This window comes from Garra rufa, chromosome 16, assembly GCF_049309525.1.
Source record: "Garra rufa chromosome 16, GarRuf1.0, whole genome shotgun sequence".
Lineage (NCBI taxonomy): Eukaryota > Metazoa > Chordata > Actinopteri > Cypriniformes > Cyprinidae > Garra > Garra rufa.
The window spans coordinates 17,278,622-17,348,621 of record NC_133376.1 but is presented as its reverse complement, the minus strand read 5'-3'; the positions used below and the strand labels follow the sequence as shown (position 1 = coordinate 17,348,621).

The window sequence follows — 70,000 nt, the reverse complement described above, 5'->3', positions numbered from 1 at the left end:
AATGCATGTCCACTGTTGAGCTGTGGGTTATGACTAATTTCCTGGGCAATGAATTACAATTTGAAATCAGTCAGAGCTACAGAAAAATAGTATATATATATCTTTTTTTTTTTTTTTTTTTTTTTTTACAAATGAAGCTTCATATTATGAGAAGGTAACTTTATACAACCTTTACATCCTGCATTTATTGCAAAATTAGCTTCCTCCAATCTAAAAAACAAGAATCGAAAAAGAATCAAAACAACAGTGAGGAATCGATTCTGGAATCGAATCCAATCGATTCCAGAACCAGGAATCGGAATCGGAATCGATTCCAAAATTTTCGGAATCGAACAGCCCTAATAGCAACAGATTCGTGACAGTTTCGTTTTTGTTCTGGATTCAGTGCTCTGCTGCCACACTGGAGTGCACTCGCCACCAACTGGACAGGAGTGGGAATTACAGCTACAAATTACAACTGATCATCCTCAATGTAATCTGTCAAATTGACGGACATATATATATAATATTTTAAAGCATATAAAGCATTTAAATCCATAAATTACATAATAAATTGATAAATTGAAGCACTTAAACTACTAACCTAAATAGTAATCCTTAAAAAATAAAAATAAAATGATTAAAGGACATACCCAAATCATTGAATGAAAAACGAAAATGTAACGATAAACGTTAAAATATTAATAAAAACTCTAATAGTACATACTGTACATAATACTAAACTAAAACTGATGACTGGCCTGATAGTTTTGCATGGATTGCTTTTATGATGGCTTTATCAATGATATTGAAATTATTCACCACTATATTCTTTTAAAAAATCGCGATACGTGTTCCATAAAAGAAAGTATAAGTCAGACATGAGGTTGAGTAGTTAATGACAGTGTTTTCATTTGTGGATCTCTTTAAAGAAAAACAGAGAGAGAGAGAGAGAGAGAGAGAGAGAGAGAGAGAGTCTGACTGATGTAGTCGATTGCCTTATTAAATGATAAAACTATCAATTCTGCCTTCTGGCCAGAGAAGGAGACGCCACACAATTATAGAGCGAAACAGAGAGAAGCAGAGGAGGGGTGCTGGATTTCTCGAGCCATCAGGCAGAGACAAATCCTCGCAAACAGAAAGCCACAAAACATTCCCCAGTGTAAAAGTTGATGTCTCTTTGGAGAATTATGATCCGAACTGCTCATCGGAGGGCAGTGTTCACGTATGCTCGTGCTAACAGAGATGTATTCTGGAAGAGGCAAGTCAGAGATCGCAGACTGTGTGATTAAACTCAGTGGGACACAGAGAAATCTGATTAATAAATAAACGCTTTCTCACCGGCTTCCATATGCCGGAGAGACTTCAGCAGCACCTCGGCAGCCTTTATCAGAGGTGATGATGCTCTGATTAACCCAGATGCAATTAGAACAATGACACGCCCCAGGGGAGGTCACCGACTGCACACACTCACTTCAGAGCGCTTATGAATCACTGGTAATATATGCAAAACATCAAACATTAAACACACACCCAGATGACAGTTAAAAGGGAAAGTTCAGTCAAAACTTTTTGTCTATACAGTGAAAGTCAAAGGGGTCCGATGTTGTTGTTGGACAATAATTCAAAGAGACATGTTTCAAAGCATCTCCTTTTGTGCTCCACTTAAAAGGATAGTTCACCCAAAAACTGTAAATTCTGTCATTAATCACCGTCCTGTCTTTCCAAACCCGTAAGATCTTTGTTCATCTTTGGAACACAAATTAAGATGTTTTTGATGAAATCCAAGAGCTTTTTGAGCCTGCATAGACAGCAACGCGACTGACACGTTCAAGGCCCAGAAAGGTAGTAAGGACATTGTTAAAATAGTCCATGTGAGCATGTGAGATGTCAACCTGGTCTCATTGTTTATACGTAGTAATTAGTATTTCAGCATTGTGAAAATGATATTTGTGAACCTTTTTATATCATTAAGATACTTGTAGCAGTGCATTTTTAACATTTTATCGATAAGCAATTTAAATGTTTAGACCCTTAACCTACCCACAAACTTAAACCATTTTATAGCGAACATAAACAGATTAAACATGTTATAAACGTAATTGACGGAAATATGCAGGGAAATTACCATTTTAGTAACAATATAACATTAAAAAGATATTTTTATAGTTGCTAATCCCACTCCTACCTCTAAACCTAACAATAACTATTTCTTTACAGTATAAAGAAAAACATGACAGACAGATAAGTGCAATGACAATCATTTATTTATTGCAAAAATGTCAAAAGCAACACCAAAAGTAAGCCAAATGATTTGGCGTTGCAGCCACAGTCTTCTCTGGGTGTATACAATAGTTTTGTATGAGGGGCAGAGCAGAATTTAAGTTGTTAATCGCTGAAAATATTATCCAGATTGTTATCCCGATTCTTAAACACATCTCACCAGAAACACAGTAGCCAATGAGTGTTCGATTTTCCTGCAGTGAAAAGGAGCCATAAAGTTTCTTGAAGCAGCAATTTTTGAATTTGTAATGAACGCATGAGCGCGGATGTTGATTCTTATGGTCCCTGCTCAGAATGGAGATGAAAATCGCTAAATAAAGGCTTGAGTTTAGTTCTGTTCCTTGCAGTCGAATGGATTCTGAATATTTTGATTACAGCGCACAAAATAAAATGTATTCCTCTTGTAATTATGTTGCGTTTTTGGTGTATTTTAGGGTTTTATTGTCAGCCACAGCATGTCGGAGAAAAGTAGACATTACATGGTAAGTAATGACTAAATGATTGCTATTCATTTTAAGGGTTTAAAGTGTAGTCTTGATTAACATGTATTCTTTGAAACGAGTTGGCAGCAGAACAAAATGTCGTCATTTCATATTAAAGGGATAGTTCACCCAAAAATGAAAATTAGATGTTTATCTGCTTACCCCCAGGGCATCCAAAATGTAAGTGACTTTGTTTCTTCAGTAGAACACAAACAAAGATTTTTAACTCAAACCTTTGCAGTAAAGTTTGAAACGACATGAGCTTTCTGACCTTCCATAGACAGCAAGGGTCCTTCCACGTTCAAGGTCCAGAAAGGTACCAAGAACATCGACAAAATAATCCATATTACATTAGTGGTTGAATCGTAATTTTATGGATCTACGAGAACTTTTTGTGGAAAAAAATACTTTATTCAACAATTGTTCTTCTCTGCGTCAGCCTAGCACCATTTTGGAGAATGTCATGATGCTTGAACCACTGATGTCACATGGACTTTTTTAACAATGTTCTTAATACCTTTCAGGGCCTTGAACGTGGAAGGACCTTTGCTGTCCATGGAGGGTCAGAAAGCTCTAATTTGTGCTCTAATTTGTGCTCCAAAGACAAACAAAGGTCTTACAGGCTTGGAACAACATAAGGGTAAGTAATTATTACAAATTTTTTATTTTTGGGTGAACTAACACTTTTAGGTTAAACCACTGATATCGCAAGGACTATTTTAACAATGTTCTTAGTACCTGTCTGGGCCTTGCTTTGTATCGGAGGTCAGAAAGCTCTTGGATTTCATTAAAAATATCCTAATTTGTGTTCCGAAGATCAACGGTCTTACGAGTTTGAAACAACATGAGGGTGAGTAATTAATGACAATTTTTGAGTAAACTATCCCTATAAGAAAAAGTCATATAATACAAAAGAGTTATTTTAAATTATAATTTTATTTTACAATATTACTGTTTTTACTGTATTTTTAAGCGTGAGAGACTTTTACAAAGTATTAAAAAAGTAAAAGACTTTTAAAAACGTTAAATATTCTTATTAACAAACTTGAATGTTACAGCATAAGTATACAGCTATAATTTAAACATAAATAATTTGGTCTTGAAAGAGTTTAATGAGAAATGCTTGAGCTCATATTGAATCTGTTTTGATTGCAGACTTCATGCAGAGACACATGTGAGACTACTGGGGTTTGTTCTCCTGAGAAGCAGCAGACTTATGCAAAAGTCTCAGTTTGAGATCCATTTAATCTCATTTCTGCGCGTTCATGCTGACACATGCTGCGTCTTTCGGCTACCCCAGGCAGAGAACATGACATCTAGACAAGCACGGTTGATTTGTTTTCTTTCTTTTATTTGAGATGGTACATTATCATGGATCACAGAAACAGTGAATTCTCATTTTTACACCTGATAGGAAACAGAGCACATAAACAGAAGATGAGCAGAAGAAAGAACCGGCACAGTAAAACAGGTCCGAAAAGTGACCCAGAGGGCAGTGGTCGAGGAAGGGTTCAGGTGTGTTTGTGTGGAGGAGGTTTATTAAAGGCAAGTCCAACATGGCACAAAGAGACATGCTCGAACCACAGCACACATTCCACATGTCCACTCAACCAGTCACCGAATGGCAAGTATTTCAAGTATAATGACTATTTAAAACTTAATCTTGTGTGCTATTTGAGTATTTTCCCACTTCAGTTCCTTAATGTTTATGAAATGTCACATGAAGCGTTGAGCATGACTAAGCTTTGATGCTCTGATTGGCCGGCTGCATGACTCTAGGCTATGATGGACACAATCATCATTCAGCACAAACACTGAGGCGAAATAATCAGGCCAAGACAAAATCAGCACACGTTTCTGCATTGGATCGGAGGTAAAAGTGTATACGTTTGTTATCAAGCTACACCAATTTTATTCAATCCTGATTCTTTGTTGACAAGTTGATTCAGCTGTTGATGCATACAAAGCTCATATTTGCTAAATGTCAAAAATGTATTGTATTGTTTTGTTTGTTTTTGTATTCCTCATTTCTCAAGTCACTTTGAATAAAACCGTTTGCTACACCACAAAAAAAAGCTTTCTTAATCAGTATTTTTTCTTGTTTTACAGTACAAATATCTAAACATTATTAAATCAAGATACATTTACTTGAGAAGCAAAGTTAGTCAAGGTATGAAGTCTTGTTTTCTGATACATTTATCAATATTAAGCAAGTTTAAAACAGGAACAAAAATAAATGGGGTAAGAAGCATAAAGTCACTTAAAGGGGACATCAGATGCCCATTTTCCCAGTTGATGCCCAGTTGGTATGATTCTTTAGGGTCTTCATTAAATGTCTGCAACATACTTTAGTTAAAAGTATAGTTCACCCGGTCGGCGCCGATAGCCTTGTGGGCAGCGCGTCGACATACAGCACCGTTGCGCTCCGGGCGTCCAGTGTTCGAATCCCGACTCAAGGACCTCTTCTGATCCCGCCCCCATCTCTCTCCCACTTTGCTTCCTGTCATGTCTGGTCTGTCCTATCATAATAAAGGCAAAAATGCCAAAAAATAAATCTTAAAAAAAAAAGTATAGTTCACTCAAACATGAAAATTAGCTCATTATTTACTCACTCTCCAGGCATCTTAAGTGTATATGACATTTTTCTTTCAGACAAATCCAATTGGAGTTATATTAAAAATTTTCCTGGCACTTTCAAGCTCTATTATGGCAATTTGGGTGTTTCTTGTCAACAGTACAAAACTAGTCCAATAAAGTGCATCCATCCTTAATGAAAAGTGCCTTACACAGCTCCAGGAGGTGAATAACGGTCTCCTGTAGCAAATAAGTTTTTGTAAGAATAATATCCATATTTAAAACATAATAATCACTTTAAACTAGTTTCCACTAACATTCGTAGACGGAAGCCGTCCCGAACGGATGACGTAAGACATAGGCATTGTGACGAACGCGAATGCGCGGTGGAAAGAACAAAACAACCATCACAAATTAGAAGTACAAAACGAGGATTTGTAAAGAAAAATGTCTGAGGATTTCGATATTAGCCAAGAGGAGACTGGTTTTCCTTTGATAAAGAAAATTTAGCTTCCTTTGCTCCTGTAAACAAACGTTGGTTTTCACAAGACTAATTTTTAATATAACTCCGATTGGATTCGTCTGAAAGAAGGAAGTCATATATACCTAGCGGCCTTGAGGGTGAGTAAATAATGGGCTGATTTTCATTTTTGAGTCAACTAACCTTTTATAATTCCTCAATGGTTGTGTGAATAACACCCTTTTTACCCTGTCAAAAACAGCTCTGTTCACAGCGATCTGTTTCGGTGCATGGCTCTTTAAATGATAATGAGGTACTACTGATGGTGCATTACCATCAAAAACAAAACTAATTGACTGCGTCCTCAGTGGCTCGATGTCGGGAGAAAATAAAGACTTACATCCAAATACAAAACACCTGTATTGCTTACAAGACATTGTTGTCGCTACAGCTGTTCGACCACAGAGAAAATGGCAAACGTACAAATGGCTGAAGGTAAATATGCTAATTAGTCATTAGCCCGTCAGCGGTTGTGGGCGGAGCCTGATCAATATGACATCATACTTCACAGAAAATCAAAATGGTTTGATAATAGAAATTTTTTGGGATTGAAAAAATGTGAGTGAATGGATTTTTATCATTGTGGCTAAGATAGATTTATATGCAAACACCATGGAAAAGAGAATTTTGCATCCAATGTCCCCGTTAATTTTGATCATTTGTGACCCTGGACCACAAAACCAGTCATAAGGGTCAGTTTTTTGAAATTGAGATTTATACATCACCTGAAAGCTGAATAAATAAACTTTTCATTGATGTATAGGTACACCATGGTTAGGATAAATACAACTATTTGAAAATCTGAGGGTGTAAACAAAATCTAAATATTGAGAAAATCGCCTTTAAAGTTGTCTAAATTAAATTCTTAGCAATGCATATTATTAATCCAAAATTAAGTTTTGATATATTTACAGTAGGAAATCTACAAAGCATCTTCATGGAACATGATCTTAATATAATGATTAATATAATGATTTTTGATGATAATTTTGACCCATACAATGTATTGTTGGCTATTGCTATAAACCCGTGCTACCTACAACTGGTTTTGTGGTCCAGGGTTACATTTATTCAGAAAACTACTCTTTATATCTTAGGGAATTTTGCATAATCTTGATATAAGAATGTTCAGATATTTACTGAAAACAAGACAAAAATACTTGCTTCCAAATTGCAGTGTAAATGAATCCACATAAAAGTAAATGTAAATTTAACATTATTGATTAAGTTGTAATGACACTCATCTATTAATTAGTTTAATTTAATTATATTTCAGTGTTGAAATACTTTCCTATTTCAGCTGAATATGCAGAGAGAACTATATGTAAGCAATTTGTAGACTGGCACAACAAAAATGTATTCAAATCTTGCTCTTTCTGTAAGTTCTGGGTGGGACTATTAGTTTTACAGACGAACAGCAGTCTTCAGACAACCTGTTTGAAAGCAATTTACGCTAGCGGTGTGCAAACACGATTGTGTTTTAATACACAAGCACGTTCCAATTCTCCAGAAATCATCAGCCGCAGATTCCATGCAGGCCTGAAATGCTTAAGTAGACTAGAGTGCTCAGTGTTGATAGTTTCATTAAAATTAACTGCAAAACAAGACAAAGGAAATCCGTCAAGCCATTATTAAAAGTGAAAATACAGTGCTCTGACAAAAAAAAAAAAGAAAAGACATAAGTGCACTCCATAAACGAAGATTAAATACAGACTATTTTGGGCATTTTCATTAGAAAAACATTAGCAGTGGTGATTAATTTCGTGCAATTGATGGTGCATTGTGGGGTGACAAACAGTGGCACACAGTCCAGTGGGCTCACAATGCAGAGCCAGAGGAGAGAAAGAGAGAGAGAGAGCGCGCGAATCAACATCAGTACAACTGAAATGAGTTTCAGTACGGGTGCCTGCAGCCGCCAAATAAATCAGTGTCCGCATACTATAATAATAAAGCTATGAGCCTACAGGGTAAACTCCTCTCTCTCTCTTTCTCCTTCCTCTCTCTCTCTCAAGCAATCTTCCCGCTCCTCTCTTTCTCTCTCCATCACGCTCGCAGCTCTCTCGCCGGGGTGCTTTTTTCTCTAACCCGTACTCTCGCTCTCTCTCCTCCACTTTCTCCATCCCTTTATCCCTTATTGTGTGTTTATCTCTTTTCCTGTCCCTTGCTCCCTGCAATCTAGCGCTCGGCGCAGAGGCTTCGCCGTGGCAGGTTTCTCTTGTGTACACAGACGCAGATGGGCGCAGAGGAAATGTTAGACTCATATTAAGCAAATCTGTGTATGGGCCAAGTCGTGGTTGTAATGCGGCACACGCAAGCAAACAGTGAAATTGTTATGGTTAATTTAGTGAGGCATCCGCCTCTCTAGCTCTGTTCCAGAACTGGGCTTGTTTTGAACGTTGGTTCACGACATGGGTGTTCCCAGGTGGCTAAGCTCGCTTAAACAGGCAAGATCCCCTTAACCATGAGTTTATTGTGGTAAAAGTCTAGTAACCATGTTTTTGTGGCATATTGTTTACCATTTGTATAACCAGTTTTACTACAAATGCTATGGTTAAACTATTGTTAGTGTAGCAAAACCATGGTTAATTTGTGGTTACCATATTTTAACTATAATAATCTTTTTTATTTTTTTATTTGTGGTAAAACCATGGTTAATTATCGTAAGGGTCATGCTGATTAACCAAGTTTATTAGTTAAGTGGTGCCTTTGAATCACCATGACCAGCACCAAATACTCTTTTTGTCTTGTTTTACCATTAAAATATATAAAAATCCTCGAAACAAGATACAATTAATTGAGGAGCAACTTTTTTTGTTTAAATGCACTGGCATTTTGTTGATTTTTTTATGCATAAATGAGTTATTGAACTGGCAATTTCTCTTATTTTTAAGACAAAATACACTCATATAACATTGAATCCTTGAAACAAGGAAATTTGAAAAACAACATTTTTAGAGAATACAAGTTCATGTAAATGTATTTTGTTAGATATTTTTACTGACAAACAAGTCAAAAAAGACTAATTAAAAAGTACTTAGAAGTTATTTTTCCAACATATTCGCTATAATTCGGTTGTTGCATTGGCAGAATTTTTTGTTGTATTTTTAAAGCATAAATGAGGTATTAAAAAGGCAATTTCACTTATTTTTAAGATGAAATAAACTCATATTACATTCAAGATTTAATCACTTTTGCAGCGTTGCTCTAGTAAATTATTTTAAGGATTTTACATATTTTACTGAAAAAACAAGACACAAAAATACTGTTTTACAGCATGTTCACAATAATTGTGTGGAAAAATACTTGTTTTCTAGTTCAAATATCTAGAGTCCTTGAAACAAGACAACTTGAAAAACAGCACAATAAAAAAAGTATTTTTTAGAGAATACATGTGTAACTTTAAGTAAATTGATTTTATTTTAAGGGTTTTTAAATATTTGTACTGACAAACAAGTCAAAAAAATATATATATAAATATATAAAAATCTTTAAAACAAGATAAAAATACTTGAAAAGCGACACATTTTTTGAGAATTGTAGTGTAGAATTATTTTGTTGTTTTTTAATCATAAATAAGTTATTGAACTGGCAATTTCACTTATTTTTTTAAGACAAAATACAGTCATATTACATTCAAGTTTTGATAACTTGTGCAGTGTTGCTCAAGTAAATTTATTTCAAGATTTTTACATATATGTCTTGTTTTCCAGTTAAAATATATCCTAGAATCCTTGAAACAAGATAACTTGAAAAACAGCATGACGGAAAATATGAAGTCTTTTAGAGAATACAAGTGTGTGACTTCAGGTAAATGAATTTTATTTCAAGGATTTTTAAATATTTGTACTGACAAACAAGTCAAAAAAGACTAATTAAAAAATCACTAAGAATGATTTTTCCAGCAATTTGGTAGTCATTTATTTTTTTCTCTTGTTTTACAGTTAAAATATATAAAAAATCTTTAAAACAAGATAATAATACTTGAGAAGCGACACCTTTTTTTGAAAACTGGAGTATATTTTATCATTGGCAGAATTTCTTGTTTTTTAATCATAAATATGTTATTGAACTGGCAATTTCACTTATTTTTAAAGACAAAATACACTCATTCAAATTTTGATAACTTGTGCAGTGTTGCACAAGTAAATTTATTTTAAGATTTATGCATATATTTTACTGAAAAGCAAGTAAAATTGTACAGTATATGCACAATAATCGTATTGTTTTTCGGTTATAATATATTAGAATCCTTGAAACTCTGCAGTTAATATTTTCTGTCATGTTTTTTTAAGATATCTTGTTTCAAGGATCATAGATATTTTAAGACTTTTTTTAGAGAATACCAGTGTGTGAAATTAATTTAGTTTCAAGGATTTTTAAATATTTTACTGACAAACAACAAATCAAAAAAGACTAATTAAAATCACTAAGAATAATTTTCCAGCACATGCACAATAATTTTCTCTTGTTTTATAGTTAAAATATTTAAAAATCTTTAAAACAAGATCAAATTACTTGAGAAATGACGCACCTTTTTATTTTTTTGAGAATTGGAGTGTAAACTCCTAAATGAGTTATCAAACTGCCAATTTAACTTATTTTTAAGAAAAATACACTGATATTGCATTCAAGGTTTAATAACTTATTCAGTGAATCAATGTATTGATTCCAGTTTAAGTATTTTAGTATACTTAGAAACATGATAACTTAAAAACAGCATGACAAAAAATATTAAGACTTTTTTAGAGAATACCTATTTTGACTTCAAGTACATTTATCTTGTTTTAATTTTTATATTGTTTTTACTGACTAACAAGTCAAAAGAGACTAATTAAAATCATATTTTTTGCACCATATGCAATCATTTGGTAGATTTATTATTTTTATCTTGTGCTTCAGTTAAAATATCTTAAAATCCTTCAAATAAGATTAAATTACTTGAGAAACAACACAGCATAATATATTAGTATTTATTTTCAGATAATAATAATTTTTAGATGTGTATTTATTATTATTTTTTGCACATAAATTATTTAAAACTCTTTAATACTCATTGGCTTAGGTTTTAATGTCTTACATAGTGTTGCTCAAGTAAATTGATCTTATTTTAAGGATTTTTAAATATTTTTATGGATTTTTAAGTTAAAAAAGACTAATTAAAACCTCACTAAGTAATTTTTGCAGCGTTTGCACAGTAATTTGGTAAATTCATTTTTTTTGTCTTGTGCTCAAGTTAAAATATCTTAAAATAAATAAATAAAATTTCTTGAGAAACAACACTGCATAAGATTAGGATATGTTTTTAGATAATATTAATTTTCAAATTTCAATTTATTTTCTTGCACATAAATGATTCAAAACTCTTTAATACTCATTGGCCCTAGGTTTTAATGTGTTTCTTAAGTAAATTTATCTTGTGTAAAGGATTTTTAAATATTCTTATGAATAAGCAAGTTAAGAAAGACACATTAAAAACTCACTAAGAAATTATTTTTGCATTGTATGCACAATAATTTGGTAAATGTATTATTTATGTCTTGTGCTCCATTTAAAATCTATCAAAAATCCTTGAAACAAGATGAAATTACTCGAGAAACAACACTGCATACGATATTAGGATATGTTTTCAGATAATACAAGTGTATTTTGCCTTGGCGCACTAGTAGTTGTTTTTTTTTTTTTACACACAAATGATTTAAAACTTTTTAATTCTCTTAAGTTTTAATGTGTTATGTAGTCTTGCTCAAGTAAATTGATCTAGTTTTAAGGATTTTTAAATATTTTTATGGATAAGCAAGTAAAAAAAACTAATTAAAAACTTATTTAAACTTGTTAAAATCATTTTTGCAGTATATGATTGAACTATTTTATAAGTTCTTAACAGTATTTAATTAAACATATTTATAATCAACATTGTTCAGCCACATCCTGGAAAATTGTACTTTAAGAAATCGGCCAAAACAAGATACTGTATCTTCATTTCAATAGCCTTAAAATGCTGTCTAAGTAGGTTTTGGAGCAGAGCTAACACTTTTGTCTCTGCCACTCGAAACTTTTCTGCAATGTGCATTTATTTAACGCATGGCTTATTTGTTTATTTTTTTTCTGAAATATTGTAATGTGAATCACTGACACCCGTGCCTTTGCTCTCCTCCTCCGATGTCACTCATTCTCTGCCTCCCTCTGTTATGGCTGGGCGGACGACACTGGCCCCCGATAACAATTAAAAAATAACAACAGCCATCATAAAGGCCGCCCGCTATTTCGACAGGCGCATCAATCCAGAGGCGCTCTCGTTTCTTCTCTTAATTAACCCTACTGATTGAGCGGGCGCGCTGCGTGGCTCGCTGACCTTGCCACGGAGGAGAAAACGTTGAGGAGCACGACGTCTGTTCAATCAGAGCGCACCCCTCTATGTTCCTCCGCATAATAGATCAGTTCACAATCTGATTGTTAAGTCATGTCGGTGTAATCGAAGGTGCTTCTTGAGAATGCCAGATGAGATATGAGCACTTTAGCTAAGCTTTCATTTCTTCCAGAGGAGAGAAGGAGGAGGAGGAGGGAGGCCGAATGTGTGCAGTAGCCCTCATGCTCTAAAAACCCATCTGGAGCGAAGTAGACGGAGGCTGCGTCTGAATAAAGTATATGCATGCTTCCCTGCAGTTAGCAATAAGACTCAAACGTTCAAACGTTTGTGGTCAGTAAGCTTTACAATAAGGTGTCATTTGTGACCCTGGACCACAAAACCAATCATAAGGATCTTTTTTTTTTACATTGATGTTTGGTTTGTTATAGGATAGGACAATATTTGGCCGAAATACAACTACACTCTTAAAAATATTGATGGTTCCATGAAGAACCTTATGGTTCCATCCATGGAATCTTTTAAATTCAGAATTCTTTAGATTTTTAAAAATGTTCTTCAAAATGGTTCTTTAAAGAACTGTTTACTGAAAGGTTCTTTGGGGAACCAAAAATGGTTCTTCTATGGCATCACTGCAAAAACACCCTTTTGGAATCTTTTTTTTTAAGAATGTATTTTAAAATCTGCAATCTGAGGGTGCAAAAAATCGAAATACTGAGAAAATCACCTTTAAAGTTGTCTAAATTAAGTTCTTAATGCATATTACTAATTAAAAATGTAATTTTACTATATATTTACGGTAGGAAATTTACTAAATATCTTTATCTTAATATCGTAATGATTTTGGCATAAAAAGAAAAATCGACCCATATTTGACCCATATAATGTATTTTTGGCTATTATACGGATGTATTTATGCTCCTTTTTTAAAATGTTCTTCAAAATGGTTCTTTAAAGAACTGTTCACTGAAAGGTTCTTTGGGGAACCAAAAATGGTTCATCACTGCAAAAACACCCTTTTGAAACATTTATTTTTGAGAGTTTATTTTAAGAACTGCAATCTGAGGGTGCAAAAAAAATCTATATACTGATCAAATCAAGTTCTTAATGCATATTACTAATCAAAAAAAGTTTTGATATATTTACGGTAAAAAATTTACAAAATATCTTCATCTTTTCTTAATATCCTACTGATTTTAGCCATAAAAGAAAAATCAACCCATATTTGACCCATAAAGTGTATTTTTGGCTATTGCTACGAATATATTTATGCTACTTAAGACTGGTTTTGTGGTCCAGGGTCACATTTGTTAACATTAGTCAATGTATTAACTAACATGAAAGAACACTGAACAATACATTTACACTATTCATTAATCTTTGTTAATGTTAGTTGAGAAAAAAATACATTCGTTCATTATTAGTTCATGTTAGTTCATGAGCTAATGTTAACAAACGTGATTTTAAAAATGCTGAAATTAACATTCTTAGTTTGTTAATTAATGTTAATGAACCTTTCTGTAAAGTGTTACCATTGTTTTTATAATATTTTATTATATTTAATCATTTTAATGTTTTATAATCAATCATGTTTTTTACTTATCAGTAAAAGTATTTGAAAATTCTTAAAACAAGATTCATTTACTTGAGGCAGTACATAAGATATTAAAAGCAATGTATTTTTAATATGAGTATTAAAGAGTTTTAACTTAATTTATGCTTAAAACTAAAAAAAAAATCTACTAGTGCAGTAAGACAAAACATATTTGTATTTTTTAAAAACAAGTCCTAATGTCTTATCCGGTGTTAAGTGGAAAAGAAAGGAGTTTTTTTTAGTTATGTCTTAATGTGTTTTTAATTAGCTTTTTAAACTTGTTTGTCAGTAAAATGCTGTTTTTTGAACTTTTTATTCATCAAAGACTTTAAATTGCAATTTTCATAAAAATATGAGCCAACACGACTGTTTGTTGATCATTAAATCATCATATTAGCATGATTTATGAAGGATCATGCGACACTAAATATTGAGTAATAATGTTGAAAATTCAGCTTTGCATCACAGGAATAAATTACATTTTAACCCTTTCAGTGGTGAGTTTAAAATATTCTAGTGGACCCCCGAGAGTGAGTTTTTTTTAAGCGACCGTTATTTTAGAACGTTCGTCCTTATTGTTTCCATGGCGACGCGTCATGCTTGTCACGTGACACAACACAGCCACAATAACACTGTATGACAGATAGATCGCTTTAATTTCGTTTTTCCTTTTTTATCCAGAATACTCACACACTTGCTTACCATGCCATGAACTATCTAATATTCCGATTCACAAATATGTGTGAATTAGTATGATTTGTCGTTTAAAACCCTATGTAAATGATGTGGATCGTGATTTGAAACGTGAGATGGGCGCGGCCATGTTTGTTCGCGCTGCAGTTCAGAGAGTCCTGTCAGCCGCGTTTACATCACGTACATTCATCCGTTTCTCCCGAAATACATGCAAGTAAGTGGCTGGTGAACTAGAAGAGGAATAGAGTGAACCTTTTAGTTACTTTGCCTATGTGTATGTGATAGAAATAAAAGACATCGGCAAATTATATTTGAATAGATGGTTATTTGCTGCTTCCATAGACCTATGTGTGTATTTTACAAACTCTTAATGTCTGGTTTTACTAGTACTTATGTGTATTTAAATGTCTGAAACCTAAAATAAGCGTTATGTGGTTAAAAACACTGCATAGTTGTGACTGTATGACAAGTGCAGAGCTCCGCACTCAATGCCAGCCAGCGCGCCAAAGCGCAGTTTGAATTTGTCAGCTGCGTGACGTCACCGAACGTTCTAAATCCCATATGTGGGACCGTACTCCCAGGGGCACAGAAATTAGAATCCCATATGTGGGACCGTACCGCTCAAAGGGTTAAAATATATTCAAATATAAAGCAGCTATTTAAAATTGTAATAATATTTCACAGGAATACTGTTTTTATTGTATTTTTGAGCAAATAATTGCAAGGGAGCATAAGAGACTACTTTCAAAAACTTTTACATATCTTACGACCCCAAACTTTTGAACTTGCAATGTATATTTAATAAAAATTGGAATAATCTAAAGAAGTATTATTTTAATAATTGATTATGACAATATTGTGTTTTTGAACAGGCATTACAATGGGCAACCACTTGCAGTCCAAAGGGGAATAGGATTCTGTGAGGCGCCCAATCTCGTATTTATACTACATACTACTGAGCATACGTCTGTCAACTGTCGAGAAGTAAGTTCAGTGTGAGTGCACCCATGTTCCCTCTCTCACTTCCAAGGACATACACGAGAGTGAGGAAAAGAAACGAGATTGAGAAAAAAGCATCGGTGTCAGCAAAAGATTTATAAGAAACAGAAAAAGCATGTGATTCTAGACTGTATGTTTTTTCTCTTGGCTGGAGGGTTTGAGTCTCTCCCCGTCTCCGTCTGTTCCTTCCCTTGATCTCTTTTTTCTATTTCGTTCCCATCACGAGTAATTCGTCCCCGTGAACACACAACAAGATAAACAGTTTGTGTTGTAAGCCATTATCTCTGTGAAAGTAAAACAACAGGCACAGGGAGAGGTACCAGGCGACAGGCGGTTGGGAAAATGACTTCCTGTTTCTTCCCCTCGGGTTCTAAACCCAGACCGGACTCCGACACCTGCTGTGCGGCGATATATTTATTTATTTAGTGTGTTTATTTCTTTATTTTCGGCTTTATTACTCATGTTTTTTCTGTTCACGGACGTGTTTTTTTATTTATGCCTCTGGTTAGAGTGCACAGTCTGTGCTGAGTCAAAAAATGAAAGCACATCGCAGATAGAGCAATAAATGAAAACCGCTTGCATCTGCGCGATCGGCTCTGCAGCAGGGCAGAGGAGGTTGTGTGTGATTAGGTGTGCGGCCTGATTCCAGAGACACGGAGGCGTGAGAAACGGGAAGATTCGGAAATCGTGCTCGACGAGTGTCGGCGAGCAGCGACGTCAAGCGAATCACGTACTTACAAACACACATACATTTTGTCTCGTTTCATACGACGACATGATCAGCGACAATAAACACGGCGGGTTTTCCGAACCCGAGGAAAGCGAATGTTTTCCTGGTTTGACTCACTTTTCTGAAGCACACTGACATTATACAATAGATACATGGCAAGACCAAATCATTCGTTCACCGTCGGCTACTGTCAGTCCGAGGAGTCGTGAATCTTCTGTGTGATTCAAATGATTCAGGCGGGGAATCCCGTTCAGAAAGAGATTCCCTAATGAACAAGCAGCTATATCTATAGCAGACCCTCTTCCCGAGAAGGAGAAAAAGAATGAATGAAAGAAGGAAAGAGGGATAGAACAGTTGTCCGCTCGTTTCGCCCTCCGATCTGTCGTTCTTGTCGTCCCTCGATGATAGAGTCTGGATGTGAGCGAGTACTTCAGGAGAAAGTGTGTTTGTGTGTTTTGTGTAAGAGTGTGCATGTGTGTGGGTGTGTGTGTGGGTGAGGGTTTCTACCCCCAGCGGAGGGCAATAAGCAGCAGGGTCGCGAGTAGGAAGTGAGGGATGGAGAAAGTGGAGGCTGAGCTGTGGACTCTTCCAGCCTCGGAGCCCAGGTTAGTGACTGTTGCCTTGTCTGAGAATGGAGGAATGATGTTGAAGCCTCCTCCTCCTCCTCCGGTTTGGTCTTCTTCTTCTTCCTCCTCCTCTTCTTCCTCCTCATCTTCTTCGCTTTCGACCACCTTTTGGAAACAGAGAAATGTGTCTTTAATGGGGGTTATGCACAGCAAACTTTTGTGAAACAGGTCACGTCGCTTCCGGTTCAGGTCTTTGTTAAATATGGAGCTGTTTTACTTAAGTTGCCTTCAAAGGAGATACCAATCATAATGTCTTTAAAAACCCTCTTTTGTGCGAACTACTTACTTCCACCATGGATTCAAATCTCAAGTTGACAGTTTAACAGCTGAGGCCAAGCCTCTGTTACTAATTTAAAAACGTCACTTTAGAATTAGTAATGAAGGAATGTTGAGTTGCTTCATTGAAAGCTTATTGTATTACTGTATTAAAAGCTCACTGTATTATGAGAGATAGAGGGACTGAGCGAGTGCAATTACCTGCATCTAATACAGCATTCATTCTTCAGCTCAATCTCATATTCACAATAAAACATTACTTTGAATGTCCGCTGAAGAAAGCGATATCTTTGTCGTACTATCCTTTCATATGTTAAGGGTGATTTCCGATGACAACGATGCTTAGTGCATTTGCTGTCTGCGTCTTACAAAGTGTTTTTGAAGGTAAAAATAACTTCCTTGTTTACAACCCGTATTTTCGTCTCTTTCAATATAAAAGTCTTTACTGCTGACTCACTCAAAAAACAGTCCCTTGTCGCCATCTAATGGTGGAATAATGTAACTAAAATCACCATCACGAACACACACACACTGTTTTCTAATACTAAATACTATTAATAATAATAATAATAATATTTAATAAAAAACATCCATCATAAAACTTGCTAGGCAATTCAGTCAAAAGTACAAAGGTAGAACTCTGATATACAGCATTAACGTTAGATAAAATATAACATGATGAGATTTTGCCCTTAGCCAAAACTATTTGCTCTGGAACAAATAATAGATTAATGAGACTGCCCATTAGATTTACCCAAAATAAATTATATCTTATGTTTAACATGAGATATCAGAGCCAGCGGCAAATTCCAGAAGAGCTGGCTGAGGGTAAGGCTGCTCTCAGCGGGTTCATGAGCGCTAACCGGCCACTGACGCCCTGAAGCTCACAAATCTTCGAAAACGTTGACGCATATTTTCAAATAGACAATATCTTTATTATCAAGTCGCATATTTGAAGTCTGAACAAGTGCATTCTCACCTAAACAACTCTTAAAACTGCATTCTGTGACACAAAAACAGTATTATTTATAAAATTATAGCAGATTTGGGTGTCCACCATGACACTCGCTCTGAGAAATACCACAAGTAGAGTGATGCAATCCAAATGCTAATAAATATTTTTAAAAAAGTCATCATTTAAGAAGTTACTTTGATCTGACGCAGAAAAGTTTAAGAGCGTGGAGAGATTTGACTGTTATTTCAAATATAAAAGTCTTTCAAATATACATATGAGCAATATCACACGAGTAGACTTGAGATATGGCTGTATATCGACACGGTTGTGATTCGCCGTAGGCACGAGGCCGCAAGCCGAGTGCCGTAGGTAATCACAGAGTGCCGATATACAGCCATATCTCAAGTCTACTCGTGTGATATTGCGTTTATACAACAGTTCGACGGCACGAGTGTGTAAATACATAAACAAAATAGCAACGGGGTGTCTTTAAAAGCCCTCTTTTGTGCGAACTATTCCTTCCGCCACGAATTCAATTCAAAGTTTGACGGTTGATCAGCTGAGCATAAGCTTCTCGTTACTAGTTCCAAAACGTCACTTTAGAACTAGTAACGAAGGAATGTTGAGTTGCTTCATTGAAAGCCTATTGTGTTACTGCATTAAAACCTCACTGTATCATGTTTAAGTATTATCACAGAGAGATGGACCGAGCGAGTCATTAACGTACCTGCATCTGATAGAGCATTCATTATTCATATTCATGATGATATGACTTTAGTTTGAATGTTTACTGATGAAAGCGTTAATATCCGTTCATCTGTTATGGGTGATTTTGCTGCTCAGTGCATTTATTCGCTGTAGCAAGCTGTTGTTGAAGCTAAAAAATAACTTCCGCTTAACTTCAGTTTAAAAGTCCCAAAGTCACTATTAACTGCTCACTCATAACACGGTCTCTTGACGCCATCTAAAGGATGTAACGTTAACTAAAATCACCATCACGAATACACTCACGTTACTCAAACCTAAGTACTATTATTAAATACATTATTTAAAATATAATTTATATACATTTTTATTTATTGAGTAATAATATTTAATAAACAACAACAACAAAAACAGACATCAAAAAGTTGCTAGGCAATTCAGTCAAGAGTAAAGGCAGCATTCAGCATTGTATTTACATAAACATGCTACATGAACTATCTTCTTCTCTGGAACAAATAATAGATTATTGAGATCAAAGACTGCCTGTTAGATTTACCCACAATGAATTACATGTCATGTGTAACCACTACAGAGACATCATAGCCAGCGGTAAATTCCTGAAGATCTGGCCGTGGTGAGAGCGCTCTTGAGCGGATTGATGAGTGCAGAACGCCCCTGACGTTATGGGTCTCGCACGTCCGAAAACGATGAAGCAAATTTTCAAACAGATGTTATCTTTATTAACAAACTCCATTTTTGAACTATAAACAAGTACATTCTCGCCTGAAAACCTCTTAAAACTACATTCCGTGACACAAAAAGAGTAATATTTATAAAATGATACGGGATTTGGACGTCCGCCATGTAACTCAGAAAAAAACGGTCCTGGCTAGAACACGCGGAGTGATACAAAATTGTGAAAGGGCGTTCCTGTAGCGATACCAGTAGAATATCTCACAGTTCTCAACCAATCAGATTTGAGAACCAGAACGAACTGTTGTATAAATTTCAAATATAAGTCATTTGCCGTGTTTCATAGAAGTTGGTGGGCACTGTTCTTTTGGCACGATTTACTTCTTTCTGTTCTCTGATTGGTGAGATTTGTTCACAGAATCATGGGAAATGTAGTTTCTCACCAGTAAGTCTGTTGTTAAATAGCCTTTTAAAATATAAGTTGAAATAATGTGAGCTGATGTCTTTAACAAAAACATATACCATCGATTAACTTCGTAGCTCACAGTTTAACTGTTGCCCTCTATGGTGTGAGTTGTGGGTAGAGCTATTTGTGGTCCAACCAATGGCAGCTGGACAGAAAAAAAATATATAATATATATAAAAATAACAATTTAATATATATAATGTGGTTAAATGAATGGTGATATGAGCAATGAACCATATAAGGAATAAAGGAATCACCTGAGAATTACAGTTTTAGAAAAGTAGGAGCAATACGGTGGTGAGCGTTTTTCAGGGAGAGGGACGGAGAGAGATTGTGAGGGAGAGGGATTAGGAATGAACGATAAAAGAAGGAGAAAGAGAAAAGGAGAGTTAGCTAGAGAGACAGACAGATGGGTACGAATACATTAATATTAATGAAGTTTGACTGATGCACCGCTGCTTGCAAACACCTTTAGCTAATCCGTTCAGAGAGAGAGAAAGACAGGCCAAGAAAGTGAGAAGCACATCAAGAGAGACAGATCAGGAAAGACAGGGACATTTGGAGAGGAGAGATTTGCTGGAGAACACAAGTGAGAGAGAGAGAGTCTAGGAAAGAAATAAATGACAGCAGAAACTGAATTGAATCCTTTTTGTCTGCAGGCCCAGATTATCTCTAAGCTGAATGCTGTGGTCTGTGTGTTCTGAGAACAGAGGATGTGAACGCGGTCCAAAGCGAGGACACGCGAACACAAAGACACACAGATCAGAGCGCCGTTTCTTGATAAGGTCTGTACGCCTATGGACGCCAAGGGATTATTTGCTTCTCTTTTATGTGGGCAGCAAATATACAATCCATTTTACAATACGTAGTCAAGTAAGTGGCGCTATCACGAACGGTGTCATTCCCCGAAGCGCTAAATGCTGATCGCCTATCAAGAAATTACTTTAGCTGGATATTATGCTACCGCTAATGCTAATAACATGGCCAGGGGGTCAGGCTTTAGCCAGTTAGCTTTAGTACTACACCATTATGCTGTCAAAAAGCAAGGACATCCATTCAAAAACATTTTTGCAAGAAATTTGCAAAATAAAAGATGCTTCACCATTGACTGATGTTATTGCATGCTCTAGTAGCCTATTTGTCTGCTCTGGCATAGATATTGTGCTAGATATTTTGCTTTGTCTATCAAGAAATGCTTTTGGCAAAGATATTACCCAAATGTTAGTATTATTAGCAGTCTGGTAATTTGATTTTTACATCGTTAAATTACTTTATTTATGTATTTAGTTTTTAAATTACACTAAATAAAGTTGCATTTATTTATTTCTTAGGGGTTCAAGTGTGTAGCGCTGAAACCCTATTGTAGTTGTTTGAATGGTCATGGATCAGCGATCTCCGTGTAAAACGCAGTAAGTCATAGTGACTTGAAACTTGAAGGGATGGTAGTACTCACACAGCCTACAGCGTAAACAAGGCTCGCCCCCAATCAGCCTGACGGGGGTGCTACAACGATCAAAAGTACAAAATCACTCATAACTCGCAGGTTTAAGTGTCTTTTGCCATTGGAATCAAAGTCCTTTATGAGCCTGGCGAATTTTTTTGGGTGTTTTGTATTTAAAAAAAAAACAAAAAACTACTCCTGTGAACTAGGTTTTTCACCCGATTGGAACCAAAGGCTGTAAACGATTGTACGATACGATAGAACTTATTATTCTGGACAACTTTGCCTCTAGAACCATTGTTGTCAATCAAATCGTTAATTAAATATTCACAATTATGTTAAAAACCTACTTTTGCGAACTAGTCCTAGGTTTTTTCTCTCAATCTCGATCAAACTTGATCATTGGATTCTTTAGGTCAATAATTATCAAAAAAAAAATTGTCATTTGGGTAGCTATAACGGGGTCATTTAGAAAAGGGGCATGTCCAAGTGCATGTAAACACCTATATCTCCAAAACAAACTACATGGGTATATGCATCATGTGACTCTAAACCAGTTTCATAGAGATCGGACCATAGGTGGTGCTATAACAATTAAAAAGGTGTCAAAAACATATTTCTATTGTAAAAGACATCAAATTGCAATGAAATGTACCCCTGCTGTCAATCAAACTCTTGTAAATATTTGAGATTATTAAAAAATATATAGTTTTGCAAACAAGTCCTGGGTTTTAAACTCAAAATCAATAAAATCACTACATTACAATTCTTTAGACTCTCTAGGTCAATAATTATCAAAAAATGTTGAACATTTTTTTTATTTGGACAGCTATAATGGGGTAAATTTAAAATATGGCCTTGATATAGTGTATCCAAAACCCTATAAATCCTAAAAGAAAGCTCAAAACTTCATGAAAGGTGAGCACATATCATTGTAGACAAGCATGCAAAATTGATGGGGCTTAACCACTAGCAGCAGAGTAATTGGCTCATTCTAGTCACTAATATAGCTCACTATGATAACAATTATGTCACATTATGATCACAGTGAGACCTGAAAATTGCATTATATAGAGAAGACTTGCAGTAAGCATTTTTTTACCTATCATTTACTTTAAATCTCTATATCTACAACAGAATGTGTTTGCATGTGTGTGTGTGTACGTATGCTTACTTTGTATTAAGTATTATACTTAAGCCCTTTCATTTCAGGTCGAATATGTGTGTTGCAATATTCTTCATCATGGATATGTTGTAATGTCAGTCCAAGACCATAACAACTTAGATGCAATTAAGGCCTTCAAGTGCTTGAACCCCCGGTAATCGCTGCTTGCAGCTATATTTTATTTTTTGATTAGTTGGTGGGTAAGTTGGGGCGGTCATCATGACTTTGCAAATACTATGCTAATGCTAATAACTTTTCATTAAAAACTGTTACAAGAAATTGTGGCTCAGGCTTTGCAAAGTATGTGGTCACTTTCAGATACAGCATAAAACCAAGGCAACCACAAGATTGAGGACAAATTAAAGATCTAATTCAGTGACGGTGCCTACTAAGTCTCATTGAGTCATTTAAAGTTTGGCGGCCGGCCATAATGAAAGAAAAATAAAGCTGACACCCTCATTCCAAAGCACAATATAATCTGACTAAAGGGAAGAGCAAATCGATATAGATTTAATTCCTTGCCATGATTGTGTTCTTGAGGGCCTGTGGCTTGTGTGATTATTTCTGATTGAATTGAGGGTGGCAGTTCAGGCAGTTTGATTCCGACCCCACACTGATCCCTTTAGGTACATGTGGCATTTGTTTACCATCCTTGTGTATGGATGAAAACCAAGTGAACACATCTGTGAAATTACCATTTCAAAATAAGATAAAGACCAAATGGAACATTTTAACAAGGTCATGTGAGTAGGGGTTAGAGGTTGGACCTTTAATTCAAAGCATCATGACCTATTGATCTAAGGTCTCTTTTAAAGATGCTAAAGAGACACAATACAAAAACTCGCATTCGCTACTCTTGTTCCCAAATATATGCGCCACAATTAAATCAATAGAGTAAATTAACAAGGAACATTTGGAAGCATCCCACGACATACACAGGAAACCAAATTAAATGCAGAAGGTGGGTTTCTGAACAAGCGTTTTTGTGCTTGCTGTAGCAGCTACAAGGCGACGGCGTGTGACCGTGTGTTTCTGCAGTGACACGATCAGCCGCGCATAAACATTTCAGTTCGCTTCTCGGATCCATCAGTATGCTCAAAGCGCAAGTACTGCGGGTTTGTTGGGCCCGTTGTTTTGCAAATCTCATGTATCAAAGGGCAGAAATAACCACAAAGCAAGACAAGAATGAGAATCAGGTTTATCATGATTATATGGAGCTCTAACATGGGGGCGGAGCTTCATAAACAGTTCTTCTTGTGTGAATTATATTAAGGTAGCATTGAGACTGGTGGAGTTTGATTCTATGGTGGTTGTTGACTACTCACTGCATTGGGTTCAGGCAGCAGGTTGATGTTCAGATCATCACGCTGGACCTGAGGTGAGGGGCGAGGCGGAGGAAGAGGCGTGCCTTCTACTGGACGAGGGGTGGAGCTTCCCATGTTATCAATGGCGTTACCTGTTGGGAAAAGAGACCGGGTGAGTTTCTGACTTTGTTTACTTTGTGTCCTTTTTGGAAAATAAGAAAGGGTAACTACCTAAAGTATAAAACATTTTAAAACCATTTATAAATCATGAAATGTAAAAAAATGAGAGTTTTGTGGGTTTTAGTTCATGTCTATTATGCTTGTCTATTCCAAATAGTTGACAAAATGTACTTTAAAGGGTTAGTTCATCCAAAAATTAAAAATCTGTCATTAATTACTCATCCTCATGTTGTTCCAAACCTGTAAGACCTTTGTTCATCTTTGTAATACAAATTAAGATATTTTTAATGAAATCTGAGAGCTTTCTGACATGTTCAAGCCCCAGAAAGATTGTAAGGACATTGCTAAAATAGTATATGTGACATCAGTGGTTCAACCAACCTGATCTCACGGTAATATTTGGCAAGGTGGCTAATTCGTACAAATTCATATGATTTGTGAAAAAAACATACGTATTTTACGGGATGGCAAATTTGTAGGAAATCGTACGAAGGACACCTAGCCAAGACCCTAAAATTAACCATCACAGAATTCGTACAAAACCATACGAGTGAGGTCATGCGAATTAGCCACCTCATAAAATATGTGTGAATTGCTCATAAAAGAGTGTTGTTTCAACCGTAATGTAAAACTCTTTAAAAATAAAGGTTCTTTATTGGCATTGATGGTTCTATGAAGAACCTTAAACATCCATGGAACCTTTCAAATGCAAAAAAAGTCAAGAAAGATTCTTTAGATTTTTAAATGATCTTCAAAATGGTTCTTTTAAGAACTTTTTAATTAAAGGTTTTTGGGGAACCAAAAATGGTTCTTCTATGGCATTACTGCAAAAAACCCTTTTGAAACCTTTATTTTTATGAGTGTATAAAGCTACGAGAAAACTTTTTGTGCCTAAAAGAAAACAAAAATAAGGACTTTGTGGTACTCTTGTGAACTCACTTTGAAGAATGACACGGAAAAGAAGAAATTGTTTAATAATGTTTTTTTTATATATATGTGCACAAAAAGTATTTTTGTAGCTTCAAAAAATTACGGTTGAACCGCTGATGTCACATATACTATTCTACCTGAACTTTTTTGCAAATAGAGGTGGTAAAACAGCGAGCGCTTGTAATTGTTCTCATACACAGTTATGATAACAGCTACATATGTTTTGCTTTCTGGACATAACAAGCTTGCTTGGTAGCTCAGCCGGAACAGAATTTGACTTTCACTGTGTCCTAACTACACGCAACGTAACGGCGCAACACGATAAGTATCTTTTTCATGTTAATCTGAGTTTTTGTCCTAACTAGCCAAAATTTCTATTTTTAGAAACGTTTTCTATTTCCACAAAGTCGCGGCTGGAACAACAACATATAAACTATATGACAGTGATAATCTCAGGTAATGATTATGTGCTTTATTCAGAGTTGAAATTGAATATAGTTTTGCGTGACCTTATAGCCATACTGAAAGCAACAACAGATAGTTAGCCTCAGATTTTTTAAATAAACTAAAGCAAAGATGTGTATTAAAAATGCGAACTCATTGCGAACCAACAAGAACTATATTCTATAACAAGATGTTATCAGTCACTCGGTATGTACATTTAATAATCTTTTTCCTTTTTTTTTTTGAAGATTTGATATTTATGAATTTGATTATAAACATATACATTCTGGCGTAAGTGCAGTACGCTTCCAGAAAGAGCCTGTCCACACACGCTTTTGTTTGGCTATGATATTTAAGTGATTCTATTGCATTGCGGTGTTCCGTCATGTCTGGTGTAGACACCCAAATTGCTTGTCGCTAAAATCTTGTCACGTTGTGTGTAGTTAGGACACGGTGTTAGGGTGCAGAGTCCTTGGGTATGACTCCCGAGAAACACATGACTCATGAAAAAAGAGCTGAAAGATGACAAGCTAAAACGGCATGTTTGCGATTGCGCTTTTACGTCACATTCTCTTTTGTTCATACTATCGGGTAGGTTTAAGTGTAGTGCAGATGGTATGTTATTTTAAAACGTCACAGAGCATTTGAGTTATAGCGCCACTCAATGGACATTTCAAATCAGAACTGCAGTGACTCCTACAAAAACAACGTCACATAAAGCGTACCACATGTATGTTCATCTGTTCCGGAGAAAAAACGAACTCTCTTTTAGCGCCACTCAGTGGACATTTCACACTGAATATTTCACCAAACGTACATGGTGGTAAATATTTCGCATCTTGTGAAAAAGTTACCACAGGTATGTTTTCATCATGAGATCAGGTTGGGACTATTTTAGCAATGTCCTTACTACCTTTCTGGGCCGTTGCTGTTTATGCAGGGACAGAAAGCTCTCAGATTTCATCAAAAATAGCTTAATTTGTGTTCCAAAGATAAACAAAGAACTTACGGGTTTTGAATGACATGAGGGTGAGTAATTAATGACAGAACTTTCATTTTTGGGTGAACTATCCCTTTAAGTACATTTCCACATTTAACATTTACAGTCATCTGAAAAAAATGGACCAAAAATATTGATATCAATCCGCTGTGCATAGCATAGCTCAGATCATTTTGTTGAATTTGATAAGAAATGCTTCAGTTCATATTGAAATCTTGACTGCAGAGAAACAGATATCAAAGTTTAAAATCATCAGAAATTCGTTCAGAAATCATTCTAATATGCTGATTTGCTTATTATAAATGTTACTTAACTTTATAAATGTCTTTACTGTCACTTTTAATCAGTTTCATTCACCCTTGCTGAATTAGTATGAAAATAAATGCAGAGTTACAGCAGTTTCGGTAAGGAATATTTCATCGCACAAAAGAAGTGTTAAACTATTTCATAAGGGTCTGTAAGGAATAGTTCCATATTTATAATCTTTTTGGCAAACATTAAGATGATCTGTAAATGATATTCTGGGATACTCACGCAGGCAGGTGTTGCTGTTGAACATGTGCAGGATACGCAGGCAGTCCTGCCACTGATTCCCGCTGCCTTCACAATTACACCACTGCGACACCTCTGTACTGCTGTTACTCACGTAGTTTGGTGTCATGATGGTACCTGCGGAGAGAGGGAGAAAGCGGGAAAGAGGGGATGAGAGACAGCCAGAGGAAAAGATCCCATGCCAATTAGCCTGAAGCCCATCTGGGAGAATCTCCAACCAGTGTAGTCTATCCACCCCCCTCCGGTTTAATTATGTTGCCTCAGGTTGTCCTGCTAATTCAATATAAGTGGCACGCTGTGTTAAAGTAAACCCACGACATGAAGCTGAACCCAAACCGCTCTGACCAATCGTTCCCGATACCGTTTCTAGTGAACTCACTCCCTCAGGACGCAGAACGCAGAAGTGCTCGTCATTAAAAATGTAATATTATTTAAGTACAGACTGTGCAGTGACGTATCGATTTGTGCGTTTTGTACTCTTCATTAAGCTCGTGTCCATTTTTTCAAGGTCGTCTGAGGCGGTTTCTCACCGATGAGCCCAGCGTAGGCCTTGAGGCACACGGCTCCACTTTCCCGGAGACAGCCGGAGGGAGAGAGGGAAGACGGCTGACAGTTCTGCTGGAAATCAGCCAGTCTTGACCTGACAGACCAGACAAATTTGAATACGGACACAAGATGATTAGAACATAAATGTATGTCAAACTCTGACAGAGGAAATCTATAGACAGAATGCATGATCAGATGCTCAAATCTGATTTTTACTGATTTATACCATGTGCTTTTGTTCAGTGCAGTGCGTACGGTTTGAAAAGTGAGGAGGGCGCGTTATAAACCTTATCGGTGTTGTTCATGAATGTTAATTAGGTGATGTAATGTTTGGCTTATAGTCGTAACTGATTTACTGGGGGATAACCATATTAGGTTAGTTGTTTACCAGTTGCATGCACTGTCATTAGACTGCTGACGCAACTGGTTTACCGTGGCTTCTGCTTGGTCTTAAAGCCACTAGTTTTTAAAAAAAAAAAAAGGTTTACGTTGCCCCCTAGAAAAGTTTATTTGTTGGTGCTGCTGTGGGACAGTTACTTTAGTTTTATTTATATTATTATAGTATTTACAGTATTCATATTTTGAATTAGCTTTTTTTTATCTTCTTTTGTTTTTGTATATTCAGTTTAATTTTATTTAGTTTTTTATTTTTTTATATTTTTTAATTTGCTGTTCAAAAAACATATTATTATTATTATTATTATTATTATTATTATCAATATTTAAAAGAGCTGAATAATTTTTTTTCAGGATTCTTTGATGAATAGAGAGATCCAAAGATTAGCATTTATCTGAAATAAAAAGCTTTTGTAACATTACATGCTATACCCTTCAAAAGCTTGGAGTCAGTTTAATTTTTTGGGGAAAGAAATTATAGAAATTAATACTTTTATTTAGCAAGGATGCTTTTTATTGATAAAAAGTGATGATAAAAACATTTATAATATTACAAAAGATTTCTATTTCAGATAAATGCTGTTTTTCTGAACTTTCTATTTATCAAAGAAACCTGAAAAAATCTACTCAGCTATTTTTTTTAACATAATAATAATAATAAATGTTTTTGAGCAGCAAATCATAATATTAGAATGATTCCTGAAGGATCGTGTGACTGGAATAATGATGCTAAAAATTCTGCTTTGAAATCACAGAAATAAATTACATTTTAAAATACATTAAAATAAAAAACAGTTATTTTAAATAGTAATAATGTTTTTAGAATTGTACTGTTTTTGCTGTACTTTGAATCAAATAAATGCAGGCTTGGTGAGAAGAGACTTAAAAAACCATTAAAAATCTTACTATTCAAAAACTTTTGACTGGTAGTTTATTTCATTTCAGATAGTAGCAAAAGCTTTTTCTTTTAGTTTTAGCGTTTCATCTAATATTTGAATTTTATTTAAGCTTTATTTCAATATATTGATTTTCTAGTTTTTCTAATTACTACTGATTTAGTAGTTTCATAAATCATTAGATTTTTTTATTTCTTATGCTATTTTTAAACATGATTATTTTGAATATCTAACACTATTTTGTAATATTCATTTTGTAATTTACCATCTAATTTTTAATGACTTGCTGCCTCTACTGAGAAAACACCGTAGACTAAACAAAATGTGTCCATGCTGAAGGATAGTTTGCATTCTCTAAACATTTCTCATTTTTATCCCTGTTTAAATACACCGTGTGTCTAATGGTATAATATGCGACCTGTTGTCCTTTCTTCCATCCAGCTCAGCATGTTCTGTGCTATTAATGATGCTTAGATAAGCATTACTGCCAGAGACATCTGTTTCTAGAGGAAGATAAAAGGCAAGTCTTGTATTTCAAGAAGAAAGGTGGAAATGATCATGCTGTGCTGTTATCAAAGCCGAGGATGGGTTGAATAAGGGGTAAAACATCTGACGAGAATGTAATATGTCACAATCAGTTACACAAATTGGTTCTTTCAAACAGTTCATTTCAAAGAACCGATTTAAAATATTGATTCAGCAGATCTTTACATCCTTTTTTAATAAGGTTGTCATGTGTCCCAATTTAGTTTGTTGCAACCAAGAGCTATGAACTTTCATTTTTTAATAATATTTGTATTTTATTATTTTATGTTTCCATTTATTTATTTATTATTTATTCTTAAATGGTTTTAAAATGTGTCTTTAATCTTTATTTCTATGTAAATCCTAAAATACATTTACATCAGTTGACTGAAAACTGTCACGTTTTGCACATTTTATAAAATACAATTAGTTTAAGTCAAAAGTTTACATACATCTTGCAGAATCTGCAAAATGTTAACTATTTTAAAATAGGAGGGATCATAAAAAAACATGTTATTTTTTATTCAGTACTGACCTGAATAAGATATTTCACATAAAAGATGTTTACAAATAGTCCACCAGAGAAAATAATAGAATTTATAAAAATGACCTTTTTCAAAAGTTTACATTCGCTTTATTCTTAATACTGTGTTGTTACCTGAATGATTCACAGCTGTTTTTTTTTTTTGTGTTTTGTTTTGTTTTTTTAATGTGATAGTTATTCATGAGTCCCTTGTTTGTCCTTAACTGTTGAACTGTCTGCTGTTCTCCAGAAAAATCCTTCAGGTCCCACAAATTCTTTGGTTTTTCAGCATTTTTGTGTATTTGAACCCTTTCCAACATTGACTGCATGATTTTGAGATCCATCTTTTCACACTGAGGACAACTGAGGGACTCATATGCAGCTATTACAGAAGGTTCAAACGCTCAGGAAGAAACATGATGCATTAAGAGCTGGGGGTGAAAACTTTTGAATTTGAAGATCAGGGTAAATTTAACTTATTTTGTCTTCTGGGAAACATGTAAGTATCTTCTGTAGCTTCTGAAGGACAGTACTAAATGAAAAAAATACGATATTTAGGCAAAATAAGAAAAATCTTCATTCTGTTCAAAAGTTTTCACACCCAGCACTTAATGCATTGTGTTTCCTTCTGAAGTGTCAGTGAAAATTTGTACCTTCTGTAATAGTTGCATATGAGTCCCTCAGTTGTCCTCTGTATGAAAAGATGGATCTCAAAATCATACAGTCGTTGTTGGAAAGGGTTCAAATACACAAAAATGCAGAAAAACCAAAGAATTTGTGAGACCTGAAGGATTTTTCTGAAGAAGAGCAGGCAGTTTAACTGTTCAGGACAAACAAGGGACTCATGAACAACTATCACTAAACAAAAAAAGCACAGCTGTAGATCATTCAGGTAACAACACAGAATTGAGAATCAAGCGTATGAAAACTTTTGAACGGGTCATTTTTATAAATTCAACTATTATTTTCTCTTGTGGACTATATGTAAACGTCTTTTATGTTAAATATCTTATTCAGGCCGGTACTAAATAAAAAATAACATGCATTTTGTATGATCCCTCTTATTTTGGTAAAATAATTAACATTTTTGGCAGATTCTGCAAGGTGTATGTAAACTTTTGACTTCAACTGTGCATACATATAATTTCTTACTTATTATTTTTATTTCATTTATTTTTTACTTTTTTTTTCCATTAAGTCTACATTTATTTGATTTAAAACATAGTATTGTGAAATATTATTACGATTTACAATAAATTGATTATATATTATAAAATTATAAAAGGTATTCCTGTAATAGCAAACCTGAATTTTCAGCATGCACGTCTTAAATGTCACATGATCCTTCAGAAATCATTCTAATATGCTTATTTGTTTGTTTTTTTATTATCAATGTTTAAAATTGTTTGTGTGTGTTGGTCTTTGATAAATATAGAGAGTATCTTTTAAAGAATAGAAAAGTTATCATCAAAGGCAAAGGCGGATTCACAAATGACTGATTAACAAATCAGATATTTTTACTCTGTCCAACTGCTAACAGATGCATATCTCACCTGCACAGGTTGTCTTTGAGGCAGTAACTCTCCAGATTGAGGCAGTTGGGTTGTCCGTCTCGCTCTTCATAGGAACAGGAGGGCACAATGGTTTTTCTCCTTCTCTCTCCGCACAGAGTATCCGAACAAGGACAAAATAAGACACCGAAGCTGTACTCCTCTGGAACACGCTCCAGAAACCTCCGCAGGGCCCGGTGACATTTATGCCGGTTACAGTGGTTCGTGCCAGGTATGATCTTAGTGCAAGCTAACGCGTACTCAGAGCGCAGGGAACCGCACTTCTCGTACAACCCACAGTCCTGAGCTGCTTTCAGACACTGGTTCTGATCCGCCAGAGGAAGAGAGGACACTGGAAAAGAGGAAGACACTTTCAGTTAAGTTTCCAAATGCTGTATAAAGCACTATTGTGATGTTTTTATCAGCTGTTCAAACTCTCATTCACTACAGAAGATCCATTGGTGAGCAAGTTACGTATTGCTGAATTTCTCCAAATCTGTTGTGATGAAGAAACAAACTCATACATCTTGGATGGCCTGAGGGTGAGTACATTGTCAGGAAATTTTCATTTTTAAATGAGCTATTCCTTTAATTTAGCATCTTTGTAATTATTTGTGGAAGTTACTAGCAAACTCTGAGGTAAAAATTGTTCCAAAGTAAACCCTACACCACTTTTTTTCAGTGTAGAAGTACAACTGCAAGACAAGGGAAACATATTAAGCACAAACATACAAACATACAGCGCTACACTGGCGTACATCATCACAGTGCATTCAGCTGTGGAGGAAAACACATTTTATTTGGTCGTATCACTGATGTGGCTGCAGTACCTGAAACTATTGAGGCTAGTTTTGATGTTTCGCTATTTCTCACAAGTTCCAGTTCAATGTCTTCATATGGGGACGTCTCAATGTCATCATAACCTGCAATACAAACACACACACATAACCGTAAGACACCAGATTGTTTGAGACTAATTAAGCTCACCAAACTGCACCATTACCTTATCATTACGCCTAATTAACAGCATCGTGTATTATCAAATTTCATGTGGTATTTCTTTAATTCTGATGCACAGTCTTACAGATTTTAATAAGAGGGTTGTGTTTGTGATATAGGCATTGGGTGAACTGTCAGTCCACAGATTGAGAGGTCAGGATCAAGGCACAAGTTAAAATAGAGACCAGTCTATTTGTATCACACAACCCTGGGGACACCGCATGCCACGATGAGTGAGTATGAAACCACACACACCAACACACACAAACACACAAGCTTGTACAGTATGTTTTCTCTTGAAAATTTTAAGTATTAAAGAGATGGTTCACCCTAAAATTTAAATTCTGTTATTAATTGCTCACCCTCATGTTGTTCCAAACCTGTAAGCCCTTCATTCATCTTTAGAACACAAATTACAACATTTTTGATGAAATCGGAGAGCTTTTTGACCCTAAAAATATTTAATCTAATTACATGACGTGTTGATTGATTAATCGAATTAATCGCAAATTACCTTTGGCTGTTAAAAAACCCCCAAAAGATTATTTAAAGCTATTTTTGTGTTAAATGAGAAAGTATTAAGAAGACATTACAAATAGTAGCTTTAGAAAGAAACATTTTATTTGATTCAACATGAAAGCTATTACACATAAACGTTTAGGCTACAATGGCTATACATAAATGGAACATAAAAGAAGATAATGAGAGAAACATCTCTAATCTCAGTTTGTTATTTTTTCTTTTATGCAATGAGTCGCAGGTTACCAAAACAGCTTTGTTACCAACCTTGTTCAAAATACCTTTTTTATGTTCCACAAAAGAAAGTAAGTCATTTAGGATTGAGTAAATTATGACATAATTTACTAGCCTAGAAATCTAGACGCACCCTAGCGGCAGCAAAAATTATTTTGCAGCCAGGTGGGTCTAGACACTCTCAATAGACCTTCTAGCTGCAAAAACCCAAATTGGGTCAGGCCAATCACAACGCGTATAGAGTAGGCGGGGCGGGCTTAACATATGACGACAGAGTTGCGACGGCTGCCACTTGAAAAACAAAGAATGGCGGCTGCAGCTGTCGAACAGCGGTCTTTCGAATCGGCTTTGGCCGCGACTCTGGAGGACTTGGAGTTAAGTTTTTCTTTAAGAAACGAGCAAAGAACGGCACTTAAGTCATTTTTAAAAAAGGAAGATGTGTTTGGAGTTTTGCCGACTGGATACGGAAAAAGCTTAATATACCAATTACTACGTCACCTTCTTCGTTGCTCTGATTGGTTGAAGCGCTATCCTATTGCGTGCATAGGGATTTTGAGAGACAACCGTTTATCCCGCCCCTCGGAGTAAGCCGCGTCTATGGAGAGTTTCCAGACTAAACATCTTGATGTAAGTCTGGCTCGCCAGGCTAATAATTTACAGTTTTTGCCCAAAAATTCTTCTGTGGCTTTAGGTAATATTTTTATTGGCAGAACTGAGCAAAAACAGACAATATTGTGTTTAAAATATAACACAATATTAACTTCTTATTTAGTCTACTGAACTATAAAATCACATTTGCACTCATGCTATTTGGTACAAACAGCACTCATATGAGGTATTGCTCTCAATGCTCGTGTGATACAGCTTATCATATCATATAAATATGAGATAGCAACTCATACAGGAGCATTTTTGATATTCAATAACTTTAATTTTAGGGCATAACTGCATTTATGGAGTTGTTGTCCTTTATCATATTTGTCAACAGTCAACTATATGAAATATAAGATGATGTGCAGGTTTATTTTTTCATAACTAATTTATTAAGTTAACAGGTTAAACTGACAGCCCTATTTATTTATTTGACATTTATTTTATTATTTATATTTTATTATTTATTATTATTTTTTACTTATTTTTATTTATTTATATTTATTTATTTATTCATTCTTTCTTCTTAAAATGTTTTAATATGTTTTTTTTATTTTATCTATAATGACTATCTAATTTTATTTTATTATTTTTATTTCATTTTTAAATGCAACTTTTCCTTATTATTTTTCATTCATTTATTAAGATGTTTTTTTTCTTTTTGTATATTTTATGTATTGTATTTTTCTTATTTGTTTTAATTTTTAAATTAAACTTTTATTTATTTATTCCTACCTTCCTTATTCAGAAATAGTGTTAAAAGTTAGTTTGTCTTTTATCTTTCTCATTTATTAACAACTATGTAAAACACATGCATATATTACCACTGTATATGAAATGTACTACAGTATATAAATAAACTAGCATAATTTATGCACAGATCTGAATATCATAAAGATCTAGCAAAGCTTTAGAACCACTAAGAACACCTTGGTAACCCCCTGAATACCCTGTTAACAACTTAAAACGCCTTAGCAAAAGATTAGCAAACACTGTGAACATTTGTCAACAAACACCACTCATATTGTCTTCAACAAACCATGTTATAATTACTACAATCTTAGTCTAAGCCCAAAATGCTCATTTTGTCATTTCACAAGCCTGTTATTTTTATGTTGACATCCCCAGAGGGATTTTTTTGTCATGTTGTGATATTCTTTTGGGGACGTTTTCAGATTTTTTTTTTGCATTATCAAAACCTACGCACACACATACTCTTCAAACAAATGCAAACAGGCAGAATCCCTCCTGTCATCTCGTTCACACTCCACATTTCAATCTACGGAGGTGCCACATCAAGTGTGCTACAATCACAATTACGTGCCTTGCGTATTCAGCCGCTGACGGTTTTCATTTGCGGCGCACAGGAGAAGAACACTTGACATTTCCAGTTGATGTGTTTTAAAAGCACTTATTTCTGAGACTGTCGATCAGGCCAGGCCTATCTGGCCCCTGCGGCCCCTGCGTGGCACTCAGACGCATGACGAGCTCACTGCTGGAGAAGCCTGGGATTAGTCAGCATTTACAACAGCTCTTGATGAGTCGCTGTGGGAGCCCATCTTCCTGTTTCATAAGGTTTAATATTAATAAGCCATATTGGGTGGGAATACAGACTCAGAATCAATTAATTTTACAGCCGCGCTTTGACGATCCCCCGGACGTCATTCACCGGCATCTCCGTAATCTCTTTTGCTCACGAGCAAACACACGAGCGCAGAACTTCTGGAACCAGACACCCTCGACGGTACGCGGCAAATTCCACTTCCTGCGCGTTCGAGTCCGTCCCGCCGAGCGTAATGAACAGATGAGGGAATGGCGAGATTAATCACGATAGCACTGTCAGTGAGCCAGTCGTTTGTTTAGTGTCTGACTGGGTTTTATGCCTCCTTGCCATTTCATACACATTACTGAGCACTCTTTAAATGCTATTACTGCCTAAATCTAAATCCTCTGGTAGCTCACTCAACACTCTCATTAAAGCGTTTTGGCATGTCCTGAAAGAACATAACAAACGGCATCCACTGAGATCCATGAGTTCACTGTTTATGACCGGCAGAACAAAGGCAGGCATTTTGAAATTGATTTAACTGAATTCTTTATGCATGACTTTTCCCTGGAGTTACCTACTCTCTCTTTTACTGTCTTATTCGCTTTCTTTAAACCTGCTCCTTTCATCGTGACATTCACTGGCTTGGGAATTGCTGGACATGAGAAGTTCAGTCAGGAAATATTCTAGAGACTCTTAAAAAACATGAAACGTCTATAATAGTATATACTTCTGTGTACAGAGATGTTTCTTTGTTTCTTCAGTAGAACACAAATTAAGATTTTTAACTCAAACCGTTGCAGTCTGTCAGTCATGTAATGGCGGTCATTGGTTACCAAGTTTTTAAGAGTAAAAAAAACATACACAGACAAAACCAAATTAAACCCTGCGGCTCGTGACGATACATTGAGGTCTTAAGACACAAAACATACGGTCTGTGCAAAAAAACTGAACAGTATTTATATTAAATGCCTGCCTTTGTTCTGCCGGTCATTTCCAGGCTGGACTACTGCAATGCTCTTTTAGCCGGTCTTCCAGCATGTACAATCAGACCTCTACAAATGATTCAGAATGCAGCAGCACGTCTAGTCTTCAATGAGCCCAAAAAGGCCCATGTCACACCTCTCTTTATATCTCTGCACTGGCTACCGGTTACAGCCCGCATCAAATTCAAGACACTGATGCTGGCCTATAGGACAGCCACCGGCTCATCACCTGCCTACCTCCATTCACTACTTCGTATCTACACTCCCTCCAGTAGTCTGAGATCCTCTAGTGAAAGACGCCTCATTGTACCACCACAGAGAGGCATGAAATCACTTTCCAGAACATTCTCGTTCAACGTTCCTGCCTGGTGGAATGATCTTCCCACCCCTCTCCGGAATGCAGACTCCTTAACAGCTTTCAAGCGACTGCTGAAAACCCATCTTTTTCAACACTATTTGACTCAATAATATAAAAAAAAAACTTTGTTCTCCTCTCTTTCTTGATCTTCCCTTTCTAGCCTCTACTCATCTAACAACGGAAAATATATGGTATTTTTGAGCACTTCCTATGTTGATCTGCCTCCTTAGGATGAATCACTTGTATTCCCAATTTGTAAGTCGCTTTGGATAAAAGCATCTGCTAAATGAATAAATTTAAATGTAAATATGATTATTTAAATCTGAGCCATTGCAACGTTCTACTCTCCTGAGCACGTTCACAACAGGCGGCGCCTGATGCGCCAACGTGATCTTCCATAAAAGATGCACACACGGAAGCAATCTGTCACGCGTATACATCATTCATTGTTCACATTGTGCATATTGGCCTCTCAAAATGGTAATTACTTGTGCTTATCCTGATTGGTAACTGATTAAAAACTAAAAGATTATGTTTCCTTGTGCGAACTCATCTGGGAGTGTTGACTTTTCACAGACTACATTGCCAGAGCACATTGACGCGTCACATGAACATGCTCCATATTGATGAACGTTCTGGTGGATCAGAGGTAAATAATGATATAAATACTGTTCAGTTTCTTGCACAGACCAATCGTTATGTGTCTTAAGACGTCAATGTATTGCCACGAGCCGCAGGGTTTAATTTGGTTTTGTCTGTGTATGTTTTTTTGACTCTCAAAGCCATGGTGCCCATTGACTGCCTTTATATGACTGACAGACTGCAGTGGTTTGAGTTAAGTTCTACTGAAGAAACAAAGTCATCTACATCTTGGATGCCCTAGGGGTAAGCAGATAAACATCAAATTTTCATTTTTGGATGAAGTATCCCTTTAAGTCTCTTATGCTCACCATGCCTGCTTTTATTTGAGCAAAATACAGTAAATTGTAATACTGTAAAATATCATTACAGCTTAAAATAACACTGTCTTTTTATATATTTTAGAATGTAATTTATTTCTGTGATGGCCAGTCCGAATTTTAAGCATCATTACTCCAGTCTTCAGTGTCCTTCAGAAATCAGTGTAATATGCTGATTTGCTGCGTAAGAAACATTTCTTATCTTCAATATTGAAAACAATGTTAATGTTTTTGAGTAAACTCTGAATTTTTTACTGCTGTTCAAAGTTTAGGAACAATAAGATTTTTTATGTTTTTTAAAGGATTCTCTTCTGCTTATCAAGGCTGCATTTATTTGATAAAAATACAGAGAAAAAACTGTAATATTGTAAAATATTATTACAATTTAAAATAACAGTTTTGTATTTTAATATACTTAAAAATTCTGTGATGCAAAGCTGAATTTTCAGCATCATTATTTCAATGTTGCATGATCCTTTAGAAATAATTCTAATATGCTGATTTATTATCAGTGTTAAAAACAGTTGCTGTTGAATATTTTGTTTTTGGAACCTGTGATACTTTTTTCAGGATTCTTTGATTAATAAAAAGTTTAAAAGTACAGCATTTGTTTTAAATAGACATCTTTTCTAAAAGTCTTTACTATCACTTTTTATCAAGTTACCACAATCTTGCTGAATAAAAGTATTAATTTCTATCAAAAAAAGAAAGAAACTTGTGAACAGTAGTGTATATTGTTAAAAAAGATTTCTGTTTTAAACAAATGCTGTTCTTTTTAACATTTTATTCGTAAAAGAAAAAAAACATTAAGCAGCACAACTTTTTCTAACAATAATATAAAATAAATTATATATAATAATAAGTATATTAAAATAAAATAAAAACATTTTAAACTGTAAAAATATATTTCACAATGTTACTGTTTTTCCTGTATTTTTTCAGCCTTGATGAGCAGAAGAAATATCTTTAAAAAAAAAAAACATTAAAAATCTGATCCCAAATTTTTGAACGGCAGTGTGTGTGAAAAAATAGGGTGGGACTACATGTCATAACAGATCTTATAAGAGGGCTTATTGTTGACAACAGTAACCATATGAAAAGTAAAAACTCTCTCTTATGCCTCTTACCCTGTGGAAAACGGACAGTCCAGTAAACCCTCAGGCACTGTTGTTCAAAGCGAGACCCTCGCTGACACTTGCATTCTTGCAGGTTCTGATAGCGCATGAGGTTGTTCTGGGCGTCGATGCAGGCCTGCCGTCCCTCCATACCGAGGGGAGCCACCGCCTCCTCGTCCACGCAGTACTCCAGGTGCCGGAACTGCCGCTTACACTCCGAGTCAATCATACATTCATTTACAGCTTCCATGCAGTCCACCGTCCCGGGGAACACCGGCACCACAGAGGGAAAAGTTCCTGGAGGATTGTGAGTAAAGCTAATTTTAAAATCAATAAAAAAAGTATTTATTAACAATATGTTTTACAAGAGAGCTAATTGATTTTGCAGACAGCATTTGGCTTCGCAGAGAGGCATTTGGACACAGTTGGATAGGCCCAGATGGAATCACACATTTTCTGGTTTTCTTACATGCCTTTTTCTATATTTTCTACAGGAAATTTTTGTAGAAAATCAGCAGTGGAATGCATTTAAACATCATAAAACATCTTCAAATAAACTGAGAGCACCCTACAACACAGTAGAAATTAATAGAAAATTCCTATTTAAATTCCCAATCAGTTGCTGAATTCAAATTGAATTGAAGGTGCTGAAGTAAAAGTAAAATTAAATTCCAAAAAGTTTCAATGTAATTTTTTGACTAGAAAAACAAAGTTTGTCTTGAGTGTTGGCTTGACAAAGCTTTGTTTTGAAGAAAGGAATTCTTGAAGTTTATAGGCCAGATAAATAGATTGCTGGATGGATGGATGACAGACAGATGGATGGACACATAGATAGACAATTGGATGGATGATGGAAAGATAAACGGATAGATGGATGGAAGGATGGATGGATGATTGAAAGATAAACGGATAGATGGATGGAAGGATGGATGGATGATGGAAAGATAGATGGATGATGGATGATGGATGACAGGAAGATGAATGGATGGATGACAGACAGATTGATGGATGGATGACAGACATAGATGATGCATGGATGATGGAAAGACAGACGAATGGATGGATGAATTTCAGACATGGATGATGGAAAGATGGAAGAATGGATAAATGTTGGATGGACGGACAGATGGATGACAGACATGGATGGATGGATGAATGGATGACAAAAAGATAGATGGATGGATGACAGACATGGATGGATGGATGGATGGATGACGGAAAGATAGATGGATGGATGACAGACATAGATGGATGATGGAAAGATAGATGCATGGATGACAGACATGGATGGATGGATGGATGGATGACGGAAAGATAGATGGATGGATGACAGACATAGATGGATGATGGAAAGATAGATGCATGGATGACAGACATGGATGGATGGATGGATGGATGACGGAAAGATAGATGGATGGATGGATGACAGACAGATGGATGATGGAAAGATAGATGCATGGATGACAGACATGGATGGATGGATGGATGGATGACAGACAGATGGATGATGGAATGATAGATGGATGGATGACAGACATGGATGGATGGATGGATGGATGACGAAAAGATAGATGGATGGATGACAGACAGATGGATGATGGAAAGATAGATGCATGGATGACAGACATGGATGGATGGAAGGATGGATGATGGAAAGATAGATGGATGGATGACAGACAGATGGATGATGGAATGATAGATGGATGGATGACAGACATGGATGGATGGATGGATGGATGGATGACGAAAAGATAGATGGATGGATGACAGACATAGATGGATGATGGAAAGATAGATGCATGGATGACAGACATGGATGGATGGATGACGGAAAGAGATGGATGGATGACAGACAGATGGATGATGGAAAGATAGATGGATGGATGACAGACATGGATGATGAATGGATGGATGGGTGACGGAAAGATAATGAATGGATGACAGACATAGATGGATGATGGAAAGATAGATGGATGGATGACAGACATGGATGGATGGATGGATGGATGACGAAAAGATAGATGGATGGATGACAGACATAGATGGATGATGGAAAGATGGATGGATGACAGACATGGATGGATGGATGACGGAAAGATAGATGGATGGATGACAGACATAGATGGATGATGGAAAGATAGATGGATGGATGACAGACAGATGGATGATGGAATGATGGATGGATGGATGACAGACATGGATGGATGGATGACAGACATGGATGGATGGATGGATGGATGGATGATGGAAAGATAGATGGATGGATGACAGACAGATGGATGATGGAAAGATAGATGATGGATGACAGACAGATGGATGATGGAATGATGGATGGATGGATGGATGACAGACATGGATGGATGGATGACGGAAAGATAGATGGATGGATGACAGACATGGATGATGAATGGATGGATGGGTGACGGAAAGATAATGAATGGATGACAGACATAGATGGATGATGGAAAGATAGATGGATGGATGACAGACATGGATGGATGGATGGATGGATGACGAAAAGATAGATGGATGGATGACAGACATAGATGGATGATGGAAAGATGGATGGATGACAGACATGGATGGATGGATGACGGAAAGATAGATGGATGGATGACAGACATAGATGGATGATGGAAAGATAGATGGATGGATGACAGACAGATGGATGATGGAATGATGGATGGATGGATGACAGACATGGATGGATGGATGGATGGATGGATGGATGGATGGATGATGGAAAGATAGATGGATGGATGACAGACAGATGGATGATGGAAAGATAGATGGATGGATGACAGACATGGATGGATGGATGACAGACATGGATGGATGGATGGATGGATGGATGATGGAAAGATAGATGGATGGATGACAGACAGATGGATGATGGAATGATGGATGGATGGATGACAGACATGGATGGATGGATGGATGATGGAAAGATAGATGGATGGATGACAGACATAGATGGATGATGGATGGATGGATGGATGGATGGATGGATGGATGGATGGATGGGTGACGGAAAGATGGATGATGGAAAGAGATGGATGGATGACAGACATGGATGGATGGATGGATGGATGACGGAAAGATAGATGACAGACAGATGGATGGATGGATAATAAACGGACGGACAGATTAATGGACAGACAGACAGACAGACATATAGATAAATAAATAGATATATGGATGAATGATAACCAGACAGACAGATGGATAGATGAATGACAGACAGACAGATAGGTTTTATTTCTTTGAATTGTTATTCAATAATTTTCACTTCCTGTCTTTGTCAACATTCTGTGGGGTGTGGCCAACTCAATTCAAAACTGACTCATGAACTGCAATTTAGCCACTTCAGTCCTACTGGTTGATACTGCCCAAAATATTCAACAAGCGAAAACACACAGAAAGTGCAGGGAATAGAACTTTGTGAATGAGTTTCTGCTCGATTCTGATTCCCTGTGGAGGTGGTTGATGACACTTTACAGTTTGTGGATTTTCATCTGTTTCACTATAATACCTCACTCAGTTACAAATCTGCATTCTAGACACATAAAAAACATTCTGACAGTGACCGTGTAAAAACGAAGATCAAAGAGCCTTAACTTGCACTCAAGGGCAGAATTAATAATGTGTAAAATAATTTAAAAAAGACCTCTTCTCTGAAGGGAATTTCCTGGCTCGCTATTGCAGGAGCACAGATAACTTAAACCAGCAGAAAATCTTCATTCACCAACTTCATACATCAAGAGTTTCAACCCGAGTCCTTGACAACAGACACTTTGTGCTTTGTGTCCATTCTCAGGCTCAATCCTGACAGACGTCATCAACTCCAGAGACCCTCGCCGTCAGCCGGGTCTCAGGGTGACCTGAGGGGAAACTGTGACAGGGCTGTGTAATTTCATGGCCAAGTTTGCTGTTTTTCATTAAGTAGCGACAGAAAAAGCCTTGCACTCCTGTAGAAGCATGAGACATGTGTTTCTCTTTCTTGTATTTCTCCCCCCTGACCCCCATCCCCCTTTGTGTCTGTTTCCCTTCGCAGCGGCAGGGGCTGTAATTGCGCTAGGCCTCATTTTAAAGCGTGTGGTGATTGAGAACCCACGGCTGTGGCCGGCAGACTAAGCGTTGGTCATGGCTTAGGACTCCGCTACCACAAAATGGCACCTCCTTCCACAGCTCACAGAGCGATGATCCATGCGTGAAAGACCATCTACTGCGGCGGCCCAAGTTAAACGGACAAGTAAACACACTTTGATCTCGCACACATTTGACAAACGGTTCAATATTGAGATGTTATGCGCTAGTTTAAATTTAAAGACAGGTGTTTGGTCTGCCACTGTTTTCATTTTTCTTCTTTAAGGTGAAATGTGTTGTTGATGCGCCTCTAGTGGCTCCAAACAGAATTGCAGAATTGATGTCCGCTTTCAAACTTTTTTTTTATCTGCCCTCAGATAGCCCCACCCTAAACTCAAGCCATTGCCTGAGTCAGCGCTGCTGTATTGGATGCTTGTTTGATAGCGCAACAGAAACAAAGTGTTAAACTTTTCAGACAATCACTAAATGTCTTTTGTTTTTAGATCTAAGATCTTGCAATATTTTGAGAATAAAGTCAAAATTACGAGAAAAAAGTCAAAATATTTTGAGAAAAGTCCAAATTATGAGAATAAAGTCGTAGCAATATGAGAATAAAGTAAAGAATTATGAGAATCAAGTCTAAATATTCTGAGAAAAAAAGTCAAAATTACAAGAATAAACTTGAAATATTTTGAGAATAAAGTCAAAATTATGACAAATTCGCAGCAATATGAGAATAGTCATAATATTTCTAGAAAAAAGTAAATATTACAAGAATAAAGTCAATATTTTGAGAATAAAGTTGAAATAACTTGAGGAAAAAAAGTCAAAATTATGAGAATAATGTCGAAATATTTTTTTAAAAAGTCAAAATTATAAAACAAAGTTGTAATATTCGGAGAAATTTTTTTCGAAATTATGAGAATAAAGTCAAAATTACCAGAATAAAGTAAAAAATTATGAGAATAAAGTAAAAATTATGAGAATAAAGTCGAAATATTCTGAGAATAAAGTTGTAGTAATACTAGATTAAAGTCTTAATATTTTGAGAAAAAAGTCAAAATTACAAGAATAAATTTGAAATATTTTGAAAATAAAGTCAAAATTAGTCACAGCAATATGAGAATAGTCGTAATGTTGCCAGAAAAGTCAAAATTACAAGAATAAAGTCAATATTTTGAGAATAAAGTCGTAATAACATTTAAGAAAAAAAGTCGTAATAATTTGAGAAAAGTAAAAAATTATGAGAATAAAGTCAAAATACGTTGAGAATTAAGTCAAATTATGAGAAAAAAGTCAAAATACGTTGAGAATTAAGTCAAATTATGAGAAAAAAGCCATAGCAATAATTTACAAAAATCAAGTCAAAATATTTTGAGAATAAAGTCAAAATATTTTGAGAAAAAAAGTCAAAATTACGAGAAAAGTTGAAATTTTCTGAGAATAAAGTTGTAGCCAGTGGTGGACAGTAACGAAGTAGTTGTAATTCGTTACTGTACTTAAGTACATTTTTCAAGTATCTGTACTTTACTGGAGTAGTTTTATTTTGAATAACTTTTACTTTTACTTCACTACATTCCAAAGCATAAGATCGTACTTTTTACTTTACTACATTTCATAAAACATGTCGTTACTCCTTATAATACAGTATACCACGTGCTCCGAGACGCAGAAGCGGTGTCTGATTAATGAACAAACTGATTCTTTTCAGTCGGTTCGCAAATCGCCACAAATGATTCATTCACGAATTGGACTGATCCGATTGCAGCTGTTCAAACTCACTGATTCAAATGAGCCGTTCAGAGCAGTCTCCAGTCAACTGAATTCACAAATAAGAACCGGGAGATCATGTGAGAGCGCGAACGCGCGCGACTGATGCTGCGAAAAGTAAGATATAATGTCGAGTTTTAGGATTAATTATTGTAACTGTCAGTTGTTTGCGAACTAAATCTGCTGTAAAGGGTGATGTATTTAAGCCCGCTGAAATGATAAAATGCAGACACATCAACATCGTCTCTTTTTAGGTCACAAAACGAAACATTAAAATAACACAGATTAAATAAAATAATAAAATAACTCATGCACGTTCATATTCCTCGCTGCTGTAACCTTAACAGTTTTATTAAATGCTATGCATTTAGCCCTATAAATAGTTTTTATATTGTTTATTAACTGTATACTTTTTTTTATATTGTTTGGATCAACTAGCCTAGTAGACAGATATAAATGTTTATTCATAACCATACTGAAAATAAGTAAATATTGTTAGCTGATGCTAACTGTCTAGCTAACAAGCTTGCTGGTGCTAAATTGAGGTAATTTTCAGATATGAAGTCCAAATATTTATAATCAACCACCTAGACAGATTACATCTGAGGGAAAAGAAAAGATGTGATGTTCAGATCATGGTAACTACAGTAATAATCAAAGTGGGAAGTGATGCCCTCTGGGGGCATTTGGCCAGGGGTGTTTTTCCTTTTTATGTTTGAGAAAAAAGACAAATATTATGAAAATAATTAAATTTTTCTTCCTAACTTCAGGCCTTATTTTCATATCATTTATAACTGTGCCGTTCTGCAAAATAACAAGCTTTAAAACACTTTTTTTCTTACTGGTGAAAATGAGATGGTCAAATCAGTTTTCTCTCAGGTACATGGCAATGTAAGCTTCACAGTGAACATCACTCTTATCAACGTAGTCCATATCAACAACAAAAATCTATCTTGACTCCATTTAGGCTAGTGGTTATTTTGGGAAAATCCAAGGCTTATAGTAGGATTATAAAAAAATATATATGCTAATATAAAATTATAGCCTTTATAAAATTGCTAAATATTTCAGTACTTTTTTACTTAAGTACACAAAAAATGTAGTACTTTTGTACTTTCACTCAAGTAAAATTGAAAAAGGAGCACTTTTACTTTTACTGGAGTAATATTCTATTATATGTATCTGTACTTTTACTCAAGTACTTGATTTGTGTACTTCGTCCACCACTGGTTGTAGCAATACTAAAGTCATAATATTTTGAGGAAAAAAGTCAATTTCAAGAATAAAGTTGAAAATTTTTTGAGAATAAAGTCAAAATGATGACAAAGTGACAGCAATAAAGTAATATTTCTAGAAAAAAGTCAAAATTACAAGAATAAAGTCAAAATATTTAGAAAATAAAGTCGTAGCAATACTTGGAAAAAAGTTGCTATATTTGGAGACAAAAGTCAAAATTATGAATAATAATTTTAATTATTATTATGAATAATAATAATATTTTGGCATAATATTTAGAGTCATAATATTATTCATATATAATTAGAGTTTTGTCATAATATTTATAGTCATTTATAGTTTGATTTTTTTTTCTCAAAATATTGTGACTTTAATCTCATAATCTTAACAGGGCACTAAAACAGTCATAACTAACAAACTGTAGTTCATTTGTTCATTTTAGATGCATTAATAATCATTTATGTATTAATATTTTTTTGAATGAATAAATAATTTATATTATTAAATAATTAAATAAACTTTTGAATTATATGTCAAAGTATGTTAAAACATATGTCATTTTCATTTAGTAGTTTTAGTACTTGATGTACTCAAATTCCCCCCAAAAAATTACAAAAAAACAAAACCCTTTATATACAATAAAAAAAATATGATAAAAAAATAACAAAAAAATGAAAATGGAAAAAAATAAAAACTCATTTTAAACTATAAAAAAAATAATATTTTTTAATATTATGTTAATTTTATTATATCAATATTTTATTCATTTTAGCTGTATACATAGTCAGAATCATAAATATAATGTGACTAAAATGATTAAAAAAGAATAAATTTCAAAAATTACTAGGGCTGTTTTATCTGAGTGAATAATTAATAAATAGTATTGATAGAAAAGACTGAACTAAATATAACATTAATCATAAAGCAGAATTTTTGTGAGTCCACAGTCAGCACAGCAGGAGCTGTTACTACAGATAAACAGAACACATTGGAATAGAACAGGTTTTCAAGACATGTTTTTAAAAGCTCATGGCATTAGATGCTGAAAAACAGCGACAGCATATGCTATCGATTTGAAAAATAGATCTAAAATACATCCTGGCTGGAAAGACCCTTACGTCTATATCGGACACAATAACAAAGTCGATTGCAAAATGAACTGTTGTGGCCCAGTGATAGACTTACGTTTAATTATATGGATATATAACAAAGAATATATTGACTTTCTGTCTATTCAATGCTATACTCGTCTGCCACAATAACGGCTTTGAATTATCTCCATTTGGAGGCTTTTCTAAGCAAATATATGTGATTATTTCAACTAATTAATGACAATACGCCAGTTAATTAAATTAATCTATAATTATTTCGATTTAAAATTGCATTGTATAATTGTCAATATCAATTTTTTTGTGTCTTTTATTTTAAGAGAACATGAAACGATTCAGAGAATGACGTGTGCACAGAGGAGTTGTAAGCAATATAGAATAAAGTTGAAATATTTTGAGAAAAAAAGTCTAAATCACAAGAATTAAATCGTAGCAAGTTGAAATTTTGAGAATAAAGTTGAAATTACAAAGTAAAAGCAAAATATTTGGAGAATAAAGTCAAAATATTTCAAGTCCAAAAATTTCTCGTAATTTTGACTTTTTTTTCTATATATTATGACTTTAATCTTAACATTTTTTTTCAACGTGGCACTAAAACACTGTCGTAACTAACAGACTGTAGTTTATTTGTTAATTTTAGATTTATTAATAATAATTTATTTATATTTTTTGAATTAATGAATACTCCATTTTAATTATTAAATAATTCATATCAGGGATATTAACTTGTTAACTAAATCAAAAACCTTAAAAACATGTTACTTGAAATAAACATTAACTGAATTCAAATAAAATGCAAATCTCAAAAAATTATTTTCATTTAGTTATTTTAGTACTTGATGTACTCAAATTCCTTAAACTGAAACCAAAAATTCAAAAAATAAATAAAATAACTGGAAAAAATAATAATAAAAGAATTATAATGGAAAAATACTAAATACTAAAAGTTCTTTTCTATTTTTGTATTAAAGCATCCCGAAACATTTCTTAACTTGTGCAGCTCATGCATTTTGGAAAAAACTCATTTGGGCAAAGGCAAAAATGAGGAAGAAACCATCAAAATACATCCTGGCTGGAAAGGCCCTTAAGCCTATATCGGACACAATAACAAAGTCGATTGCAAAATGAAGTGTTGTGGCCCAGTGATAGACTTGCATTCAATTAAATGAATATATAACAGAATATTTGACTTTCTGTCTATTTGGTGCTTTACTGAATGTCTTTGAATGATCTCCATTTGGAGGCTTTTCTAAGCAAATGTATGTGATCATTTGAATTAATTAATCATAATACGGCAATTAACCTAATCTATAATTATTACAATTTAAAACTGCATTACATAATTGTAATAAAATATCTCATTTTAGTCTTTCCTTTTCAGAAAACACGACAACGATTCAGAGAACAACGAGTGCACAGAGGAGTTGAAAAGTGAGCGATGGAGTGAGGAAGAAACTGAAAGAAAGAAAGTAAACAGAATGACAGACAGCAGACGCCTCACACAATAGGAAACCGTCTCAGTATGGAGGCTGATGGCAATCAAACACATGCTGGCCGGGTATTACCAGATATGTGTGTGTGCGCACTAAAATCACATTTAGCAAGTGACAGTGACACACACACACACACACACACCTTGAGGCTTTAAGTCTCATGCACACACTGAGAGAGAACGACAGACGCGGTTTCTGCAGTGAAGCTCAGCTGTACAGGGGAGTGAAAGAAATAAAGAGGTGAGTGAAATGGAGAAAGACAGCGCGAACGCGTACTGTAAATCTAAGTATCCTTGTGTGACCGTATTTACGGCCGGCGACAGCAAACCGGCTCCAGCTGTCGATATTTGCGGGTCTAACGTGATTAACTAATCAATGCGTACAGCGGCCTGAACCTCCGTGGTAAACCGAGCACCACTACATCAAGATACATATCAAGAAAACGGCTCTTCTGTCGATCCACACAAAGCTGAAGAATCCATCAGCTAAATTACAGCATGCTGCATCTCAGGGCCTCAACCAACAATTTAGACAAATTACTCAGCAAAAACAGACCCAAACAAACCATTTAAAACTGTGAAGGATGACAAATGTCAAAGAATCCAAAAGAAGCCATTAACACTACATTTAAGTTTCTTTCTGACAGTAAATGCGCTCGTATTTGCTACACAGACTTCCAGCGCACACTGCTATTTGCTGCATTGAGGGTTTTGTCAAATGTGGGTCAGAGCGGCGTATCTATTCACTATTGGTGACACGTCACATCAAAGCATGGCGGCGATATTAAAAGAAGCGGGTCGGATGGGCCCGTCTGATTGACAGTGAGGAGAAACGGAAGACAATCCGAAAGCCCCGGGAGGAAGGAGTTCGCTGCAGGGACGTGCCGCTGAGACGGTCCTCGTTGCTAAATCACAGCGCTCAGCGCCTTTAATGAAAATTGGCTACAACATCATCATAAAAGCCGTGCGCGAGTGGTGCTCACGCACACACGCTCGCACGCGCTCTTTCTGATTCTGTCGCTTGGCTCGAATCTTCCAGTCGAGGCGAGAGAGTCCAACACCATCTGCCGTCACCGTGTTTGCCTTTCCAAATCCTGGTTATCAACAAAACACACACGCGACCCTGAAAAGGCCCTCAACGTCCCCTCGTATGTGAAGAAAACATGATTACCTTTTTGTTAACTAGTCCTGTGTGCTTTATTGAACCTCTGTTCTTACTATTCCTCTTTGATTTGCTCAAAATGCCCTTGTAATTAGGCTGTCCCTGGGTATGTCCTTGGCTGGGATGCATCTGAGTCCATTATGGCATATTTTTCTCCATGCAATTAGTATATGCGCTGACACAGCCCACTTCACCTGTGTGTATTAAAGCATCCCGAAACATTTCTGAACTTGTGCGGCTCAAGCGTTTTGGAAAAAACTCATTTGGGTAAAAGCAAAAATGAGGAAGAAACCATTACACAACAAAAAAATGTTCATACTCAGTATTTTTGTTTGTTTTAGCATCCGAACATCTGAAGATACATTCACTTGAGAAGCAAAATTGCTTAAGGTGTTAAAATTATCAAAATTAAGTGAGTTCATACTTTAAACAAGAGGAAATATCTGCCACTTGGGTAAAAAAAAAAAGAACTTAATTCAAAAAATACGCCACTGGCAGATGTTTGTTCTTGTTTTAACACTTGTGCTGTGCTGAGAACCTCATTGTGACCCTGGACCACGAAACCAGTCGTAAGTAGCACTGGTATTTTTGTAGCAATAGCCAACAATACATTGTATGGATCAAAATTAAAAAAAAAAGTTTCATGTCAAAATTCATCGGAATATAAAGTAAAGATCATATTCCATGAAGATGATTTGTAAATTTCCTACCATAAATATATCAATACTTAATTTTTGATTAGTATGCATAGTTAAGAATGTAATTTGGACAACTTTAAAGGCAATTTTCTCAATATTTTTATTTTTTTGCTCTCTCAGATTACAGATTTTTAAATAGCTGTATCTAGGCCAAATATCGTCCTATAACAAATCATACATCAAAGGAAAGCACATTTATTATAAATCTAAATTGTAAAAAATTTACCCTTATGACTGGTTTTGTGGTCCAGGGTCACATTTGCTGTTCCCAGTAAACTGACCGGCTTTTTAAAAATTGCTTGAAATGTATGATTTCGCTATATTATCACCAAATCTTGGATTTGGTCTTTTTGTCAGCTTGTTTTCTTTCAATTAGCACAGGTTTTGTATTTCTTTTTTTAAGTGAATGGGTAAAGGCCTCACTGATTTTAAGGTTTTGAGTGAAAAAAGTATTATTTATGGATCATTTTGGCAGTGTTCACTCAAAAGCTGAGGTGCATGAGCTCAGATCAATGAGCCCTACGATCAATCAGGTCCAAAAAGAATTGCAAAACCTGTGCAAATCGAAAGAAAACAAGTTTGCATTCAATATGTGACCCTGGACCACAAAACCAGTCTTAAGTAGCATGGGCATATTTGTAGTAATACCCAAAAATACATGATAGTATGGGTCAAAATTATTGATTTTTCTTGTATGCTAAAAATCATTAGGATATTAAGATCATATTTTCATCAGATTTTGTAAATTACCTACTGCAAATATATCAAAACGTAATTTTTGATTAGTAATATGCATTGCTAAGAACTTCATTTGGACAACTTTAAAGGTGATTTTCTCAATATTTCGATTTTTTTTTTTTGCACTCTCAGATTACAGATTTTCAAATAGTTGTATCTCAGCCAAATACTGTCCTATTCTAACAAACCATACAATAATGAAAATCTAAATTAAAAAAAAAAAAAAACTGTTATGAGGTTTTGTGGTCCAGGGTCACATTTGGTGTTCCCAGCAAAATGGGAACTATATATCACCAAATATTATCTAATATTATTCGCTATATTATCACCAAATCTTGGATTTGATCTTTTTGTCAACTTGTTTTTTTGTTGTTGTTTTTTCAATTAGCACAGGTTTTGTATTTCTTTCTGAAACTTATTGGTTGTAGGCCTGGTTGATTTTAAGTTTTTGAGTGAAAAAAGTATTATTTACAGATAATTTTGAGTGTTCACTCAAAAACTGAGGTGCATGAGCTACGATCAGTCAGGTCCAAAAAAAATGGCAAAGAAAACAAGTTTGAATCCAATATTTGGTAGTCATACAGCATATTGAGAGATTTACAGGTAGTTTTTTGTAGAAACAGTCCATTTTTGACTGAGAAATGGCACAAGTGTAACAAGGTGGGTGAAAAATCCGGTCCTGCTGTATATTGAGTGGCCTTAACTATTATGTCTTTACTTATTGTGTTCATACAGTAAGGTTAGGGACAGGTATGGTGGTATGGGTAGGTTTAAGTATGGTTTAAGGTCTAAGGGATTGGTTAATAGTAGGTATTATCAATATCGTGGTATCGATATCGTCGTGGTCACGATATGAAACAATGGGTCTTCTGGGCAAAAAGTATAGTTTTTAAAATGTATTTAACCTTCTTATTCTAACATAAAAGGTCTTTAAAGTTGTGTTTTGAGCCGTTATGCTTTGGCACAGTATCTGTCAAACAAACTAAAACTAAAAGCATAATATGGCTTAATCCCTTCATCAAGTCTGTTTTCGCTGTGTGTTTCAAAGTGAAGTGCACACTTCATTCAAGCGATCAGCTCATGATCCGGTGTTTTCCGCTCCTCAGAAAGGCTCAGTTCACAGTGAATGCACTTTTTTAATTGCATGCATAATTAGTTTAGCAGCCACCAGTTATGCTTTATTTTTATGACAGTTTTTTCAACAACAACAAAAAAGCTCTACTGCCATTTCAGTCAAAATAAAAGCTTAAAAGTACAATATGAATTGCTTACAGCTAGCAGTTTAAATGGGTAACATTACTGCCGTCCAATTTTAATACATCTCTTTCAAGTGTAGAAATGAGGAAATAAGTATTGTAATGTGAATCAAAAAGATAATATACTTATTAATTATTCATTTTCAATTATTTTTACAGTGCACTTCTTTTTTTTCTATTATTATATTTTAATTAGTTTGGCTTCCTAAAACACCAGTGTGAATGTAAATTAGACTGTGACAGTATACCACAAATAAAAAGAGGATTGAATCCTCTTTAAAGTTCAGGTACAAGTCAATTCACTGACTTTTTTCTGACCTAAGTTTTCTTAGTTAAGAGCTCTTAATGTTGAACTCTCAACATTATGTTCTTTTTTCCAAGTCTTCATTTGTCTTTTTTTTTTAAATATTGCAATAAATATCATATTGTGTATATATATATAAGTACAATGTAAAAACGTGTGTTGTACCAAATGCTAAGCTATGTGAACAAAGTCTATAAGTTTTAGTCGAATGTGAAAACATCTAGCACTTTCAGAAAAAGAGAAATATCTCTGTGTCAACATAAAATGACTTTAATTTTGATACATTTTCAGAAAACAATCATTTTAATTTTGCTTCTCAAGTCAGTGTATCATAATTTAGGAATGTTTAGATATTTGATTGAACAGCAAGATTAAAATGTTAATTTTTTGCCTCAAATATGCCAGGCATGTTTTTATCCCAGACCTGTCAGCATCTGTCGCTGCCAAATGAGTTGAAGCTGCCAAAGTCCAGAGTTGCGCACGCGTACCTTTTCTCAAACACACCTGGGCACGCGGCTGGCACGCGTTCGCACATGCGCACCTGCCCGAAGGCCGTCAATCTTCGACTTGGTATGTTTGTACACATCTTTTCCACCTCAGGTCGCCTCTTAAAAACATATTCAAGCATGCAAATCTTTATGCAAATACTCTGTGGAAATTAAATCTTTTTGCCACTTGATATCCGTCAGGGGGTCCCTTTGCGTTTCGTGCGGCTGATATACGACCCGACCCCCGGGGATACACACAGCACGAGCGAGCACATCAAATCTGCAATCATTAACACAGCTAATAAATAAACCTGTCGATCAGCGTGCGCATTACAGCGTGTTCTCGTGGCACCAGGGTGCGACAAACACCACTCATGATGATGAATGCCACTTGGGCTACAAAGACACTTGCAATATTGCACCCTGTCGTCCCAGGTGGGGAAAGAAAGTCAGCTCCCTCAAATGTTGGTTGCTGTGCTACGGGAACACCAAGGAGCTGCCCTTTACCAGCCTAATCTGTCTCTGTTTATATGTGTGTGTGTGTGTGTTTGTGTTTCTGCCATCACATAATTAGGATAATATTGACTGTGACAGATGTCTCATAACATACTGTTATTTGTTGACGGAATTATATTTTTAGACCTGGCCTGTGCGGATTATCGTCCTCCGAAGAGCTCCTGTAATGTCTGAGATATTAAAACTATTACGCTGTTGTGATTCAAAGGTGTGAAGAAAATAAACACACACAAAAAACTCACTATTACAAGTACTCAATATGAATGGAATATAATTATCTTTTGTTCAAAGCAAAAGGATGCTCTTAGTTGAAAAAAAAGGATTTCTTAAAGGTCATTTTTGTTTTTGTACACATCTAACAGTAAGTGATATTAATAGCTAAGCTCTTTTAAGCTCTTGATGTTGGTTTTTTTCAACATAAGGGCTGTGCTGTTGTTACAACAGCATATATAAAGATAATCTGGTGCTGTTTGGGATGTTCTTAAGAGTGTACGGCGTTTGTTAAACGGAATAAGCAAGTACACAGATATGTGAGGGAGTGACAGACACATCTGTTCTGCTCAGCGAACACCACTCTAGAAAATGAAACCCTTTCTATTGTTTCAGCACAAGCACATGGCACAGCGGTCACCCTAAAACACACCTGTGCAATAAGTTTCCATGCAACTGTAATTTAATCACTGCTGTTCTGGCTTTTAGAAATGTTCTCAATGCAATGCTATGCACTATACGTGACATATACAATATAATGCATGCATAATGTATATAATACATCCACTCATCATATTGTGTATACAACTCTTTATGATATCTATAACACTTATTCTTCTCACTTGGTCTATTTGTCTGTAATATATATTTATCTATTGTGTATATCTTGTATATAATGTAGAGTTTTCTAATCTTTCTGTGTATTGTGTTACACTCTATAATGTACATTGTGTCTGGATGTAAACGCAACCTAATTTCCCCACATGGGATCAATAAAGTATCTATCTATCTATCTATCTATCTATCTATCTATCTATCTATCTATCTATCTATCTTTTCCTCAGACAATATTTCCCTTAAAAATACTATGGTTTTACTGTAGCAACAGTCCTGTTTAATTTGCTTACACCACCAGAGCCATTCATAAAAATATCTATCTATCTATCTATCTATCTATCTGTCTGTCTGTCTGTCTATTCCCTTAGAACATTTACATTACCCTGGTTTTAGTATAGTAACAGTCCCTTTTAGTTTGCGTTCACCACCAAAGAGCTATTCAGCTATTCATAAAAATATCTATCACTTTACGTTATATCATATATGTAAATATATTTAATCACAATAGTTCTAACAAATCGCCTTTGCAGGCAGCTCTACAAAACAGTAACATATTATGTGCGTTGTTCATTAACTTATGTAAATATGCAATGCCTAAATACTTATGTATTCATGTAAATACACTGCGTAAACACTGTCATGAAAAGTGTGACCCTAATGTGTCAAAATAAGTCATGGAGGCTGTTTCTAAGAGTCTTACCCTTAATGACGAACAGATTTAGAAGTATTCCCAGAAGGATCATGTCGACTGCTACTGGATGCGCTCGGCTGGACGGTGATGCTGCTGGGGAATCTCGGGGAAGCGCGTCTGGAACCCCCGGATCGGTCCGACTCAGACAGAGCCACTACATCCATACAAGAGGACCACCGTCCGACAGATAGAAATCTCCAAAACGACTCCGAAAATCAATTCCAGCTACAAACTTGTGCGCGATATCACAGTAGCTTTCTAATGCGTTAAAAGGTGTCCGAACAGCAGAGCAATGATTTCGTACAACAAACACGGGGGAAATTAACAACTGTCAAATGCAGTGGATGTCCGCTATACTCACGATCGAAGTCTTTCTAAAATAATAATCCTCGATTTAAACGCGTACCACCATGATAGAAGCGTAACCAAAGGCGCGCGTCAGATGTGCCAGTGTGCGCATTAGTGCGCATCAGTTTAATATATGTGAGCGCGACCCCAGATGCTTGATTCCTGCTGTCCCACAGCACAATGTGCTCAATCCAGTCCTCAAACTCAGCGGCGAATTTTACATGCATCTGCCTGTCGGTGATTGGCTCGGGCATTCTCAGGCGCATCCATGCAAAATCCCTGACCAGCCTTCTGGAGAGCTGGGTCGGTGCTCCTATAGGCTGGAGAAATTCAGCCGGCTCTGCAAGTATCCAAGTTTGCAAGTGATTCTTTCAGCAATAGTGAAATGTCACGGCGATTAAAAAAGTGAGATAGGCCAGTCAAACTGTGCACTCTAAAAAATAAACGTTTCATATAGGTCTGTTTTAGGATCCTATAACTCAAGGAATAAAAATATGTTATGCTTCTACTGGGAAACCGTATTTAAGAGTGTAAAGGCCTATTCACACTTAGAACGATAACTACAATAGCGTCCACACCAGCGAACAATATCTGTTCATTAGACTGAACTATAAACGCGCTGCAGTTTTGACGTCTGTAGTTTTAAAATAGAAGCAAGATGGAATGTTTTATCTTTCATTAACTGGGAAAAAATCACTAAAAGTGATTCGAGACAACTATCCATCTTATTTTTTCTGTTAGAGCGGGCGTTTGTAAATTTTATAGGTGTGGCTTCCGGTCTCATCTGCGTTCAAATTTTTTTGGCTGTACAAAACAGGTTGTTTTGCTGCTTGATTTTGCAGATTGGTGTGTCTTACCATTCTATTTGAATGTGTTATTTGAATTATGAACACACTGGTTTGTAAATGCAAAGTTTTACCATTTACTGCACATTGTTATTCTTCTGGTGATTTTCCATTTAGGCAAATAGAGCTTACTTCCACATTGAAGATTAAGGTGGATAGGCTATATGTGACCCTGGACCACAAAACAAGTCATAAAGGTCAGTTTTTTGAAATTGAGGTTTATATACAGTATGATCTAGCTGAATAAATAGGCTTTCAGTTGATGTATGGTTTGTTAGGCCAAATATTGTTTTGAAAGGACAATATTTGGTTGAGAAAATCTAAATATTGAGAAAATCGCCTTTAAAGTTGTCCACAAAAAGTTCTTGGCTATTCTATATTACTAATCAAAAATTAGGTTTTGATATATTTACAGTAAGAAATTTACAAAATATCTTCATGGAACATGATCTTAATATCCTAATGACTTTTGGCATAACAGAAAATAATTTTGACCCATACAATGAAGTGGCTATTGCTACAAATATACCGGTGCTACTTAAGACTGGTTTTGTGGTCCAGGGACACTTATTCTATTCCTCTGGGCCATTATCGCTATGGCGTGCGTGGACTCTGCCATTCCCTTAACATTGTATGAACTATATTTTTATCATAAGTTAGCGTCTTCGGTGTGAACAGATGTTAAAAATGCATGCATAGCTATTTCTGTTTAACCTGACCCATATAAACTAATATATTTGGGCTCATTTAATTATAATACTGAACAAACCCAGCTAATCTGGATATAGTTTTTATGATCACCCACAAAACAGTGGTGTAAAACATATATATGAGAATAGGCGAGACTTCATTGAGAGAGTTCACAGGGTATTCTGTTTCAGTTTGTTTACAAAACTGCATACTGAGAAATCCCATAAGGGCCATGAGCTGTCCAGACCGCGTATACTACGAACACAACACCGTTAGAACTTTACATTCTGAAGTTTAGCTGGCAGGACAACACAGAGATATACCAAGGCTGTACTTCTGTTCCAGTTTCAGGATTTGCGAATGAAACTTTAATGAGAATTTGATTTGTCCAAGTGGTCTGACTTGGTCCAACAACTGGGTCTATAATCAGGAGGCTTATGTAGATACACATTCGGCTGATTACTGCAGTGCAACAGCCTGCACGGTCATCTGTGTGTGCGAGCGGTTTGCTGAGCGGACAATCATGGCCATTTAACTAATCAGAGTAAATGCCATACAGAGCCATTGCCCTGATGATGTCACAGCTCTGGAGTCGTCACTCTGAGTGCTTCCATCTGGTTGGGCTTTTTAGTGGCCGGAGAGCCACACTTCACTTTTTCTTTTGTCCTCTCTCATTTTCAGGCAATCTGGCCACTTTCTGTCCTCTTTGCAAATGCAAGATGCCGTTTTATCACCCTTTTTCAAAGATCAGATGTAACTGGATTTTTACACTTTTGAAAATGTGAGTGGTGCTTTGTTCATGCAAAACTAGCCACCACAGTCTTGAAACTAGAAACTACTTTAAACTTGTAGCATGTCAAGTTATAACCTAATAACAAACTGGAGTCATGATGTATTTTGGAGGAAAAAAGTTGATAGCTGCAATAAAAGCTATAAGAAAAAATAGCTTATGATATGTAGGCCGAATTATATTAATTACATTTTAGAAGGTAATCATTCACTTACATGAACCGTAAAATGACCCAATTCCCTAGAATGATTCAGACTTTCCAACAAAACATATGAGAATATTTTTTTTTAGAAATGATTCTGACTTTACATCTCAACATATAAAGAGTGGACCATTTAGGACAGATTCATTAGAATGAATCAGACTCTCCAACACAACATATTAGAGAGAACCATTTAGGGGTGAACCAATTTACTAAAATAAATCAGACTTTCCATCTCAACATAGGACTGAAAGGACCAAACCGATTCACAAGAATGAATCAGACTCTCCAACACAACATATTAAAGAGAACTATTTAGGGGTGAACCAGTTTCTACAATTTCAACATTCCTTCTCTTCATTTGAATGAGAGGACCATTTATAATGAACTGATTCACAATGAATCAGACTTTCCAACATTGAGAAAAAACCATTATGGGGTGAACTGATTTACTAAAATGAATCAGTCTTTCCATCTCTATATGAATGAGAGAACCATTTAGGGCACACTGATACATTAGAATGAATCAGACTTTCCAAAACAACAAATGAGTCAGAACCATTAAAGGAACACTCTACTTTTTTTGGAAATAGGCTCATTCTCCAACTCCCCCCGAATTAATAAGTTGATTTTTACCGTTTTGAAATCAATTCAGCCATTCTCCTGTTCTGGCGATATCACTTTTAGCATAGCTTAGCATAGATCATTGAATCCTATTAGACCAATAGCATCACATTCAAAAATGGCCAACGAGTTTCGATATTTGTCCTATTTAAAACTTGACTCTTCTGTAGTTATATCGTGTACTAAGACCGGTGGAAATGCAAAGCTTCAATTTTCTAGGCTGATAAGATTAGGAACTACACTCCCATTCCGGCGTAATAGTCAAGGAAGTTTGCTGCCGTAATAAGGCCGAAGCAGGAGCAGTAATACCACGCAGCACATGTGCAAATGCTAAACTAGCTGGGAACTAATTTCTGATAATACTCCGCCTGCTTCGGCCATATTACAGCAGCAAACTTCCTTGACTATTACGCCGGAATGGAAGTGTAGTTCCTAATCTTATCAGCCTAGAAACTCGCAGCTTTGCATTTCCACCGGTCTTAGTACACGATATAACTACAGAAGAGTCAAGTTTTAAATACAACAAATATGGAAACTCGTTGGTCATTTTTGAACGCGATGCTATTGGTCTAATAGGATTCAATGATCTATGCTAAGCTATGCTAAAAGTGATATCGCCAGAACAGGAGAACGGCTGAATGGATTTCAAAACGGTAAAAATCAACTTATTAACTCGGGGGGAGTTGGAGAATGAGCCTATTTTCAAAAAAAAAGTGGAGTGTTCCTTTAAGGGGTGAACTGATTTACTAAAATGAATCAGACTTTCCATCTCTATATGAATGAGAGGACCATTTAGGATGAACCGATTCATAATGAATCAGACTTTACAACACAAAATATGAGAGTGAACCATTTAGTGTTGAAGCAATTTACTAAAATGAATCACTTTCCATCTCTAAATATAACTGAGATGACCATTTTGTATAAACGATTTATTAGAATGAATGAGACTTTCCAACACAACAAATGAGAGAGAAATATTTAGGGGTGGACCGATTTCCTAAAATGAATCACTTTCTATCTCTACATATGAATGAGAAGAGTATTTAGGATGAACTGATTCATTAGAATAAATGAGACTTTCCAACACAACATGTGAGTGGACTATTTAGGGGTCAACCTATTTAGTAAAATGAATCAGATGTGAAGCCCATTTAAGACAAAAAGATTCATAACAAATCAGACTTTCCAACACATAAAAAAGAACCATTTAGGAGTGAACCGATTTACTAAAATGAATCACTTTCCATCTCCACATATGAATGAGTCGAGCATTTAGGATAAACTGATTCATTAGAATGAATGAGACTTTCCAACACAACATGTGAGTGAACCATTTAGGAGTGAACCAATTTGCTAAATGAATCAGACATGAGGACCATTTAAGACAAACAGATTCATAATGAGTCAGACTTTCCAACACATATAAAAGAGAACTATTTAGGAGTGAACCAATATACTGAATCACTTTCCATCTCTACATATGATGAGCATATAGGACAAGGGTGTCCTGCAGAGTTTAGCTCCAACTTGCCTCAACACAGCTGCCTGGAAGTTTCAAGTATACCTATTAAGACCTTGATTAGCTGGTTCAGGTGTGTTTGATTAGGGTTGGAGCTAAACTCTGTAGGGACACCGGCCCTCCAGGACCGAGTGTGGTGACCCCTGATTTAGGATGAACCGATTCATTAGAATGAAACAGACTTTTGAATGCAGCCCCAGAGAGGACAACATACGACGAACCGATTCAATTGAATGAATCGGACATTCCAAAGCCATAGGATATGAGAGACTGGATCATTTGAACAAATCTATTCATGGACTTTCCAGCACTATGAGGACCATTTATACGTTTTATTTACTTCTCTACACAGACAACATCAATGAAGCGTTTGGTCGCGCTACACCGCAAAAGTCTTGCTAATGGAAAAGCTACACTATGACAATAATTAAAGTGTCAGACTGCTGAACAATATACATCGCTACTTTTAGTTTGCAACTCATCAAAACTGTAATGGTTTGGGTGTTGCCAGGGCATACGGGCTTCTGCGTGACTGCTGCTTGCTTAATTGTCCGAGTCAAAACAGCGCGTCGAAAGTTCAACGCATTGTCCATTTCATCCATTTTACAAAATATACATTTATGTTTTACCAATGATTTTCTTGCTCGCAATTTCTTCCCTCAGTCAACACAAAGATCTTTCCACCCGTCTGTCTTTTCTGGCTCTGTTTCTCCTCCTCTCCTCTCATCCCTCGCTCAGCTCATCATTGCTTTACGATAGCTGTGACCTTTTCAGTGGCACTCCACTATCAGACTCTTATCTCACTGCCAGTGTAGCCGAGCGGTCATTTATGAGGTCACTTCACAGAAGTGGACATTAGCGATAATGTACTTCCAGTGACTCAGGTGTCACACTAAAGCGAAGGCAAGCGAGCGCGCTCACGCAGCCACTTTTGCCCGGCATATAATCATCCAGCTCTGTATACATGACAGAGATGTGGACGTCGTAACAAATTAAAATGTCCGTAGGTGGAAGGAATATTTTGCTTGATGAGAGACGAGGAAGAAAGAGACAATATATTTTCTTCAGAGTATTACGAACGCGCGCACACACAGACGCACACACAATTTCTCGATCCCACTCGGTTTGTACGCTTGTTAGTTCCACTTGAAATGGCAAATGACAAACAATCAGAGGCAGTGAAGCAGTGGCTTACCAGCTCACAGAACCAGCCAAAACAAAACAAACAAGGCAATTACTGCAATTCACACTACACCAGTTCTCCATGTTAAACACACACACGCACACACAGATAAACACAAAGGCCTTTGCAATTATAAACATTATTCTCATCTCTGGCAATCTATTTTTGACATGCAAACTAACACTACACATATACATAAGCGCGCACGTGCCCGCGCAGCTCAAGCAGCGGGGATGTACACGGTATATTAAAACGACTAAATCCACTGAATAAAATATTTTCTCATCTCCAAGGTTATGAAGAGAAGGTGGAGAAAATCTCCGAACTGATTTTTTATACATCACTGGCTTTGCAGGGCTTTGATAACCTGAGGCCAAAAGAGGAAGTTGGCAGATGTGTTTAGTTTACGGCCCGTTTGAATGTCTCCCTCACAGATATAGAACAACTTTATGCCTCCGTGCTACGAAAAGACACACACAAATATAAAGCCGTGCTCATTAAGCAGTTTTAGCACTCTTGCTTTGGTTCATGTAATTAATTCATATTATTAATTGCTAAACGACTAGGCCTACTCACACAATTTGTCAGCAGGAAGCATTCAGCAATGTTTGAAGCAGTTTGATGTTTACATGTTTAATACAAGAGTACAAGTTTTTTGTTTGTTTGTATCTCTCACACACACTGGTTTTATAGACTTTTTTTGACTGGCAGTGAATTATAGGCCTACAAATGGATTCAATAGCATGGCATGAACCTTGTAACAAATAAACAGTTGGCAAGAGCGATAACTAGGCAAGTTGAAAGTTTTGTTTGTCATATGTGACCCTGGACCACAAAACCAGTCTTAAGTCGCTGCGGTATATTTGTAGCAATAGCCAAAAATACATTGTATGGGTCAAAATTATTGATTTTTCTTTTATGCCAAATATCATTAGGAAACTAAGTAAAGATCATGTTCCATGAAGATTTTTTGTAAAATTCCTACTATAAATATATCAAAATGTAATTTTTGATTAGTAATATGCATTGTTAAGAACTTAATTTGGACAACTTTAAAGGTGATTTTCTCAGTATTTCTATTTTTTTGCACCCTCAGATTCCAGATTTTCAAATAGATGTATCTCGGCCAAATATTGTCCTATCCTAACAAACCATACATCAATAGAAAGCTTATTTATTGAGCTTTCATATGATGTATAAATCTCAGTTTTGTAAAATTTAACCTTATGGCTGGTTTTGTGGTCCAGGGTCACATATATGAGTCATTCTATGAACACAATTGATCATTTGAAGAACACAGAAATGTGCTGTTAAGTGCTTTGCTGGCTTAAATATATGAATATATTTTATTGTCATTTTGTCATTAATGTTACGTGATGATGCCTACACTAGTCAAGTTACCCCTTCAGTCGAATCACTTCGACGTTACATTGGGATCTCGCCTGAGAGACCGATCACCTCTGAGCCTTATTAAAAAGGCCAATTGAAAATTGGCGAGTGGACGTGCGCGCCGGCCACGCCCCCGTACATACGGGTATATAAGATGGCTGCGCGGACCACTCAGTCAGACTTTTGCTTTCAGAGCCGATGTGTCGAGCCTCTAAACAGCCGAGAAGAGTTCTTCAGAGTTCATGCTCCCTCCTGCTGCTGCGCTGCCATAACTAAAAGAGTGTTTCACAGAAAGAGCATTGTTTGGCAGCCGCCAGCGCGGTCCCGCGGGCGGCCGTTTTCACGGCCATATAAAGCCTTTTTGCATTCCAGCGAGCAGCCCCGGCGAGTGCATTGCCCCGCGGCGCCTCCCTGGGCAAACCGGGATCACAAAAGAGCAATTTCTAGCGGCCGTTTTAGACGTTCTTTTCAGGATGTCTTTTCGGCCGTGCGTTTCTGGATGTGGTAGTTTCCTCTCCTCAGCGAACGGACATGAGCGCTGCCTCACGTGTTTAGGCTTTGAGCACACTGGGGTGGTGCTCATGAATGGTTCATGCGGTGAAAGCATGACCATGACCACGCTGAAGTCCCGCCGCTCGTTCGCGAGCTGGCTCCCCCCGCCTCCCTCCCGTGGTCAGCCGTTGAGCCGCCTATGCTCTTCGGCCACCGCGGTGGAGCGCGGGGGGGGACATTCAAATTACAATAGACAGCGTTCCGCCGGCTCAAAAAGCCCTGCGGACCTCTCTATCTCAGCGCGGTCCCGTTGAGTTTCCGCAGCAGACGCTTCCCCGCCTGGCGGGCTGAGCGTCTCCTTCGGTGCTCCTGCAGAGGATGAGATGTCTGTCACAGCATCAGAGGGAGAGTCAGACGGTGACACATCTCTTCCCGCGGCGCGGCGCCCACCCTTGGTCGCTGCCCCCCTGGAGGTTGATGTCGAACTGTCGGCTATGCTTCTCCGGGCAGCCGGGGGGGATCGGTTTGAAGGTTCCTCAGGGGCCCGGCCGATCCTTCTAGGCTGGACGACTGGTTCCTGGGGGGGGCCCGGCGGCAGCGCCGCGCTCCCCCCCGGTCCCGTTCTGACCGGATGTGCATGAGGAGCTGACAAAATCTATGGCGCCCTATTCATTTGACGCGCTCTCCAGCTCCTCTCCCCTCGCCACTCTCCATGGCGGGGCAGCCAAGGGGTACGTGGCGGTCCCCCAGGTCGGGCGCGCCATCGCGGTGCACCTCTGCCCGCGGGCGCGGCCGCCTGTGGGGCCCTCCGCGTCTCCCTTTTAGGGCATGTGAAATTCTTCCGCCCTCATCGGCTGGGCCTTTTCTGCGCCCCCCGACACGCTGCCCCGCACTGCAGGCCATGGCAACACTGCAAAAGTGCCAGTTGCAAGCACCTTAAGGCCTGCACGAGAGTGGTCCTGACCAGGGGGTACTTGAAGAACTCCGCGCCGCCACTGACTTCGCCCTTCGGGCTACTAGGTCGCGGCGTGTCCCCTTGGTCAGGTGATGTCCACCTGCGTGGTCCAGGAACGCCACCTTGGCTGACTCTGTCCCGGATGGCAGAGGCCGACAAAGTTCGCTTTCTCGACTCTCCCATTCCCCAGAGCGGCCTATTCGGCGACACCGTGAAGGGTTTTTGCTCAGCGGCGTCGAACGTATCGCCGGCCCCCAAAAGCCTGCGATCCTCCGCCCATCAGCATACCCCGTCGAGATGCCAGAGCAGTACGCCTCCCCGTCGTTCGGGCTGGGCATCTCCTCTGGCGCTCCAACGGTCCAGAGGCAGACGGAGGCCGTCCAACATATCCTGCCCCGCCGCGAAGTTACCATTCCGCCGCCTGGGCCCCCGCCTCCGCCTGCCCGTCGCCGAGGGCGTCCCCCCGCAGCTCCGTCCCCTGCTGAGCCACACGATCCAGGCTCGCAGCCGACGTCGAGCCGCCCGTGGGAGAGGGACGCCGCTCGCCTCTCAGGGTCCTGCGACGGAAGACCCTCGCAGGCGAGCTTCGAAGCGTCCCTGATGCGAGCACCCCCGGAGGTGGAGAGAGCTACTCTGTCGGCACTCCCGCTGGAAGCGGGACTTAGCCGGTCATTTGAAATCACAGAAAGACCCAGCCTTCTCACCTCTGGGGCCCCGGCCCCGAGTTTCCTTCCTGAGCAGCACTTCCACTCCTCGGAACCAGACTCGGGACCGGATGTCGCCAGCGCGGGAACCAGGGAAGTAGGTAAGCACTGCTTAGTGCAGTTAGACACTTCTCCAGGACGTTTATCCTTCTGGGTTTTGTCTCCTTCCCTGTCTTTCCCCAGGCTGCCCCACCACGGTCACGCCGGTCAACGTTCCCTTGATACCACTACACTGGTTGATACGGACGGTACGGCCCGGCTCCAGGCGTCCGCCCAGACTCACAGGTACCCCTTACATTCTTTATTCAGAAGCAGGTGTGCCTCTGTTCTGCCTGCGGAGGTCGCGTTCCTACTGGCGAAGGACGCGATCCAGCCTGTCTCTCCAGCCGGGACGAGGTCGGGGTTTGATAAGTGTCCTGACTTCACGTGTCCAGTTAGAGTGGTGGGTTAACATCCGCCCTGGATGGAGCTCTGTTCCGATCCCTTCTTAGGCTGTCGGCACACATGCTCACGACGACGCACATACAAGTATGTTTCCGTCTCCAGGGCTGGGTTGCAGCCATCTGCCTGAAGGGCACCCGCTGTCGCGTCTCGATCTTCCCCGGCGCACACCCCTTCGGCGGTCTGCCCCGGGGATCGAGCGCTCAGCGCGAGGTGCGTCCATTTGGCTAGTCCCTCTCCTTCCTGCCTTCTTAGGCCATGGGAGCTCCCCTGTCCCCTCTTCGGCAGACAGGTATTCGCGTCTTCAACCGTCTCTTCGACTGGTGCTTTACCAGCCCACTCGTGAGTTCCGTTGTGCGAACATTGGGACCTGGTGCCTCGGCACCCCCGCCATCTGGTTCTTCAGGCCAACCGAGGAAATTCGTTTCCTCGGTCGGGAGCCCGACTCGGTCCTCAAGACAGCCCGCCTTACTACCAAGAGCGCGCAGTCAGTGCTGTAGTTCCTGAGTCAATCAGGCACAACACAGCGGTTCTCTCAAACTGAGGCTCCTGGGGCACATGACAGCTCTAGCCGCTAAAAGCCGCTAAGCTTGTTCATGTGAGACCGCTTCAGCACGATCGAGTCCCATGATGGGCATGGCATCTCGGCCCACTCCGGACTGGCGTTTTCCCGCAGTTTGGCCGACAAGCCAGCCCGTGGCTTACCGCGGGTTGGGTTGCCATGTACGACAGAGGCTTACAGCCTCTCCATCTGCTCCCAGGGAGTACGTGGCAGATTTTGCTACTTGCCATTCACTTGAAGCAGGTAAACTCAACCGTGCAGCCTATCGGCTCTCACGGCAGTCCACCACCTGCAGGATGGCGACTCCACCCCGTGACGCAGCTAGTTTGGAGCATATCGGTAGGCCAGCCACATCCGCTCGCCCCCGATTGCTCTCATTACCAGCTGCCTCTTTCAGAGTAGCGCTGGCACTCAGCTGACCTCCGGGGCCCAAGTACGCCCTTCCCCAGCGAGCCTCCTTGCACAGACTCTGTGCAAGTCCAGGGAGGACGAGGAGTAAGTCTGTTGGTTGCGCTACAAGAATGGCCCACCCAGGCTCAGGTCTAGTAACCGTTCCCTCGCGGCAGTCCCTCCCTGTAGGGCACGGGATGACACCCAGACCTCTCCGGCCTTCGCAGGCCGTGATACAATTATCACTCAGTACCGAGCTCCCTTGACTAGGCAGGCTCGCACTGAGATGAGGTCTATTTGCTGGCTTTCCACAGAGTTACACGGTTGCAGTATGCTTCCCTTCCTGCAGGAGAGTTGAGCGCAGACTGTCCCCTCACTCTAAGTATATGCCGCTGCTTCGCCGCATATCACATGCAGTAGATGGAGCTAAGTAGGTAAGCATTCACTGGCCGTGAGGTTTCCCAGAGGTGCCCAGAACGCACCCCACACCCTCTTGGGGCCTTTCCGTCGCCTTCAGAGCCGCGGGACGCTCCAATTGAGCCACTGGCCTCAGTCGAGCTAGCATTCCTGTCATCAAGACAGCGCTCCTGACCGCCCTGGCTCCCGTTAAGAGGGCAGGAGACCTACAAGTTTTCTCTGTCAAGTAACGCCTCATACCCTCTGGGACCCCCCCGTCGCCCTTCGGGGCCGCGGGGTGCTCCTCAGGAGCCTCGGGCCTCAGTCGAGCTAGAATTTCTGTCAGTAAGACAGCACTCCTGACTGCCCCGGCTTCCTTTAAGAGGGTAAGTTACCGACAAGCTCAGGTTCCTCAGAGGTGCTTAGCACGCACCTCATACCTCGTGGGCCTCCCCGTCGCCTTTCAGGGCCGCGGGTCGCTCCGTTGGAGCCACGGGCCTCAGTCGAGCTAAAGTTCCTGTCATTAAGATAGCGCTCCTGACTGCCCTGGCTCCCATCAAGAGGGCCTACAAGCTTCTCTGCCAGCAAAGTGTGTCGAGAATTCGGGCCCGGCGTTCTCCACGTTACCGTCGAGACCCCGGCTCGGTGCCCAAGGTCCCCACCACGCCTTTCCGCGACCAGGTGGTAGACCTGCAAGCTCTGCTCTGGAGGAGGCAGACCCAGTCGTGCGATGTAGTGTCGTTAAATATGTGAGACTGAATCACTCGGCACTTCAGCCGCACCAGCAGCTTCATCTGCCTCGGGATTCGCAGAAAGGGAATGCTCCCCGAACTGAGGTTGGCTAAATGGTGGTAGATGCCCCTCCCTGTTATACCCAGGGACAGCCGTGATCCTTGGTTCATGGCACCTCACCAGCAGATGTAAAAATCGGAAGCTGCGGGCTGGGCGACACCCTACCTTCGCTTGGTTCTCCAACCTTGCGTAGAGGCCGTTCTCCCGTGTCCTAACTTAGGGACTCTCAGGCGAGCGGGAAGACCGGCTGGTGTCGGCTTGCTGCGCCATTCCCACGTGGATCCGTGCGCTATTTCCCAGTATGTTCCCTCCGGCGAACCCTGGGTCCTCCTGCCCCGCAGTCAGGGCTAGGCGCGGAGTAGTCCTGCACTGTGATCCTGCCTGGGTTTCCTTCGCCCCGCAGGTTGTGGCTTAGTTTTTTATTATTCCAGCGGAGGAGACCGCTGTTTCCCTCGTATATCCCCAAAAAACTTTTTATGGATATATTGAATTATTCTTATTCCACATGTAAAATTTCATGTGCTCCGCCCCCCCAACCCATGCTTCAGTACAACTGGCATCCCTGGAGGGGCCCCCTTATTGGGCCCCAGGGCGTTGGGAAGGTTACGTTACACTTCGCCTGCCGGCACGTATACTTGTCAGCACGTGAAGCTGTTGCGTAACGCGGCGTCAGGGTCGTGGCCTTTTCCATGGGTTTGTTCCCAATGTAACGTCGAAGTGATTCGACTGAAGGGGTAACGTCTAGGTTACGAAGGTAACCCTCGTTCCCCGAAGGAGGGAACGGAGACGTTACATTCCCCTGCCACGCCCCTGGCGTCGCGCTGACGCCGGGCTCTCCCGGCTCTTCAGCAAAAGCCTGACTGAGTGGTGCGCGCAGCCATCTTATATACCCGTATGTACGGGGGCGTGGCCGGCGCGCACGTCCACTCGCCAATTTTCAATTGGCCTTTTTAATAAGGCTCAGAGGTGATCGGTCTCTCAGGCGAGATCCCAATGTAACGTCTCCGTTCCCTCCTTCGGGGAACGAGGGTTACCTTCGTAACCTAGACGTTTTGAACAGTAAGCTTTAATGTTTAATGTCTCTTCTGCTCACCAAGCCTGCATTTATTTGATCCAAAGTGCAGCAAAAACAGTAAAATTCTGAAATATTTTTACTATTTAAAATAACTGTTTTCTATTTGAATATATTTTAAACTGTAATTTATTCCTGTGATCAAAGCTAAAATTTCAGCATCATTACTCTAGTCTTGATCCTTCAGAAATCATTCTAAAATGCTGACAAGAATCATTTATTATTATTATTATTATCAATATTTAAAACTGTTGAATTTTTTTTTTAGGAATCTCAGGATGATCAGCATTTATCTGAAATGAAACGCTTGTGAGATTATACACTATACCATTTTTTTCCCGAAAGAAATTATAGAAATTAATACTTTTATTTAGCAAGGATGCTTTAAAGTGATGATAAAGACTTTTATAATGTTACTAAAGATTTCTAATTCAGACAAATGCTGTTCTTCTGAACCTTCTATTCATCAAAGAAACCTGAAAAAATTCTACTCAGCTGTTTTCAACATAATAATAACAATAATAGATGTTTTTTGAGCAGCAAATCAGAATATTAGAATGATTTCTAAAGGGTCATGATGCTAATCATGAGTAATGATGCTAAACATTCAGCTTTTAAATTTAGTTGAAGAGAAAACAATTATATTAAATAGTAAAATATGTTACTGTTTTTGCTGTACTTTGGATCAAATAAACACAGACTTGGTGAGCAGAAGAGACAATAACATTAAAAATCTTACTGTTCAAAAACTTTTGACTGGTAGTGTATATATATAAAATACATGCAAGTACGTATTACACAACTGTTTGGCTAATTATATCATTTAGGTTAATATTATTTATATTAACCCACCAGAATATTACCAAATCAAATATGGATAGATTTTCTCACTCGCACATTATTAATCATCTCTTTTTTTATTCCAGTGCCGAAGACAAATTTGAACAGAAAATGGAAACAATTGAACTGAAAACTAATTTTAATTAAAACAGAATAATTTATCTCTGTCCACAAATTCTGATTCTCTCCCCATCACATCACTTAATACACTACAAGAATAAGAAGGAAAGGACAAAACGTACTCAGTTACTTTCGTAACCTCGGTTCCCTGAGATACGGGAACGAGTACTGCGTCGTTAAGACGCTTATGGGGAAAAAGCTCCTTTTTCTCCTGAGACTGAAGTATTTCAATAACGCAGTGTAACTGCACGACCATTGGTTTGTGCAGTTACACTGCGTTATTGAAATACTTCAGTCTCAGGAGAAAAAGGAGCTTTTTCCCCATAAGCGTCTTAACGACGCAGTACGAGTGTAGTATCGACAGGGAACTGCATTTCTCATTAAATTTACAATTATTTATTTATTATTTTTGCCTGGCAGGTAAGACATAAAATATACACCTTGTCAAATAAAATAAGCAGAAATATGTTCATAAATATGGTAATTTAGATATTTATAGAAAAGTCCTGTT

The 70,000-nt window shown here is 37.6% G+C and overlaps 1 protein-coding gene across 1 annotated transcript; it reads right to left on the bottom strand.

Moving 5' to 3' along the window:
- Nucleotides 1–15,359: 15,359 nt before the first annotated feature.
- On the bottom strand, nt 15,360–55,734 carry gfra3 (GDNF family receptor alpha 3). Its single transcript, XM_073820201.1, has 8 exons — nt 55,539–55,734; nt 38,771–39,055; nt 32,222–32,314; nt 31,395–31,743; nt 27,486–27,595; nt 26,938–27,072; nt 23,871–24,001; nt 15,360–16,949 (listed from the first exon to the last, which is right to left on the bottom strand). Exons 1-8 carry the CDS (start codon nt 55,732–55,734, stop codon nt 16,722–16,724), a joined length of 1,527 nt encoding a protein of 508 aa, XP_073676302.1. The 3' UTR covers nt 15,360–16,721.
- Between the last annotated feature and the right edge of the window lie 14,266 nt (nt 55,735–70,000).

Coding starts and splice junctions, on each gene's coding strand:
- gfra3 (XM_073820201.1), bottom strand. CDS start 55,734: ATGCCCGAGCCAATCACCGACAGGCAGATGCATGTAAAATTCGCCGCT. Junction 39,056..55,538: donor GTTACGCTTCTATCATGGTG/GTACGCGTTTAA, acceptor ACAATCCTCCAG/GAACTTTTCCCTCTGTGGTG. Junction 27,073..27,485: donor GGCCTACGCTGGGCTCATCG/GTGAGAAACCGC, acceptor CTCTCTCCGCAG/GTACCATCATGACACCAAAC.